The sequence below is a fragment of the Juglans regia genome, chromosome 6 (genome assembly GCF_001411555.2).
Source record: "Juglans regia cultivar Chandler chromosome 6, Walnut 2.0, whole genome shotgun sequence".
NCBI classification, from domain to species: Eukaryota; Viridiplantae; Streptophyta; class Magnoliopsida; order Fagales; family Juglandaceae; genus Juglans; species Juglans regia.
Genome location: NC_049906.1, coordinates 4,239,237 through 4,300,184, shown reverse-complemented (window position 1 = coordinate 4,300,184; position 60,948 = coordinate 4,239,237). Strand labels below are relative to the sequence as shown.

The following is a 60,948-nucleotide window of genomic DNA, read 5'->3' as shown; positions in this document are numbered from 1 at the left end:
ATTGGTAAGGCTCTTCATACTTCTGCTCCTAATAATAATAGTGAATGGATAATTGATTCTGGAGCTACAGATCACATGACCTTTGACAATAACCACATTCAGTGGATGAAACCCTCTAAACGACTTATAGTGTCCACAGCTAATGGTACTCCCTCTCCTGTGGTTGGAGAAGGTTCAATTACTCTTACTGAAAATTTGAATTTGGATCCTGTTCTGGTCGTTCCTGCCCTCAACCAGAACTTATTGTTTGTTGCTCACATAACCCTTGCTTTGCATTGTATTGTGTTTTTTTGCCTAATCTCTGTGTTTTTAAGGATATTCGGACTCGAAAGACAATTGGTTATGGTACTAGAAGGGAAAACTCTATTATCTTGATCTAATGCCGGCAAGCTCCATTTAGTTGGCTCAAGTTTTTTTGGTTGATAAGTCTGATAAACGTCAGCATTCAGAAATCTGGTTGTGGCATCGGCGCTTAGGTCATGCATCTTTTGGATATTTAAAAAAATTATTTCCAAAGTTCTTTGCTCAATCAATTGTTTCAGATTTCAAATGTGACATTTGTGAACTAGCTAAAAGTCATCGCGTTTCTTTTCCAATCAGTATCAATAAGAGTCCAATTCTGTTTATGGTTATTCACTGTAATGTAAAGGGTCCAGCAAATACCTCTTCTCTTAGTAGTGCACGTTGGTTTGTTTCATTTGTTGATGATCACACTTGTATGATTTGGGTTTGTTTAAGGAACTCAATGAATGAAGTTAGTTCATTGTTCCAACAATTTCACAAGATGATAGTCACTCAGTATCAATCTAATATACAGGTTCTCCACACTGATAATGGTGGAGAGTTTGTTAGTCAAGACCTGAAGCAGTACCTGGACTTACATGGCATTGCTCATCAGATGACTTGCCCCTACTCCCCTCAACAAAATGGGGTTGTAGAGTGCAAGAATCGTCATCTTCTTGAAGTTGTACATGCCTCCTTATTTGGACCTCACATCCCTACCAGTTACTAGGGCGAAGCCATCACCATTGCAGCCTACCTCATTAGTCGTGTACGTTTCAGTCCACTACAGTTTCAAACCCCCTTTAACGTTCTTCATGAGGTTATAAGTGTTCCTATTGTGCCGAATCTGTCACCCAGAGTTTCTGAGTGTGTAGCCTTTGTGCATATTCACAAACCCTTGAGAAATATGTTGGAACCTCAAGCTCTCCGATGTATATTTGTTGGTTATGTCTCACATCAAAAAGGCTATCGGTGTTATCACCCGCATTCTCAAAAGCTGTATGTTACCCTTGACGTTGTATCTCACGAGGATGATATGTATTATTTTGTCCCCGAGTCTCCACTTTAAAGGGAGTGTAGAAATGAATTGTAGACTCTCAATCACCCCTTGGACACCTTGGATTTTATAAGTAGTGACAAATTGGTTACAATTGGTGAATGTCCAAGTGGTGGCAACTTGGATAACACTCGTGAATGTTCAGATGAGACAAATGAGGACATTTTAGAGGATGAGAACAGTCAGGATCGGCCATCTTCCCGTTTTCATGATGTACCAATTGACCAATTGCTCTCTCAAGCCGATTCCATGTTTAAGCCTCAAGTAAATTCTGAACCCCACCTAAAAGTGCTACCTGATCAAGCCACAAGATGAATACCTAAAGTTAACTATGAACTTGTTCTTAACTCCAAACCCAGGTATCCCATAAGCAACTATGTGTCTTACCGTATATTGTTAAAGGAAAGTGAAGCATTTATGAATCAATTATCTGTTGTATCTATTCCTAGTAATGTGCAGGAGACCTTGAAAGATCCTAGATAGAGGGAAGTGATGAATGAAGAAATGAAGTCCCTCCAAAAGAACTCAACGTGGAAAGTTGTAGACTTACCTAAAGGGAAGGCACCTATCTGTTGTAGGTGGATCTTCACCATTAAATACAAAGCTGATGGAACCATCGAATGGTTCAAAGCAAGACTCGCCGCCAAGGGATATACTCAAACCTATGGAATTGATATATGTAGACATTCGCATCGGTGACCAAAATTAATACTGTTCATATTCTACTCTCTCTGGCGGCGAATCTTGACTGCCTTTGCACCAGTTTGATGTAAAGGCTAGTCAAGAAGAGCTATATATGGAGATCTCCAAGAATAGGTATATATGGAGCTGCCTCTTGGATGTAATATGCAGATTAAAGGAAGCAAACAAGTTTGTAAATTGAGAAAGTCCCTATAGGGTTTGAAGCAGTCCCCTAGGGCTTGGTTTGGAAGGTTCACGAGTTTTTTGAAGTCTATTAGATACAGGCAAAGTAACTCAAATCATACTCTCTTCTTGAAGCATAATAAAGAACATATCATAGGTCTTATTCTGTAGGTTGATGATATGATTGTGACTGGAAATGACCCTCAAGAAAGGAAGGCATTGCAGGATCATCTTGCCCATGAGTTTGAGATGAAATATCTTGGTTAGTTGAAGTATTTCCATGGAATTGAAGTGTCAAGATCAAAGAAAGGTATTTTCCTGTCTCAAAGGAAATATGCCTTAGATCTATTGAATGAAACTAGTATGACAACATGTAGCCCAACTAGCACCCCTATGGAAGAAAATATAAAACTAGGTACGCATCCAAATCAAGTTTCTGCTAACAAGGAACACTATCAGATACTAGTTGAGAAATTAATGTATCTTGCACATACTCGGCCTGACTTAGCTTATGTTCTAAGTGTTATTAGTCAATTCATGCACTCCCCAGGTGAAGAACATATGAATGACATCATTTGTATCTTGCGCTACTTGAAGTCAGCTCCAGGAAAGGGAATTCTATTTACAAAAGGGGACAACCTGGATATTAAAGGCTATACCGATGTTGATTGGGCTATGTCAATAGAAGATAGACGTTTTACATCTGGATATTTCACATTTGTAGGTGGGATTCTAGTTACTTGGCGAAGTAAAAACCAAGAGGTAGTAGTAGCTAGATCTAGTCTTGAAGCCGAATACAAGGGAATGGCTAAGGTAGTATGCAAATTATTGTGGGTCAGAAATCTAATGCAAGATTTACATATTAACCAGACCAGTCTTATGAATACTGCGATAACAAGGCACCATGTGATATTGCCCATAATCCAGTTCAACATGATCCAACTAAGCATGTTGAGGTTGATAGGCACTTTATCAAGGAGAAACTGGAAGCAAAGCTTATTGAAATGGCTCATGTTCGATCTCAAGACCAGTTTGCTAATGTGTTGATCAAGGCAGTGTCAAGCCAAGCGTTTAAAAACTGTCTTGGCAAGTTGGACATGAGCGATATCTATGCACCAACTTGAGGGGGAGTGTGGACAACTGGCGTAATTATCTTCAAGCTGCTGCTTTACTGTCCAGACTCCATATTTGTCTATATTGTTAGCTGTACAAAATAGACTAGGATTCTTGTAATTGTTAGTTTGTATCTAGGTAATTATTGCTTTTCTAGATTAGTCTATCACGATCCTAAACTACAGTGGCTATTTAATGCCATCGTTTAGAAGAGAAAAGTATCAAAACTTCTTTTCGACTCTAGTGTTCCAGGATGTTACTAGATCGTCTACCCTATGATTCCACTCACTTCTATTATCGACTCTCTAATCCCCTCACTCCTTAAAGGTGTTCCATTATTCTTCCAATGCAATGACAAAACTGTCAACTATGTATTTAAACTTTGGCAAGCTCCAATACTTACTTTTCTCTCAAACTCACAAAACCTATCTCAAACATTTTTCCTTAGCTGCACTTTTTTGTGTGTAAATATTATCTTTAGAGTGACCTAATACATTTTTAACATTGAAATCACAACCCATCCCCAAAATAATGGTGTTCAAAGTAAAACTAATACTAAAACTAAAAAACAATGAAGGTGTTATAAGCAATGCGTGCAGAAGATAACCCTAAGAACTGGTTGGCGATGGCAAGCGTGGTGGTACCAAGTTGGTTTGAACTTGGATGGATGTTTGAATTATTGATTTGTAAGTGATTAAATTTGCCTTGTCGTAGGTTCTTTAAGGTGTCTATTTTCCTTGTAGGCAAACAAAATTAGTCTCTGTACTTTTGTAATAGGACTTAGGGTACCATTTCTTTTTCAAATTTCAATTTAGTGGAATCACTTCTCTAATTCAGAGTTTGACCTCTTAATGCCAAAAAATAATACAACAAGTTGGAACGGGATAAAGAGTCATTCCTAATCCTGGTCCATTGAGGTAGTCCAAGACTAGATGAGGCAGTTCGAAGCCCACGATGATGGTCTAGAGTGGTGGTATAGTACTTGTACGTACATCCATAGCAGTAAATAGAAAATAAATACAAGAAATATAAATAGAGATTGACACATACAGATTTACGTGGCTCGGCATAAGGCCTACGTCCACGGGTCAGTTGGAGGGTAAATCCACTATAATATAATTATTTTATAGTCTCTTGTGGTCTCTTATTTATGTCTGTACAATAGAGGTCAGAGATATTTTTTTAAGATAAAATCCTCTCTCTGGAGCTCTCGTCCTCAAGTTGAAGATGATTGCTCTGTTCTCTTCTTCCCCCCTTTTAGTCGTCTAGAAGAAGTCTATTTTATTCTGGCCCTGTTAGTAGTAGGTGAGGAAGTAAGTTTTTTCTCACTCATCTCTTGCGTGTCTCATTTGCTTTATCTCATTGTTCTCTCTTTCCCGTCACCTCCTTGTTTTCCCTGTGACACTTGCTTTTCTTTATTCCCTCTTTATCTTTTTCCTTTTACTTCTTGATGGTGCCCCTTTGGGTTAGGCTTGGGATGCCTTCGGGGCCAGAGGATTTTACCCCCTATCAGGACCCATTATAATTCTTGTCCAAACTCTAAAGTTTAGAGTGAGAAAGATAGATATATACAATATGCTCCATAATATGTATAACTATTTTTAACTATCCAAATGAGTTTTTTTAGCAATATTATATACTAATTTAGCAACACTTATCATATTCCAAGAATTAGTTCAATTAAGCGCCTCCTTCCCTCTCTCCCTCTCTCTTCTCTTTCTCTTTCTAAAAAAAATTGTGGGTTCTAGATCTGATTTTCAAAATGTATCTGATCATGAATGTAAGTTTTTCTTATGAATAAATGATGACAGTTTTCCTTAAAAAAAAAAAAAAAACCATTTCAATTGGGACATTAAAGGCAAAAGTTTTGGGGTCTCATTTCTTTTGAAACCCCTATACTTATTGAGTATTCATTTAAATACTATATAAATATTATAGTTTCATTTTATATATCCCTCTTATGTTTTAGATCTTGAAGTTTGAATAAAAACTCCTTTGCTTGACTCAAAGAAAGAATTTTAAATTCAATCATATCTAGTTATAGAAAGATTATTTATTTATTTGATATAGAGATATTGTTTAAATAGGAAAATTTAATTTATAAGATTTAAATTTTAAAATTTATTTTTTAAATTAAATTATAACTCGTAATTATTTTAATATGTATATGCTCTGAAAATGATTTTTCATATCACTCATCGGAACATAAATGGTTATAATGATTGTATATGAAAATTTGTTGGAGTACTTTTGGTATAAAGATATCGACTTCCCATGTATGACCGACCGGCTAGGGTACTCTGTGTGTGTATCTGTCCACAGATCCAATGACCGTTTGAATTCAAATTCGAAACTTTGAACCTAAAGCCCAGCCTGACGGTCCTGTGACCTTCCTAACAGTGACCGACGACTTAATCCTACGTGCCATCAACTCATTCGTCTGTGATGAATAACATAGCTCGCTTTAAACCCATGCAAGGACGTACACAGTCTGCGTATATGGGCCCCACCCTTTCCCCCCGCTCCCGTGAACATTTACCGAGTTGATCCAACGGCTAGCACTCTTCAATTCAAAATCATTCCAATAATAAATCACCCTCCCTTAACTCCTCGCTCTGATCTCTGATCCTCTGTCAAAGCTCTTGGGGTGGTTTAAGCTTGCTTTCTTGTTCTTGAGCTTCTTGGACTGGAGCTTTGAATTGGGTTCCGTGGAAAATGTCGACCCAGAATCGTCGTTCATCGTTTTCTTCCTCGACGTCTTCGTCACTGGCGAAGCGGAATGCGTCGTCTTCATCATCCGAGAATATGGGAAAGGCTACGTTGGCGAAGAAGCGAGCGCCACTCAGTAACCTGACTAATGTCAAGAACGTGGCTAACGTCTCTTCCCGGACCTCCGTCCCGTATTCTGCTTTGGTATTTACTGTCTTGATCTTTTCTTTTTTGTTCTGTTTGGGTGCTGAGAAAACGGTGTCAAAAACCATTAGAAATAAAGAAAATGTGGTGAAAAGAAATAGATATTGCAAAGAAGTTTGTAGCTTTCGTTATGATCAGTCATTATCTTTCAACGAGGTGGCATGTTTTTAGTTTATGGGGTTCTCGTCCGTTTACAAAACATGTTGCTTTTGATTTGTGGCCTTTTGCACATTAATTGTTTCTAAATATCTATGTTGGTCATAGTTCCTGTTCCGTGACTACTTTTTCTGTTTCGTAATGTTTTCCATTTCAAGAAATGGTCGCTGATCCATTAGGTTCTTAAGAAACTCTGAGGAAGTTGAGCAGAACACAACAATTGGACTTGGTTTGACAGAGTCTTTTGGCAACCAGAGCAGAACTGTACTCAGACAAAAAATTTGACTCTAATTCTTGACATTCATAAACAGTGCGTGCTTTTAGGAAATCAAAAGAGCCGTTTTTTAGAGCTGATTAGTACATTTCAGTTCGAAAATTAACTATCTTTAACTGGACTCTTTCTTTTCTTTTCTAAGTCTTGATTTTTCTTTATACTAAATTCTTATATTTCAGCCTCAATCTCGTTTGTTTTTATAAATAAGATGAGATGTGATGAGTTGAGATAAAAGTTGAAAGTTGAATAAAATATTATTAAAATATATTTTTAAATGTTATTTTTGTTTTGAGATTTGAAAAAGTTGAATTGTTTATTTTATTTTATATGAGAATTTTAAAAAGTTATAATAATTAGATAAAATGAGAAGAGATAAAAAGTTTTGTGAAAATGAACCATGTCTTGAATTACTTGCTTTGAATTGTACAAGTTTTTGCACCCACTAATGGCGGTGACTGATGTTGCATAACAAGAGCTATAATTATAGAAATCTTGGATTAAAGCCAAACCCATTGTAAGAATTTTTATTTGTGCGCGTGACTGATATTAATGCCATAAAACTCATTGAACTAATAATCTGTATCTCAGTTTTCATCCTGTCTTGGTATGTGGTAAATATGGTTCTAAACTTTATGATAAGCACTGTGCTTTTTATTTGAAGGTGTCATCCGCAAGTAAAATTGCCAAGGCAAAGAAGGGACCTCCTGCAAACATCGGTAGCACAGGACTCCCCAGGACCAATTTTCCTGCCTCCTTGAATCTTAAATCAACAGCAGTTGTTCCTTGTAGCAAGGTTACATCTTCGATCTCTAGAAGCGATGGAAATGTCCCCAACACTGTTGCCATTCCTGCACAGTTCAGCATGGATGTTTCTCCAAGTAAATCAGATGGACTTTCAGTTTCTATGGATGAATCAATGTCTACTTGTGATTCTTTCAAGAGTCCCGAAGTTGAATACATGGACAATAGTGATGTTCCAGCAGTTGATTCCATAGAAAGGAAGACATTCGGCAACCTCTACATTTCAGACCTCGAAGAAAAAATTGGTATTTAACTTCATCAAATAAATATACTTAAATTCATCTAATATTATAATTTCTTGTATCCTTGACTTCCTATTGTGGTTTATATTGATTTGCTTGCAGGGAATATTTGCAATAGAGATATCCTTGCAGCCATGGAAACAGATGATAAAATTGTTAATATTGATAAAAATTACATGGATCCACAGCTTTGTGCAACTTTTGCTTGTGATATTTACAAGCACTTGCGTGCGTCTGAGGTTTGTCTGTTAGTCTTAATACTAGTTTTTTCTTTTTCTTCGGCTATACCTTTTCTTCTTGTGATCTGTTTAATTCCTTGGACTTTTAGGCAAAGAAAAGGCCTTCCACAGACTTCATGGAGAGAGTCCAAAAGGACATCAATGCCAGCATGCGTGCAATACTGATTGATTGGCTAGTGGAGGTAATTCTTGCATACTAAAACTTGTACATATATAGTATGTGAGGATCACTTTCACTTGCTTTCAAAATGGGGTTTTTGGTATTTATCTTGTTGTTCTGAACCCCTATTTACCCAACTGCAGGTGGCTGAAGAGTACAGACTTGTACCTGACACATTATATTTGACTGTAAACTACATAGATCGGTATCTTTCAGGGAATGTGATGAATAGGCAACGGTTACAGTTACTTGGCGTCGCTTGCATGATGATTGCCTCGTAAGACTACATTTCCTCATGGTATTTTTTGGGAGAGAGAAAGAAATGTCGAGTGGATGCTACACAATATTTATTATTACCCGTTATAAATATTTCGGGCAGCATTAAATGTGTAATAAATAGTGTAGGATCTACTTGATACGTCTATCTCTTTCATTCTTATGACCCTCAAGATCGAACAAGAACTAAAATGAATCTTGATCTGTATTTAAATATGTGACAAATCATAACCTGTTGATGATATTAACAAGAAAAAAGTATGATATTGCCAGCAAATATGAGGAGATTTGTGCACCCCAAGTGGAAGAGTTCTGTTACATAACTGATAACACCTATTTCAAGGAAGAGGTTTGTGTCATATCCTCCTCTGGCTGCACTTCTCTTTCCTAGGTTGCCTTTTGCTTAAGCGGCATAAGCATTAGCATTTCATATGATGCAGGTTCTGCAAATGGAATCTGCTGTTTTGAATTTCTTGAAGTTCGAAATGACAGCCCCAACTACAAAATGTTTCTTAAGGTAAGGGCTAACTCGTGACTATTGACTATACCTATTTATTTCACATAAGTGCTGCTCCAATTAATGACTTTTGATTCATTGATTAGGCGATTTGTTCGTGCAGCACAAGGGATAAATGAGGTACCCACCTTGGGCTTGATTCACGGCTGTTTCCTTTATATATATATATATATATATATATATATATATGTCATTAGAGATTCTCTCAAATTGTTTGATTGAACTAGATGTTTCAAACTAAAGGGAGATAGACACATCATGTGGGTCTTACAGCATTTAGGAGCTGTTTGGACAGTGAGATGAGATGGTTTTAGATGGGTTTTAATGTTGTATCTATTTTATGCATTGGACTATCCAAGTTGGTCATGCAATTAGGAGATCTCAATTGATGTCAAAGCTGGCTATTGTTTGCAATTACCGTAACTGGAAACTTATATTCTTTTATGGTGTTTTTATCTGCCATTTCACAGGTTCCATCACTGCAGTTGGAGTGCTTAGCCAACTACATTGCGGAATTATCTCTGTTGGAGTACAACATGCTTTGTTATGCTCCATCACTTCTAGCTGCCTCGGCAATTTTCATGGCCAAATATATACTTTTCCCCTCTCAGAAACCATGGGTATGTATTTGTGTAACCATATAGATTATGTGGTCTATTTCTTCTTTTGAGGTTACTGTTTCATAAGATGGCTTAGTTTTCAATCTGTTTTGTTACAGAATTCCACCTTGCAGCATTACACAATTTACAAGCCTTCTGATCTGTGCAATTGTGTGAAAGATCTCCACCGCCTGTGCTGTGATAGCCATACTTCTAGTTTACCTGCTATCAAGGAGAAATACAGTCAACATAAGGTAAGCAAAAATGTATCCTACTCTCTCTCTCTCTCTCTCACACACACACACACACACACACACACCACACCCTTCATAACCCTGTTTTTTATTTTATTTTATTTTATTTATTTTATAAATACTGTTTTTCATCCTAAATTTTAGTATACTGCTACATCCACAAATGAATTACATAAAATAATCTCACAAATTGATGTGGTTTCATTTGATCTGTTAGCTCTACTTTATAATAAAAATTATTTTACAATCTGACGAATCAAATCAAGCCACATCAATTCGTGGGATTGTTTTTGTGTAATTCATTTGTGGCTAAGGTATTTTCTTAAATTTTGTAATCCTCAGTCACACTTGCTGATGTAGTACATTTTAAATGGTTATCTATTACTCCCTTTCAAGTTAATGATATATGAAATCAACAACTATATATTTAACTGATATGATGCTATTGCTTGCTCAGTACAAATATGTGGCGAAGAAGTATTGCCCCCCAACGATACCTGCAGAGTTTTTTCAGAATTAGAGTGAATAGAGAGACATGGATTACTCTCCAATACTCAGTTGGATGTAGTCTTTCTTCTTCAGATTAATGATTTTAGCCGCCAGTTGGTTCAAAGCAACGGAATTTCTTTTCCTTAGTTTTTTCACCCCCCCACCTGATGTGTAATAATGTTTTCTTAATTTCCTCGATACTTCCTATAGCTGATTCTGCACACGAATAGTTTCGTGCATGTCATATAGGAGTTTCAAACAGATCATTCTGCTGTTTCACTCAGAGCTCCTAAGCTTGTATGTATGAGATTGCTTCACATGATTTCTCAGTTTATCCCAGAGTTAAATCTCTCTCAAAAGCTACATCAACATTTACCTGCTGTTATCTACTAAGCTTTTATAAAGATCTTTGTTGAAGCTCAACAATATGTAAATAAAGCATATAAAACTTTAATAAAGAGAGGCAGAAATTTACATAGTTCGACAAAAAAAGATGGAGAATATAGGATTGGATGAAGGTTGAAGAAGAGATGCTTTCCTTCTAGAGAGAGAGAGAGCTCTACGTTGGCAGTGGTTTCCTCTTTTTTATAGCCTCTTTCATTTTTTAGAGTAGTCTTACTTACCTTAGTTTTATTTTTCATAATTGGGGGTTTCCAATAAGCTGGATCTAGATGTTCATTTTATATCCAAAAATCTTTGAATGTTTTCTTTAGGATATCTAACCAAGCTGAGATTTATGTTCTCTTGATAATGAGTTGCCTTGTTGAAAGTCCAACCATGCCTGCCATAATTTTGGAGGGAGTAGTTCATTTATTTATTAAATCCCTAGAGCTATATGATCATGAGGCCTTACCCAATTGTAGTCATGATAACTGATGTAGAGATTCCACGAAATTAAACTCATAAATCAATATGACTTCATGTAATACATTACATTTATTTTATAATAAAATTAATATTATACTCTAACAAATCACATCAAACTATATCAGTTTTTAAAATTACTTTAGTATAATCTTTTTGTAACTCAAGTTGACTGACTAGTATTTCTCTTAAACTAGTATAATCTACACAACATTCTTATATTTACTATTCACACAGCCTCCACACACTATATTTTTTTTATTTTTTATTTTTTATTTTTTATCAAATATTTAATATATGAATAATGAATAGAAGAATTAAATTAATTTTAAAAAAAATAAACTCAAAAAAATTTTAAAAAAATATGATATGTGAAGATTAGGAAGGTTTTATAGCATTGCTCCGTAATTAAACCCAACTTCTAAAGTGGTATGTATACATGACTTACTTTTAAACTGGTCGTACTGCATGAATGCATTTTTCAACCTAATTCCAAAGCTGTTGTAGAGAGGTTGACATCAAGAAAAACGAGGTTAGTTTGAGCAAGTAGAGGGTGGTTAACTAGATTCGTACTTCCAAGTAGCCTTGTTGTAATTCTAAGGGCAGGTTTGAGGGTGGGATGAGATATAAAATTCTCATCTCATCTCATCTCATCATTATACATTTTTTAAATCCTCATACAAAATATAATAAACAATTCAACTTTTTTAAATCTTAACACAATAATAATACTAAAATATAATATTTTAAATACTAAAATAAAACACAAAATTCTCATCTCACCCCACAAACCTGCCCTAAGTCTGCGAGCTACAATTAGCTAACGTAGAATAACTTGCCAAGACTATCAAGAAACATGCAGATTCCTTTTCGCAATCAATCAGACTAAAACAAAGAACAAACAAGGTTTTACATGGTTCGGTTTGAACAATATGATCTACATCCACGGCGGGAAGAGTCAGGAGCCTTTTATTTGATGAGCCAAAAAACAACCTTGAGATTACAAGCACATGACTCCCCTCAAGCCCCTCTCTGTGTTCAATGATTTCTTGAAGAACTTACAAACGTTTCTTGCTTATCTCTATTTCTCTTCTGTATTTTTCTCATCCTGATCTCCTTGTATGACTGAATACAACCCCTCCTCTGTTCCACATCAGCAAATTAGTTGGAATCGAGTCTTTTCACTTGAGCTGCCAGCTTCTCTTCTTATTTAAACATGTGCTTTATAAAATGGTTTTGACAATCTTCATAACACTTTGTGGCTTAAAAACATAAAAGATAGAAAATAGAGAGAACTTTTTTATAATTTGCATTAATTCTAATATAATCTCACAATTGGATGACTTATGCGCCCTAAAACTACATATATCTAGCATTACTCTATTTATAATTACATGATACAATTTAAAATATAGGCTCTCTTAGGCGTTATTTGGATTCAGAAATCATCTCATTTAATTCTTACAATTTTTTCAAATTCTTATACAAAATACAATAAATAATTTAATTTTTTTAAATACTAATTTATTTTATTTTATAATATTTTATTATTCTAACTATTATATATTAATTAATAATCATATTTTAATTAAATTAATATATCACTAACTCAAATTAATATATCATTCCATGAATTCAGCCCCCTAAACATGAACCCGTGCACATGAACCAAGCCTGATAAAATATGTAATAGAAAGAAAGAGAGAAATAATTGATAAAATATGTATTTGATGTATGTATAGTAACCTTCAAATTTAAAAATTCTTTTGAAAGTAACATTAACTAAAGTCCTGCACTTATCCATTAATTCCACAGGCACGTCGGCACAAACTAATTTAATTCGGAGAAATACTTTGGAGACGAAAGAATTACACAATACTAAATTTACAAATTGATATGGTTTAATGTGGTATGTCAGATTGTAAAATTATTTTTATTATAAAGTATATCTAACTAATTCAATAAAATCATATCAGTTTATAAATTTATTTTATATAATTTTTTTATGTATGTAGCAATTCTCATTCTTAAGAGAGGTGCTTTTGTACTAAAGAAATTTTATGAAAGTCAAATTAGTTTTTAAAAAATATAAATATTTTTTATTTTGACGTAAATTTGACATATCACATTAACCTACTTAATTTTGTATTTAATTTATTTTTATTAGAGTTATTTTGTGAAGATAGCATATGCATTTCATTTAAAATAATTAATATTTAATTTTAGACGGTCGGAGGTAATATATATTTACGATTGCGACTAAAATTAAAGTACTTACTATTTTAAATTAAAACAAGTAACTATTGAATTCAAAATTAAAAAACACAAGGGATCAAGAACTTGTCACCTGAATTTGCAAATTAAATATTACTCTTAAATTATTAATTTTTGCCACAATGATAGAGATAATTAATTTTTAGAAAAGAAGTGTTACAACAATTACACAAAAATAAATTGATAAACTGACGTAATTTTTATTTGATAAATTAGATTAAATTATATCTAGAGTGGTACTATTATGCCGCCCCTAAGTGCCCGGCCACTCAGTGTGCCGCCCGGTGCAAATAGTACTTTTTTTTTTTTTGCTTTTTATTTCAAATATTTTTTAAACATAATTAAACATCTTTAAAAAATTAAAAATATCAATACACTAATAGTCACTTCCTTAACTATTAAGAAAAAAATTTAAGAAAATTAAATATATAAGCTGTCAAAATTAGGAACAAAATAAAGAGAGATACTAACATTTCTCTTAAATCTAATGTATGATATCAAATCATATCAATTTATAAATTTATCACTAGCATATAATCTTTTGTCAGAAGAATTGATGATATTGTTTCTAGAGGCGTGCTATCCTGCCGCCTAGAGTAGCCCTCTCAATCTGATCGCTAGGCCAAATTCAACATTTTATTTTTTTCTAATTTTTTAATTCACATTTTTTATCATTTTAAAATATTTTTAAAAAATATAAAAAAAAAATATCAATACACAAATAATCACTTCCTTAACTACCAAGTGAAAAAAAATTAAAAAAAAAATTAAACTACATTAGGTATCAAAATGAGAGACAAAATAAGTGGGCTAAGGGACAAAGTAGCATTTTTCACGTTTCTATTATGATAGTTTTGCTGTTGTCATTGGCTACATACGTAAGAATGTTTACTTTGGTTCTAATTTCCAAACCCTATTTAAATTTCGTCTCATTAAAACCAATCAACTTTCACATGTACGATACCGACCTCGATCCTACATGCACACATGACTCTGTCGATCAGGAACATATATATATATATATATACATACCTCTGATCTTTGAACTGCACCCCATGCCACCTGATCATCTCAAGAGGGCCACTGGCCTGCTTCTAAATCTAGATTGATCTTTAGATTTCGGAGACTGATCATCCTGAGAGTGAGATCAGGAGAAGTTTCATTCATTCATTAATCTCATTCATTAGCTTCAGCCAACTTAGCTCCGTTGAAAGAAACAAAACTTTCGTTTCCCCATTAATTTCTTGGAAATTCTGTTTGAATTTAATCTAAGCATCAGCCAGCTTAATAATATTAATTAGGTCTATTGAAAGAAACTTTTGTTTGTTTTCCAATTTCAGGAACTACTTTTATACTGATCTTGCATTGTTTAAATTCTGAGAACCAAATAGCACAAGGAATGAGCAAAAGAACCAAAACAAGAACTCTGTCGCGCGTGCGATGCAAAAAACACGTAGGCGCGTGTACATCACGTGTCCTCTAGGGGTTTGTAGTGCGTGAGGCGCGTGGACTTCATGGGCAAAGACTTCTCTAGAGTGCTTGCGGCGCGTGGTGAGAATAGGGGTCACGCGTTCTGTACTCTCCTTGGCGCATGTCGAGAGTGGCCTTCACTCTCTTATCTCCAGTACGCACGTGGGGGCGCGTGCGGCGTCCGTTCAGCCTCTGATTTTCACCGTTTTTCTTGTCTCGAGGAGACAAACACAGTGGTATGCTCAAATTTTCAAACTGAGCAACGCACTAAAAACAAGTTTTCTGTAAACAAAAACTTCTTCCAACAATCGCTCTTATACCACTTGTTGGGAAAATCAATACTACGGAAAGAATAAAAGCAGAAATAAAAGAGTATACCCACGCACTCAGTGATACCAAGAATTTAACGTGGTTCGGCAACTGCCTACATCCACAAAAAAGAGCTTCACTAATAAATAGTGAAACACAAGAAAATATTACAGAAGAAGAGGATCACACTCCACTCAACTCAACTCTCTTCTTTTCTCTTAGAGCTCTCTGGACTTTCTCTCTCTTTTCTTTTCTTCTTGGGTGTATCCGAGGCTCTCGCTGGGAGCCTCAATTTATAGGTAAATATCGCATCACATATGAATGTATTAAATTGTTGCATTCAATAGGTAACTGCAAATTCAGTTACCCGCTGAAGGTTGAGAAGCAAGTAGTCATTGTTGACTGCTTGCTTGGGCAGGGATTTCAACAATTATCCCCATTCATGCCCATTTACTTAGATGCTATCCATCCCAATTATGTCTCTACATAGCTCAAGCTTCTCACTTGTAACCACCTTCGTCCACATGTCTATTGGATTATCTTTCGTATAGATCTCCACAAGCTTCAATAGCTGTTGTTCCATCGCTTCGCCTATCCAATGATAACGGATATCAATATACTTGGTGCGTGAATGGTACATTGAATTTTTGCTCAAGTCTAGAGCACTCTGAATATCACAATGTACCATGTAGTCTTCTTGACTAACCCTTAGTTCTTGGAGAAAACGCTTTATCCACAACATCTATTTCTCAGCTTCCGCTGCGGCAATGTACCATGCCTCTGTTGTAGATAAAGCAACACACTTCTGCAATTTAGACTGCCAAGAGACAGCTCCTCCTACAAAGGTGAAGAGAAATCTCGAAGTAGATTTCTTACTATCCATATCTCTTGTCATATCTGAATCTGTATAGCCTTCCAAAACTGGTTTAGCTCTCCCAAAACACAAGCACATCTTCGATGTACCTTTTAGGTACCTGAGAATCCACTTGACTGTTTCCCAATTATCCTTTTTTGGTTTTGAAAGGAATCTAGTCACCATGCCTACAGCATGAACAATATCTGGTCTAGTACAAACCATTACATACATCAGGCTTACTACTGCTGAAAAGTAGGGGACTGTTTCCATTTTTTCAAACTCTTTCTTTGAAGAAGGACACGAGCTCTTGCTCAACTTGAAATAGTTAGCAAGTAGAGTATTAACTGGCTTAGCATCTCCCATGTTAAAACGTTTGATAACCTGTTCAACATATTTTTATTGTGATGACTACACCCGTTTGGCTTTCCTATAAAAAATAATCTTCACGTCCAAAATTTACTCTACTTGAGCGAGGATTTTAACACCATTAACATATCATAGAATAGATATGGATTGTCACCTACTACACGTTATATTTGTGGTCATAATCTCTTGCGGCCGGGTGCTTGTTTTCCCTCTTCAAAAGTAAACCTACCTTTACATGCACACCAACAGCTTCTTTGTTAAGACATAATTTAAATATATAAATTCATCTCTTTGGTAAGTTTAAACGTTTGAGATAAGTGATAATTTTATATGGTATTGGAATAAAAGTTTTGAATTTAAACCTTAACTATACACTATATCCTATTTAATTAAATATCTCATATTGGCCCACATATTAAAATAGAGTCTAGCCTACGTGTTGAGGGGAGTATTAAGGTGTTATTTAAGTATATAAATTTATATCTTCTTATTAGTTTAAGCCACACGTAAGGAGAGCATTAATATAAAAGTTAAATATATAAATCTATATCTTCTCATCATCAAAGTCCCCTTAATAACCCAGTTAATTTTTTTTTTCAAAATTATAGGTTTATTATTGTTAAATTGTAATATTGATATTCCTCAATATACTTATATTTATATTGTTAGGATTATAATTCTGCACATATGCTCATATTTTTTATTATAGGGTTTGTAATATTTATTTTATTATAGGTTAAAACTTTAAAAATATTGATATTTTTTGTTAGTAGGTAGTCTTATTATTTTTTTAAAGGTATTGTGGCTACTAATAAATATATATTTTAACTTTTATGTAAAATTATGTTAATTAGATCAAATAAGTTATGCATATTAGTTCAACACATTTGCATGAAACGGGTTTAAATGAGTCATATCGTATTGAAATATTTCTAATTAATTATTAAACATGTCAATTTAAATGGGTTGGATTATGGGTTGAAGGTTTGACACATTTATCTTAATAGGTCGGATTCGGATTGATCCATATAGTCGAATATTGTCTATGACTTGACACAACACGAACATGACTTGCAAACATAAATTGCCTCTACCTACTTTTGGGACAAGTAGAGATTTTATAATCTTTGATATTCTAAAATAAAAGAGAAAAATTCATATTTTTAATACAATAAAAATTGTTTAAACTGATCTGATGCATATAATCTTTCATATATAAAAACTATATAAAAATATTTGCAAAATTCTAAGGCGGGTTTGGAAAAATTAGTAGTGTATAAAGTTATGAGATATAATGTAAATAATATATTTTTGAAAAACTGGGTAGATGGTAAACGAACTAAAACTCATTGAAAAAATAATTGAAATTTTCTTGAACAAAAAATATAACTAAATAGTGATAAGTTTGAGTTTGACTCTTGTTCTAATAAAAATCAAACAAAAAGAGATCGACCACCTAATGAATGATGAAAACGATTAAAGTTGAAAATACAATGATTAAATGGTTCAAAATTAGAGTTTAGGGACCAATCTGTTCAAAAGAAAAAACAATGACAATTTTAGTATTTATCCTTCCTTCTAAATCTCAATTATTTTGGTGTCTAAACCCATTACAACAAAAAAAATTAATAATATTTTTAACAAATTATTTATAACGAGAATGATTATTTTTGACGGAAATTAACTTATTTTGATAATAAGTATTCATTTTTGTAACAAATAACTGATAACAAATAAATATTTTTATTATAATGCATACCGGTGCTTGTAATAAGACTGATTTGGGTTTAATTTTTGCCATGCTCGATTACCAGATAATGGTAATTTCCGAGGAAGTGTTGTTGGAACAATGGTGGCCGGGTGGAGCTACATGGCATTGAAGCTCTCCCAAAACTTTTTAAATTTTTTTATTTTAAGTGGGTCTCAGTAAAAAAAAAAATAATAATAATAATTTTTTTACAACTTTTTAAGGTGCTGTTTACTTGACATGTACATAACTTATCTTTAAAACTTGTACTAACCATTTTTCAAATTTTAATTATATGATTTATCTAAATACATACTATACATCAATATATGATTTATCATATTTATTTTTATTTTTTTTAAATATATTTATAAATGAATATATATATTTAAATAGAATGATAAAAATAATAAATTATATACTGATGTATGGTATAGAGAATGATATGCATAATTTTTCTTAAATGAATGGGAGCGGATAATTCTCAAACTTTCTATCGAATTTGAGTCCATTATTGTAACGGTGTTAACTAGGTCTCGTTTGTTTTTATAAAATTTCTCAATTAATCTAATTATTACAACTTTTTCAAATCTTTATACAAAATAAAATAAATAATTTAATTTTTTCAAATCTCAAAATAAAAATAATATTAAAAAAAATATTCTAACAATATTTTATTTAATTTTTAACTTTTAACTCATCTCATCTGTAAAAACAAACGAGATCTTAATCATCGGAGCTATCATCCGCCATCCAACGACGAAATTCGATTTTGTAACAAGAAAACTATTATTTAGAAGACTATTAAGCAGAGCAGTAGATTCATTTGGTGATACTTATAGTGAAATGGGGCCTTTCTTTTTCTTCTAAGAAAAATCATATTGCAATCTTTATATAAAGATATCTATTATAAATATAAATAAATTACATAAAAATAAATTTATAAATTAACGTAATTTTACGAGATTCATTAAATCTATTTTATAATAAAAATAAATTTATAATTTAATATATTATATCAAATCATATTAATTTATAAATTTATTTTTATACAAGATTAAAATATTTATCAATATTAAAAGATGTAGAAACTTGTAGTGCGTTGACTCTGAGGGCCATGAGACATTCTTATTTATTTCAACATTAAGAAGGTTGGGTACAAAAGGCAGGTTCATCCTAGCTAATAACATAGAACCTCATGTTACCAAATACATACCAATATTTATATAAAAACAGTCATTAAGGAAAAAAACAGTCATTATTTATGGAGGGCACCGCATTGAGGATTGGTTGAGACCAAGTGTGCAGCAGCCTTTGCTCCTTGGTTTGGCATCTCGTTGAGCCAGTGACAGTCCTCAAAGGAGCACCCTGTCCCACCTTTTAGCCATTCCACGTCAGCAGGCTCCATATACTTTGGACCCCACGAAGGGGTCCCATCCTCGAACGAATTATGTGTCAATCTCTTCAGATCTGAGCCGTCCAATTTCATCTGGAAGATCTCACCGTACGGTTGATAGTGATGTGGATTCGAGATTGGCTCGGCTGAAACGGCGGCGTAATCTGAAGTAAACGCTATGCTTTTCCCATCTGGGCTAAAGGTCGGGTGGTTCGACCTACCGCCAGACCCGCTCTGAAACAGCTTTTTCAGTCCGGTTCCATTGGGATGGATCAGGTACAATTCGAAGCTCCCACTACCCGGGTTCTCCCGGTCCGATGCGAACGCGATCCAGTCGCCGTCCGGTGACCAACTACACATTGTATCGCTCCAGGGACCCTCCGTCAGCCTGTGGATCGCGACTCGATCTCCATCCACGGCGTCCATTATGTACAGGTTCTTGTGACCCGTACGACCCGAACGGAACACAATCCATTTGCCGTCGGGGGAAGGTGACGGAAAGGCGTTGTTTTTGCCGTCGTTGGTTAACTTTTTGAAACTTGGTTGGGGACCCTCATCGACGTTGATGGAGATGATATCGACCTCGGTGCTCTCCGAAGCAAAAGTGGGCCCCGTGCTAGTGTACACAACCCCTTTCCCGACCGGGTTCCAGACAGTGGTGAATGACATTTCGGGATAAACCTGACGCCGGTTGGACCCGTCCCGGTTCACGACATAGACGCCTGGGAAATCGACGTAAGCTATGCGATCACCGCTGGGTGAGAAAGAAGGGAACGAGCCGTCGATTCTGAAGAGGGAGAGCTCCGGTACGGGACTCCGGACGTTCTCAAGCAACAGTTGGTTGCTTTTTCTTCCGTTTCCTATGCCTCTGCACTTGTGGTACCCGATCCGAGTCGAGTCCGGCGAGATGAAGGGGTTGAAGTGGTGAGTCTGGGGCGAGACATGACGAGTTAGCTCCTTGAACTCGTTCTTAATCAGGTCGAGCAGCTCTATGTGACGAAAACTCGAGCTGGGTCTCCTTGTAGCCACAGCAATGAAGTTCTTGTTCCCTGGTGAGGTAGCTGGTGTGAACGCGTGGAGTCCAGGTGGAGTGACTCGCTCAACAACCACCGACTCAGTAGAAAGCGATCCCTCACTCGGTAAAGTCGCTCTGTAAATACTCCACCACTCATCATCGCCTCTCCTGTGAAAGTATAGAGTCGAATCGTCCACCCAGCACGGCCATCCACCGTGTTCAACGACCTTAACTCGCCGAGTCCCGTCACGGGTCAAGAAAACATAGATGTCCGTTCTAAGCTCCTCGATATCACCGGTCCAACCCTTTTCACCGTACGATGCAACCGCAGTCCAAAACCCAGACGGCGACACAGCCGGGCTAAAATCAGCCAAACCATTAGGAGTCAGCCTCCGAGTCAAACCCGTTGTCAACTCCGTTGAGTACACCGCAGCCGAACTCGACCTTGGCTTGCCAGGGTCCTCGTGAGTCGACACGTACACCAACAAGCCATCCCCAGTCAAACTCGGTCTATCCTTCATCGAAATCCGATTCTTCCCCTCTGCAGAAACCAACAGCGGAACCTGAATCCGATCGTGGACTTCAAGGGCGGACCTTGACCTTCTGCTGACATGAGCACCATGATAAACCTTGTCGTAGTAGATACTCGAGGTTCCGTTCCGTTCCGTCACGTAGATAAGTTGGAGGGAAGTTGGGTCCTGCCGCACCCTGGTTTCAATACCACCTTCTCTGGCCAATAAAGAGAGGATGGAGGATGAGGAAGAAGGGAAGTGGCCGTTGAAATTAACAGATTCACCGTCGGTAATTTTGAGTTCGTCAGAGATTGAAGGGGGGTCCAGCGCCGGAAGGGAGAAGATGTCGAAGGCATAGTCAGATCTACCGAGCGTAGTGAAGATGATGCTGGAACTGGTCGAAGTCGAGGTGAGATGGTCCGCCGATGAAGCTAAAAGGATCGACAGGAATACGAGCAAGAAGCAGAGGGAAAGAACTTTGGGGTTCATCGTTCGGAGACAGACTGAACTAAACGCTAGCTGAAACAAAGAATCATTTCTCTTCTTTTATTTTAGGATTACAAATAGAGCTTGTGGTCCAGGATAAGAGTTGGGTCCCACTTTCAGAACACGCGTCATCCTGTAAGGTTATGAGGGATACGTCAATTTTTGTCCATTGGATGGGGAATCATCTAGTTTGGTTTGGACATTTTAGTCCAAACAAATTTATGGAGATAGGGCCGTGATTTTATATGCTAACAAAATGTTTCCATGACGATGATTAGATCATGTAATTTTTTTGGTACTATTCCATATCTTTTGGATAGAGAAATTTTATTCATATTTTATATATAATATATATTTTTTTAATAAATATATCGTATAAAAATAATGAATTGAATAACTCAATTTTAATAAAAATTAAATAAAAAAATGACTATTGATAACAAAGTCCCTTTCAAGCCATCTTGCCTTCCACACCTTTGATTCCTTTCCCACACTTTTTTTTCAACAAAACATACTCTCTCTCTCTCTCTCCAAAAGAAAAAACTATCTTATCTTCTCTCTTAGGAAATAGCTCTTTTCTATTGGGAGTGTGACCTCTAAATTCCTCCCTATCCACCTCTAAGAGCACCAATACCGTTCTCATTAAAAGGAAGTTTTCATCTAAATTTGTTGATTTTAGAGTTAAAATATTGATATTGGATAATACTATCAAAGCTTAAGCTTTAAATTATAGTATATTTATCTTTATCTCTATATTTAAAGACTCATTATTCATTCTCTATTCTTATTATTTTATTATAAAATGTATTTCTTACATTTCTTATAATTTGTGTAATGTAATTCTTTCATTTTTTTTTTAAGTGCTTTTTTAACTAACACTATTGCATGGTGGGTGTCGATGCATTTTCTGGCCTAAACAATATAAATGACCCTCTAGTTAGTATCAATAATTTAAGTATTAGATTAAATTATTAATATATATATATGATTAATGTAATTGTAAAATATGAAAAAAAAATTAAAAATACTATTATTAAAAAATAATATTATATTATTATTTTGATGAATCTAATTGCTAATCCAATGTGGGGTAATGGATAATGAATATTACATTATGAAAAATATTTGATGAATCTAAATTAATCCAAGATGGGGTTATGAATAAGAAAGTTTTAAATTTATGAAAAATATGTAACTTTCATCAAATTTTGAAGATGAATTTGATGAAACCAATACTAATGCTCTAAGAGCATCTTCATTAACTTGGTCAAAGCCCAATAATAGCTAAAATTTAGTTAATATGTAACAAAAAATCATTACATTGGATTGGGCATCTCTATAAAATTTAAGACTTCTGCTACAGTGATTCTTCAAATTTTTTGGTGAACAGTAGGTTACCCAAACATTAAAATATTCAATTATCACTTCTCTCACAAAATATGTATATATTTTTTGTAATTAATAAATTTGGTTCAATTTATTATTATTAAATAAAAAATGTGATAAAAATAAATTAATTAGTTAATATTAATTAGAATATTAATTATTAAGTTAATTATAATGATAGGTTAATTATAATATAATTAATATTAATATTAAAATTAATTTAATTAGAATATAATAATTATTATTAATATTAAATTCATAGAATTATAAAATGTGATACAAATAAATTAAATTAAATAAATTATTAAATTAATAATATTTTATTATTATATAGAGAGTAAATGGTTAATCCAATGTGGAAAATTGAATTTAAATGGAATATGCAAATGTAAAAAAGTGTGATATTGGTTTAAATTTTAAAAATAAATTTAGCCATGCCTAATGAGAATGCTCTAAGAGTACTTCTAATAATTTTTGTAAAATACATTTTTCTTTATAATATAAAAAAAGGTCAAAAGTTCCTTTTATTGAATCTATTATATTTCTATTTTACATTCAGTTACAATAAATCCTCTACATGTAGAGGTTATTATTCATTCCTATAAATAATTTTTTATTATTTCTCTCTCGTTTCATCTCTTTCTTTTTTTTTTTCTTATTTTCATTTTAACCATTTTATCATTTTTGCACAGACCTCACTCTCTTATCTCTCATATACTTTCTAGCACTCCGTTTATAGTTCTTTCGATTTTTACGTATGCGAAAGTTTTGATATTGTTAATAATAAATGCATGTATTTTTTTTTATAGTTTTACGCTTTTCTTTTAAACAATTTAAAATATTACATTATACATAAAGAAATATTTCAAATATCAAAATATATGATATATATAGAAATATTTGAAAAATATGATGTGTAGAGAATATAACATTTTAAATAAATAAAAAATATTAAATAATATAAATAAAAAAATAGATGAGTTGATGTATAACTTATTATAAAAATTAATATGTAAAATAGAAAAAATAAATTTTAATGATATATTTTAAAGAAAAGGATAAATAAGATATTGAGAATGCTCTTTATAAATCTAATTTATCTTTTTGTTTATTTTTCTCGATTTTTTCTATTCGATAAAAAAATAATTAGATGTTCGAGCATCAAAGTGATGCAAGCGCACCACCAACATATTTAGAAACAACATTCCAAATGGAACAGCATGTGAGTTACACGTAGTGGTGAAATCTATGCGTGTTTCTCACACGCCTTTGAACATGAACGCAAGTAAATGGTACACGTATTGTTTCACTCAACTCCTCAACCGTATTATCTTTCATAAACAACCTTTGCCGCCCTCTACCGCTGGCGCGTGATCGCTATGCCCAATACATATGACACTGGTGAACTACAAGTTTTTTATTATGCAAATGAGATAAAATATTTTGTTAAAATTTAAATGAAATATTATTATAATATTATTTTTATTTTAAAATTTAAAAAAATTAAATTATTTATTAACTAGGAGATGAAAGTAATGAATCGAGAATCTCCAACAAAAGAATTAAAATGGTTGCTTGCAGTGTCCCCCGATTGTAGCCTTTGACAACAACCCTTGTGTGTTTTTGCAGACAAGATGATATTTTTTTAAATATATGTTAATAGTATTTGGATATGTGAGTTGAAATGAGATGAGATAATTTTATTAAAATGTGTGTTTGTTTATAAAGATGAGATGAAAAAATTTTAACTTTTTTTTTAGTGTTTGATAAAGTAGAAAAATTGAGACCCACTAATTATTGTGTATTTTGTTTTTGTAATACTTTATGAAACAGTATTTGAAAACTGGGACCCACTAATATAAACTCTCGCGCATGAGACAAACGGTATTTGAATAGTCAAGGATACGTGTGTCAATTCAACTAATGAGAGACGACCCGTACAAGACAAACAGACAGCGGATAGCTGAAAGCACGTTCTCCACTGGCAAGTTTTGCTGCCGAAAGATGAACACAAGAGAGAGAAATGAGAGGCTCCACTGACAGTTTTTTGTGTATAGTACAATTAATGAACAGTGATAAAATAATTAAAGATGAAATGAGATTAAAAATGAGTATTTGTTTTTAGAGAATGTCTAACCGTACAAAACTTGACAAAAGTTTTCACAATTTTGTGTTTTAAAGTTTCGTTTGTTTTCACAGATGAAATGAAATAAATTGAAATAAAAATTAAAAATTGAATAAAATATTGTTAGAATATATTTTTTTAATATTATTTTTATTTTGAGATTTGAAAAAGTTAAATAATTTATTTTATTTTATATAAAAATTTTAAAAAAATTTATTAATTAAAACAGATAAAGATGAGTTGCGAAACAAACGAGGGCCTAAACCATTAATCCACTGCCCTTTTTATTTTTCTGTTTAACTGTTGCAAGCATTATAAGGAGTCGTTTGTTCGAAGTACCTCACCCTCCTCTCTTTAGACTATACCTCTTGCTTTTAATTCAATGCAATTTGCCTATTAAAAAAATATTCATCTGGCATAAAGCATTCAACTGATTAGTACCCAATATTTAATAAGAAAAATGTTAGTATCATGATTGAGTTTATTTTTGACCGTTCATGTATTTATTTATTTATTTAATTTTTTTATTTAATAATTAAAAAAATAATTTTTAGTATATTGATATATTTTTTATTTTTTAAAAATATTTAAATATGTTAAAAAATTAGAAAAAAAATTAAAAATATAAATTTATATTAGGCGACACGCTAATTATGGGTTCGTTTATTTTCACAGATAAGATAAGATGAGTTGAGATTAAAATTAAAAAATTAAATAAAGTATCGCTAGAATATATTTTTTAATATTATTTTTACTTTAAGATTTAAAAAAGTTTAATTGTTTATTTTATTTTATATTGAAAATTAAAAAAATTATAATGATTAGATGAGATAAAATGAGATAATATATTTTTTAAAAATAAACGAGACCACATTTAATAATAAATAGACTTGAAGTATGAATTGATTATATTCGGCCTCCTTGCAGTAGGAAATCAAATAACCATGCCAATATGCTCTTCTTTCAACGGTGCATTGCATAGCATTAATTGTTTCATAGTAAAAACATTTTAAACCTATTTTGGGTTGACATCGATGGTCCTATATGCACTTCTTTTTAAGGACGTGGTTGGACTTCTTGGGGCCTTAATTTGGGTTCTGTACTAAGCTTACTTCATAAGAAACACCTGGTCAACTGTCAACCATAATTCCCATTTGCATCAACCTTCTCTCTCTCCCTCTTCCTCTCTCTGTGTAGAGACGAAGAAGAGTCTCTCATGGTGGATAAAGACAACCCACCTTACTGGGTTCCCTTTTGAGCCTTAATTATCATAGACCATGGAAGACCCATTTCGTACTTTCACGCTTGTAGTTCTCCATTTCCTTTCTAGCGTTTGCTCCTCTTTCGAACTTTTCGTTCAATCAAAATCCATTTCTTACTTCTTCTTTGAATATTTCCAAGTTCAAACTCCTGATCACTGAATTCAACGACGTAGTTTGATCGCCTCCCACGATCTCACTCTCTTCAGTACTCTTCTGCTCACTATAATCACCAGCGTACAATCATGGCTTCAAAGAGTTCTGGTTCTTACTTCCCACTTCAAACCCTTTAAAGCTTGAAACCTTCATTATTTCAATCTTTCGTATTGTTGTTGTTTTCTTTGAATTATTTACTTGGGTTCTCAACTTTTTGGTCTTAATCATATTCTCTGTGCTGTTCCCCGAATTCCCACGATGAGTTTCTTGAGGCCCTCTGCATTGTACCAGTTCCTTATCGCCTCCCCTTCGCTCCGGTGGATGCCGTGCCAGAGTTGGGGGTTTCTCCGGTGGCCGGGGCTTGATGGGTTCCTGAGGCTTTTGGTGCTGGTGCTTTTATGGTCCACGTTTTCGGAGATTCGGCACATACCCTCCTCTTCTATGTACCCAACTCTCCGTGTTGGTGACAGGATCATTGTTGAAAAGGTAAAGTTTTGACTTTTATGCATCTGCATCGGTTTAATTATAATGGCCATTACTACAAATGGTTCGGAGGTTTTGCATTATCCGCTGTATGAGTATAGAGATCAGCATATTGTTAGGAGTCAGTGCTAGGTTATTCCACTTTGGAGGGCCATATTGATATCTAATCTTCTTTCTTTGACGATTTTAGCTTATATAGCCAAACTTGGATGATTTCACTCTTTATACGAAAGTTTTCTTGCTAATTTTGATCTACCTCTGTAACTCTGTTACCCTTGTCAGGAGTTCCTCATCAGATTTAGTTGACGACTACTTTGGTTCTGTTGGTTGATGCTACCACTTGTAGCCCTAGCTTTCATGTATATTTGTACTAATTTGGAAATTTCAGTTTGGTCCAGTGTCTACAAGGACTCACTCTGGAAAATTTTGAGGTTATATAATTGCTTTAAAATGTTCCCACTTGTGTCAAGACATAGTAATGCAAGTCGCGCTGGAAGAGCTAAAGTTCTTCTTTAGTTTTTCAATGTATGCTTCACTCTACCTAAAACTGTTGTCGTACTGTCGAATCATATGTAATGCTGATGGCAGTAGGTGGAAATCTCTATTAAACAGTCTGATAAATGTTATAAATGAAAACTTGTTTGTGTTTCAAGTTTAGGCAAGCTGAATGGTGCCACTCTTTTGAGTTTACAGATGGGGGCGGCCGCCCTGCATGAGAGTTTATGATTGTTCTATGAACACCTGTACCCAACTATGATTGCAGAAATTTTTTTCGCAGTCTTTAAGTTGGTCATTTAATTTGATCCATATACTTTCAATGGCATCATTGTATATAAGAAACTATTGCTTGATGGGGGTAGTCTGGTCACTTATAGTAGCTTGTGAATTCTGTGAGTTTTTTTCTTTGTTATTAGTTTAGGAGTGTGTTTGTTCTCTTATAAACTTCTTGTGTACTAGGGTTGTGCCCCTTTCCACTTTTTAATCAGATTACAGTTGTCAAAAAACGGTTTAGGTTTAGGAGTGTCAGTTAAAGTCAAGCAGTTAATGGAAGTGTTATATGAAATTCAATTAAGGCCAACAGAGTAAGAAAAACAGTTTCACAATTCTTTTGATGTTCATACGAGTCTGTCTATGGCTTAATGACTTGTTGGAGTTCTTGCATTTTTCACTTTGGTTGATTTTGAAAGCTCCTACCATCTATAAATTCTTATATTTGTTATGCTTGAAGCTTTTGCCAATGTTGGCAATTGATTATTTCACCTTTGAAAACTTAACTCTTCCAAAGATTTTGTGTTAGGACTCCACAGTAAGTTGACTGTTTGATGATTCATTACCTATTTGAAATATGTGGGCCTTGCCAAGAATGGCTTGGCATATCTTAGGCAGTTTTTCCCTCAATGATATTCGTCTCTTTTTCACTCGAGGCTCCAAGGAAATACCGGCAGTGGTTGGAGGCAAAGGGCCTTGAGAATTTTTTATATATACTATCACACATAAAGTTTGTTCTAAAGGGAGTTTTTCTCTCATAGTATTTCTGTCTTCCATGATCCATGACTACAGAAACTCCTTTTGAGGTCTTTATTCATGGTTGATTTTCGGCTATATATGTCTTGGAGTGATAGTTCTTTTCATTCTTTTTCCTGATAGTATATCTTGCACAGTCTTTTAGATTGTTATTGAGGAAATTTGAAGGATATGTTGTACGAGCAGAAAAATAGTGTCATTGGAATGGTCAGTGGCTATATTCTTGCAGCTCTTTTCTGAAAAGATGAGAGAAGTTTATTAGGTGATGAAAATGGATACCAATTAAGAATTGTTTGTATGGATACCCATAAACACATGTTTGGGTATCAGCAAATTGAGGTTTCACAGAAACACATGCTTATTCAATGATGCATATGCAATTGATCTTCCTTTATAAGCTTTTGAGCATGGGTCTTCTCCTATGTGTTGTACTCCAATTGTTGAAGTTCCATTGAAAAACTGGAGTAAGCAGAACCCATCATTAATCATTGTGTTAAAGAAGATAAACTAGTAGTCTGTTGATAAATACTATGATCATGAATAACAGTAATGATTAAATGGCTGTTTATTTTCATTTTTTTCATCACTTAAAACTGTTCAGCACTACTAACCTTTACTAAGATTATGGTCACTTGATAACTTCTTCAGGCCACATATTACATTCGAAGTCCTGCTATACACGACATTGTAACATTTAGAGATCCAACACAGGTCTGTAAATATATTGAACCAAAAGCGCTACATTCCCCTGCTTTCTGGTTAACTTTTCAGTTAAGTTCAATTACATTCTTGGTTTTGTCTGTAGCATACTGGAGAAGAGCAAGGTGTTTTCATAAAGAGAATTGTTGCAAAAGCAGGAGACTTGGTTCAGGTAGAATCGCTCTGTAGAACCCTCTTACTCCAAATTATGCTTGAATTGTTGCAAAAGCAGGCCCTTACATTTTTGTTCTTAGGTAGTTATGGGGTAATCCAGATTAACCACAGATGCCTTTGGTTGCTCTTTACTCAATGAGATTGATTGCTTTTTGTGCATACTTTGTGCATTGCTGAATAGTCAATTGGACAATGGACTTCCCATTATGTTTATCATTCAACATATTGAATATAACCAAAGGAAGCAATACTAATGTCCTGTTCCTAAAACCTTGCAGGTCAATCATGGGTCGCTCTATGTCAATGGAATTGCTCAAAAGGAAGATTTTATTTCAGGGTGCCCAACATACAAATCAAATTTAATAGTATGCTCCCTCTCGCTATCCGTTATTGCCGTGTTTTCATTTTACTTGCAGTCTTTCTGGCATCTTGCTATGCCAGCAGAACCAGGGGTGGAACTAGTAATCAGTCATGAAGGGCTGAGTAACTGATGGGAATTAAACTTAAATATTTATAAAATAAAACTATTTTATACTAATGTTGTCTGTATTAATGAAATTAAAAAGGACTCTTTCTCAAACATGATTTGAATGTATATCATGATTAATCTGTTGGGAGAAAATAGATTATATGGTGAGCTAGCTCAGCTGACATCACATCTTTTTACTGAACAAAGCCAAAGGACTTGAGAGATTGAACCCACCTATACCAGGGCTAACGAATTAGAGAATTTACTCCTATGTGTAGTCCATGATTCCACGGGCCTAATGGGCCCCAACCAATGTCAGTGTATTACATAATGAATGGGCCTTCCTTCCTATAGAATGCTTATTGTTACCAATAAAAATAGCATCTAAAGGAGTTTTCATATCTTGGTTGGGGCCTCTTGATTGGCGCATGAACAGTTCCTGGCTACTTACAAATAAATTGAAGAAAAGAAAAGATGCTGGCTATTTGGGTTCTCCATAGGTTTCGGATGGTGCATAATGCCGGGTCTGACTGGTTGTGTTTTTTCTTCACTTGGGCACAATATATTAGTTTTTTCCTTTTGTTGCTGAATAAGAAAAGGGTAGGAAGGTGAATTCAGATTCGGACTCAAAACCATGACCTAGTATATGCCAAACCACTTGGGAGTAATCATAGGACCATCGAGCCACCATCCTTGGTGTTAGTTGCTTGATACCTAATTTTACCTATTTTGGGTTTTGCAGTGTGTGCCTCATGGTCATGTCTATGTGCTGGGTGACAACCGGAACAACAGTTATGACTCTCATGTTTGGTTAGTATTTTTCAGTCCTTGACTCATTTCACCTTAGAATTCTCAGAAGGAAAACGTGTTTTTCCATGGGAATTCCCTCTTGGATGCTCTGATATTTTTATTTAGATAAGTTGGTGTCAAACTTAAGCTTTTTAATTATCTTTATAATTTCAATGATTCATGTCTGATTGATGTACAGGGGCCCCCTTCCCATGAGAAACATTCTTGGAAGATATGTTATGTGTTGTTACAGACCTTCAAACAATTGACTCAGCAATGATGGAAGAAGAGCTAGAGCGATTTGAATTTTAAACACACTCAGACTTTGGCAGGTTAGAGTGGGACATTATTAGAAGGCGATTGAATCTATTAGAAGGTTTTATATATACTGTTTTTCAAGAGGGCGAGACCCCATAAGTCTTATTAAGAAACCCTCACCTGTGGCGGAGGAAAACTGTGGTTACATCCAAAGTACTTTGGGGGTGGGTGCAAATCATCTCTAGTCCAAGGGGTACAAACTATACCATCCCTTTGCTATATACTAATTCCATGGTCATTTACAAGGTATAAATGGTAATCTCGCTTTGTCCAAATCATAGCATGCACCTCGTGTCTCTCGAGGTAATTCATGTTACATACTTGGAGTTCACTGCGATTGTGTGTGTGTTTTTTATTTATTTATTTATTTATTTTTTAAGAAGAGTCGAAGGTCATTTGTCCATGAGTGACTCCCTCCCAAATATTACTATAAAAGAACCATCACTTGTGGCGGAGGAATACCGTAGTAACAAAAAACGCATATTCAAAACTTCCACTAATATTTAACATAAGGTATACCTATCCTGTTTGTACGTATAAGACCCTTTAATCTACCCGAAGCAAAGTCCTCCCCAAAAAATATCTCAATTTCCACCACTCGCCCCATATTTAGCTAAGAAATCTGCTACTATGTTAGCTTCTCTAAACACATGCTTAAACTGAACATTCATCGAAGACAAAAGAGATATCGCTTCGTCCCAAAAATCTCACAAATACCAATATTTCAAGTCTTTGAAATAAACCATCCCATCACCACACTCGAGTCCAGTTCCACTAAGACAGTTCGCAAACCCAGCTGTTGACACAAATAAAGTCCATCAAGCACTGCTTTACACTCAGCAATATTATTTGTAGTCTGACCATACGAATGAGCAAAACCCCCAAGAACCCACCCATTCACATACCGAACAACACCTCCCCCATTGGCCATCCCAGGATTTCCAAGGGACCCACCATCTACATTGAGCTTAGAGAAATTCTCTGTTGATGGAGCCCAAGCAATCAACTTCAGATTTTTTACTTTAGGCGGCACCACGGGACAATTGAGCTCCCTTAACACTCCCAAATCATGCTCCCCCACCACTTTAAACGTTTTCATGGACCCCGAGATATCTACAAGCAGACATTTTACTGTCCGAATAATGTCTTTTGATTCGAATTTAATATCTTCCATCTGTGCCGCACATCGAGCTTTCCAAAGAGCCCAAAAGATCAATATGGGAATAATAACGCGAAACCAACGAACTTGCTAGACTAGAGAAGCCCGACACCACCATCTGTTCAAAACATCTGTCCATACTCGAGTCTGAGGTAATTGGATGCCAAAAAGAGCAGCAAAAAAATCCCAGACCTTCCTCGGTCCCTCCCCATCACAAAGTACACGATCCACTGTCTCAACCTTATTAGCCGCACAACAATGGCATTTAGAAACTATCGGAATCCCAAGCAGTTGGATAATGGTATCAACGGGGATAGCATTTTGACTTGCCCGCAACATAATCGAGTGAAAACACTGCGATGCTAATTCTAGGCTATTGAAGTTAGTTTCTTTAGCCATTTATATGTTAGCAATTATGTTCAACTTTGATTTAAAACAAAGTAAATTATATTTTTCACCCACAGATACCACCCATTTTTTATTTTGCACCTTAAAACTACAAAAGGTTTCAATTTGCACCATCAACTCCCAATAAGTTTCCCTTAGCCATTTATATTAAAACTTGACTGATAAGATTGTGCTGTGCCAAATTCTCCCTCTTCCATTGTAAGGGCCACATCTTATTTGAGGGTACAGATTAAACAATGTAGGTAATTTAAGATGTAAAATTAAACGGGTTTTGCTATACATCAGTCACTATTTACCCTTACACCTGATAGTTTTTTTTTTTTTTCATAAGGTGTGAGGTGTAGGGGTGAATAGTGATTGATGAGAAGAATTATTCTTAAAAGACTACATGATTTGAAGCTGCTAGTGCAGAGGGTAAAAAGTGAAATGATGTGATTTATCTTGAGCATATGAATGGTTAATTTGTCTCTGGCTATGCCTAAGAAACGCACCAAAATAGTGGGGTTTTCCTAACTTTTCTGAACCCATCAACCTGATGGTACGTGATACAGAATTGTATCCAGCATCTATCCTTAATTTGTTTTTGGTTCAATTTGAGAATACTACTTATGATTTTCCAACTAAAATCTGAATGACCAAAGCTTGTTGGAGTCACCAAAATTCTCAGCAAGTTGGATGGGGATGACAAGCTGACGAATTGGATGGTTTTGAAGTGTCCTGGATTGCATCTTTTGCAGTGGTGTCATCTCCATCAGTTAGGCACTAGAGGTTTTACCACTACTTATTTGGAAGGTAAGCCTGCAAAATTGGTTGGAATATGCATCAGGCTCTCTTAGATTGTGTTTGTTAAGTGAAGTAGTCTGACAAATCAGTTCATTACTATTAAAAAAATTATTCACTATTTTTTTATTACTATTCACGGATCATCTGAAATCATCTTAGTATCCAAACGTAGCCTTCAGGAACGTGAAAAATCGAGGCAGACCTGTCCCCACCCACCCACCGATGCATGAGACCCTTCTATAACTCCTTCAAAACTTTCCCAGCGCTAAGCTTTGCATGCGCGCACTCTGGAAAGTACGAGGTGATGTATGCCAACAATGCAGACAAAAATGTCTTGCAAAAGTCTCCGTTGAAACTTGAAAAAAGGGTTGTAGCTATGTGTTGCAGAAACGAAAAGAAGCAAGAAAATATCTTCAACATCTCCATGAGATTTTATCTGACGACACCTAATATTGACAGATGAGTTAAATCTTTCATGGATATGCTTTTGAGCTGTTCAGTTTTGCCTACCTAGGTGGATGGATGATCATGCCGAAGATATTTGTATAAAAAATATGGGAAAGCTCCATTCAAGTAAATCCACATGCATGTGACTATATTCTTTCTATAATATGGGATCATCCCATTCAAGTTCAAAGAAATGAAATCCCCCCATCATGTGACTCCAATTGTTTGGAAATTCTCATTTCCTAACAGTTTTGGAATGTTGTGATATTGGTTCCCATGTGTGCAGTTGGTGAATTAGGTTACGTTTGGTTCTCAAACTCAGCTAAGCTCAACTTGTTGAGCTAAGGTTAGTCTAACTTTAAGCTGAGTTTAATATTCAAACACCTAACTCTCAAATTACTAAATTCATCCAAACTCAAAACCTTTTTACACATGGGACCCATAACATTTTTCAACTTAAAACATTTTTATATGTGAGACCCACAACCTTTTTCAATTTCTCATAAAAAGTATAAAACTCATCTTAACATCAAAACACACTTTAAACTAAGTTTAGATGTGCCACACATAACTTCATCTACTACTCAACTCACTACTATTCATAAAGAACTCAACTCAATATCCAAATACAGCCTTATCCTTTCATTATTACATATAGGTTGGGTCTAATAAAAGATGAGAAATATTTTAGCCACAAAGAGATTGCATAAAAGTAATCCTACAAATTGATGTGGCTTGATGTGGTTTATTAAATTGTAAAGTTAATTTTATTATAAAATATATCTAATAAATCATATGAAATTATGTTAGTTTGTAAAATTACTTTTAGTTACATTATAGTAATTTTCTTTAGTTACACTGTAGTACCAAACAGAAATAGACTTGACAATGGGCTGAACTTTCGGCCTTGATCATGAGTGAGGAACTGAAGTAGGGCCCAAGGCCGGCCAGTAAAATAAAAGTCAAAATATAATGGTGCAAACTGCAAAGACAAAACACCAACATTGTTGTGGTTACAAAAACATATGTAGGAGGAGACACGTGGTGTCTGTGTTGACTCGTGAGTCATGGAGTAGCAACTCGCAAGACACGGATATCTCTAGTTAGGCCTAACGTTAACTCAACCATAAGCATGAGTTACGAGTCATCACTCGAGCAGAGCCAGTTCGCCGCGTGAACACGCGAGTCAACCCGGAGCATAAAGAATTCCGGCTTAGTCTAGCATGTCGTCAACCACACGTCTACTTTAATTTCTTTTTCTTCTTCTTCTTTTTATCAATTTTTAAAGATATTATATCTAATTAACTTCGATCTCCTCTCTTTTAGTGATCTAATATATTAATGATAGTAATTTTATTTTTTAACAAAATGAATTGATTCTCATCATAAATAGCTATTTTTGTCAAAAATAATTATTTTTCATAGTATAAGCCTTGTTAAATAAGAGAAATTCTATTTACAATCGTGAAATGTGTAAGCGTCGCACAATTTCTTTAAAAAAAATAAATAAATATGAGATCCACATGAAAGAAAATTAATTTTTAATAGTAAACTATACTCTTTTTTAAAATAATTATATAGTATTTATACACTCCACAACTGTACGTAGCATAACTCGTTAAATAAAAAGAAAGATAATTCAATTATGTAAGGGAAGATCTTATTGATCAATAAAACGTGAAGAAGATGATAAAAACAAGAGCTGAATTCCTCCCTACTTTGCTTTGAGTTCAATTTGATTTAAAACTTTCGTTCATAAAATATTCAACATCCAAATTTTTTTTTTTTTTTTAAAATTTCAATTATAATAATTTCAAAACATCTCAATCTTGTATTATTATTCAAATACAAAATCGATCGTTATCGTGGATTTATCATTTTTTCCATCAAATTGATTAAGAAATTGCATTTCTCAATCAATCATGGATTCCATTCAATCCAAAATTAAATTATTAATTAAACAAGTTGCATTACTTTATTATCAAAGAAGCATCGTACAACAACTAGCTAGTAATATGAACAAAGTTCGTTGCCATCAAATTAAGGAGTGTGACAATACGTATTGATAAGACAAGTCCCATTCATTTCTTCCTATCATGTAAGATATATGCGGCAAAAATGCGCCATATTGTATAGTTGACTGCTTGGTCGTATTATTCACTTTCTTTTGTTTTCAAGCGTGGTGGTTCTCTATGTGGGTCCCACGACAATGTCTAGTTCTTGACTGTATCTTTACCATTCAATGAGGACCATAATTTTGGACGGCCCTGATTATATTTACTCATTTCTTTTTATATATATTTTGTGTGTACGTATAATATATAATTACATAGTGAGAAAAAAGTGAGACAGGACGGAGCATGATTTATAGCATTACTCTAAAATGAATGTAAGGTATCTATATGTGCATGTTGTTTGAACTTTTCTCTAGCTCTTTTGATTAACAATATTACTCTTTTTGAGATGGATATTATAGGAATTATATATATTAGAATATCTTAGTAAGTCTTATATATGTACTCCTCTCCTTTTATAAAGCTGTTTTACAACTTGATCAAGGATTCTCATTCATGTATTGTCTTTAACTGGCTACCAAACACATATAAAATCATATTCATGCATGTGATTCCATTACAATTGGGACCTTAAAAGACGAGTTATTATAAGAATTTAATATTTATTAGTTTAATTAAGACTATCTTGAGATGATGTTTAGTAGCTTTAGGGTTTGAATATGTTGGTTTTTTAGGGTTTGCGTTTGGGAAATGCTTTGCCACTACAAGATTTATTATTTTTGTTGAATGATTATAAATGCTTTAGTTACAAAAAGATTTCACAAAAATAAACACATAAACTTACGTAGCTATGTGGTATACGTTAGATTGTAAAGCTACTTTTATTATAAAATAGATCAAACATACGTATCGCATTAAACCATGTTAGTTTGTAGATTTACTTTTATAAAATTTTTTTGTGGTTGTAGTACTAATTCTCTTGTTAATTCTCTTTTAAGAAATCAATTAGCTAGAGCCTAGAGAGATTATCACAAATCCCAAAATATTATATAAACCCCTAATATTGCATGCAAACTCAAAATATATATTAATGAAGGTGTAATGACTTTCCACTGATTTTTTGTGCTTGTTTTTTTATCATTATATTTTGCCCTCATCTTTTCTTTTTTCACTTTTTTTCTTTTTTCCAAAAAAAAGTAAAATATTGGGTTATTATTTTCTCAAAAGTCAATTACATTATTGAGCATTTAGGGCCATGATCTATTTCAGCTCATTTGAAAAAGTTCTTCCGGATCATTACACAATGGTTGATCCTTAATTTGCAAAATTATGAGATTATGGGTAGAAGCTTTAATTAGACCCAAGAAAAGACAGATAGGATCGAAGAAAATGTGGTTGGTCAGGCTATAAATTTGACTATTTAACTATCGCATTGCCTACTTATTGCATGATTCTAATAATCAATCATATATATATATATATATATATATATATATGTCTACATTACTAAGGTCTAACATTGATACAAGCAAAAGGCACTACTTTTTTGCATCAAAGTCAACAAAATTCTAGCTAGCTAGGATGGCCAGGACCATGAAAGTGTTGGATTTTTGCAATGAAATAATAGAGGAGCAGAAGGGGGGGCCCTTCTCAACGCGTACCAATTTGTTTGATTTTCAGTTTAGTCTTCTTCAAAGTAGACAACAATATTTTCCTTGTCCAGAGAAAAATAATGGCTAGCTAGCAAATATCCATTCAAATCTTGATCACCAAACATGCATATGCTTCTGCCATATCATGAACTTATAATTAATTGATGTAATTAAATTGAATTCAATATGGGTTCTTTGAGCGTTTTTTTATTTCAATTTTAAAGTATTTTAAAAGATTATTTTATGATCTTTATATTTTGTATTAACTAGTAAATGATAATTATAGAGTTTTGTTACATATAAATCGGTCTGTTACACCAAACCTTGAAGATCTTTTTCAAACTTTAGATCAATGGAGTACTTTCCGTACACGAAACCTTGAAAAATGAGAGATCTGCATCATGTCTAGCTAGAAATTATTTCATACATGCACAGAGACTACTGCATGTCACACTCGATCGGCCACGATCGAACATGTGCACGCACACTCACACACGGCACATATATTCTTCAAGCTGTGTTTTCAGAAGTTTATTTTTTATTTTTCAAGCCTGCATGCATGATGAGGATCATCCATTAACTAGCTAGATAGGCAAAAGGAGTACGTACGCGTAGTTAATTTGATCATCTTTTAGCTAGTGAGTTAAAGTATATGGATATTGGATAATTGGTATAAGAATAAATATGTCAATTAATGGAGATGTTAAGTGCACTCAATCTGCATGGATATATACATATAATATGCTAAATTAAAAAAAAAATGGATATATGCTAATAATAGACAGCAAAAAGCATAAGTGGATGAATAGGTATGTACATTCTCGATCAATCCGTTTGAACGGATAAAGAATGGAATTTATAAAACTGTACAGATCAAGTAATTAGCCCAGAATTGATGCTCTTGATGATCAGGTTGACATGATGATATCTATCAACACATTCAAAAGATGAGGATGATGAACGTACTGCGCATGCAGATCTTTTAGCTATATCTCTTGGCTTGTAATTTGAGGACTTTTAATTAGCTCCTAATTGCAAATCCTTCATCCTGGCTTGTATTTTTTTTTTCTTTGGAAAAAATGTTATTTTTCATATATATATATATATATATATTGGAATGCATGCATGGCTGGATATTTTTATATTATGCCTGATCCACTTATATATATGCATATATGGCAAGTACTTGCATGGTGGATAAAGGCCGATATATATCATATAATACAAGACACAACGTGCATGGGGATGTGGGAGATGGAGAATACATAAAGTGTATATATATATATATATATATATATATATATATATATATATATATATTTTAAGGCAGGTAAAGGAGGCTTATAAAAATTATGTCTTGCTTGAGATATTTTTCCCCATAATGCAACATTAATTTCATAACTTTCAAAAGGCACATGATGATGATAGATATATAGGCAGAAGAAGATCAGCAAATACCTAACATGCACCCAGTACGTACGCCCTTTCACGATAAACTTGAACGTACGATTGCAGATCATCATGATGATCATGAGAAACAGCCTCTCGATCTTTAAAAAAAGATTCTGAAATGGGTTTGTGGGGTTATCGATTTAGAACCTTTTTCTACAGTACAAGTACTGATTGTGATCTTTTCACACTGCTGCAATTAATATAGTGGAAGATCAACTGAATAAGCTATTATTCTGATTCTTCTTTTGGAGATAGAGATATCGAAGCCGCATATATATATATATATATATAATGCCGTTTATAAGAAAAAGCCAAGCTTGAAAACCTATAAATATAAAGAAGACAATTAACTAGCTATACATGAGCCTATACTAATTACAAACAAAACCAAATCTAGCTATAAGACTAATCACTTGGAAATGATAGTCACAGGTATAGAATACACGCATGACTCTTTTTAAAAAAGTAAGTAAATATAAGATTCACATGAAAAAATTAATTTTTTTTAATAATAGATTTTACTTTTTAAAAAATAATATTGTGCGACGCTTGCATATATAATTCATCATGACTATATTTATATTATTTAGTATAAGTACCGATCGACTTGGAAAACATGGGATGCCTATCGGTCAAAGTCCTGATCATGTAGATGCTTACTATATTTATGTGTTTTAAAAGTTCACGTTATTAGATGATGTTATATATTCCTATTACTTTGTCTCGATCGATTCCTAGAGACGTACTTCATCATCATCATCATCTTAATTTCTTTGCTATGATCTTATATATTATTTATGGTATTTTTCATTCCAAGTACCATGCACCAAATGGTGTGAAAACTCAACACCTACAGAATCTGAAGATTAATTAAAAATATAAAAAAATACTTATATATAAATATATAAATTCCGTATGTCACGCAGAATATTGCCGATCATCGAGTTAATTATTGGCCTAATTAACAACGTATATAATATATATATTTATATATATAGCTGCTAGCTCATGATGGTGTATAAATTACTAATTTATTGGCTTAAATTATTTGTCTCAAATTAATATATAAAAATTAAATTACCAGAGAAGATCATATAAATAATTAATTTGTAAGCATAACGAGGGGATCGATTCTGGCCGGCTTTAAAAATAATAAGATGCTCGTAATTAATTAATTAGGATAATTAAGTACCAGACAAGATACCGACGTCATAGCTCACTCCTTAATTAATTTGTTTCTACGTGATTATTAATGTACCACCATTATTGTCGTAATTACAGTATATATGCGTGTTGGAAATATTCATGTACGTCTTAACACCAATTATTGGGGTTGAGTAGTACGTACGGTGTATATACATACTAGATAGGTCGAATAATATTAGATACAGTCTTAAAACTTATTTGAAGATTCAGATGAGACACACAATTTTGATCCGATGTCATGATTTTATCTCATCCTATTTTATTCACAAACATAATTCATATACAAAATTTTTTAAACTAATCATTACAATTTTTTCAAACTAATTATTACAACTTTCTCAAATTTTTAAATAAAAATTAATTCTAACTTTTTCAAATCTCCAAACAAAAATAATATTATAAAAATATATTTTTATAATATTTTAACTTCATCATATTTTTTATTCAATTTTTTTTTCTCTTTTTCCAAAACTCAAAAAATATTTAATTCAAACTATCTCATTATTATTCACAAATTATTTTATTAGTTATTATTATTTACAAATTTTTTATCTCATCTCACTGATCTCCAAACCAGTTAAAGTAAGTCTTGCGTATTCTCTTGAAAAAAAAACAAAACAAAACTCATATATATGCTGAAGTTCCAGTCTAATATTTATGACAAAAAAATATTTTAAAACTAGAATTTTGGATTTTACATAATTATAACCTCAAAATATTATTATAGAAAAAAGGTACCCACCCACTATCATTGAATTTAGTTGATGCAAAATTATAAGGTCACAGTCAATATTTTTTCTGATTTGAAAGTTCAACATATTATTTATTATTATTATTATTATTCATTAATTCGATACCACTCTCTTGATGGTTTAGTAATATTTAAGTACTACCTAATTCAATGGTTGAGGTTCCTTCAAGGCACAACAATATTATATATATAAATATATTGTTATTAATAATCCGAAATATATAATTAATTAGGAGAACCCAGCAGGCCCAGGCCACTTTGAAATTAATTGGCTTAATTATGATCAATGTTTATAATTTTCAATCCCTAATCCATTTTTTTCCTAATGAATATACTATGTACGTAGCACTTCGTGAGGTGGTTAAATAAAGCTTAAATATCACTCATGATTACCCTAGCTAGTTTAATTAATTAATTAATTTCCTGTCATTTATTTCAATTACAGCGGCTACCAATTAAGATCAGCACCAGCAAGCTGGGATTAATATTATATATGAAAAATTTAACTTCCTAAATTAAATTAAATTAATTAATTAACAACAAATATATCAGAAAATTATAATATAGGAGATTATAAATTATTTGGGTTAAAAGCCCTTCGTTAATGGTACGTGTTTTAGCTGGTTTCTCACCACACTTGTACCACATTAATGCTTAATTAATTAATTTAAGAGAAATTATATTTACAGTCTTAAAGTATGTAAATTCTACATTCTTTTTGAAAAAATGAATAAATCTGAGATTCACGTGATATTTTTTTTAATAATAGATCCCATCTTTTTTTCAAATGGAATGCGCTGAACTTACATATTCGAAGACTGTATCTAACCTTATTCACGGTAAAGGCATGTGGCTTGATTGACATATAACTCTCAATCTTCAAAAAGGAGGTCCGGAATTCGAAACACCCTTCTCCAACTCAAAAAAAATAAAAAAAATCTAACCTTACTCTTAACTTAATGAATATAATCTTGTAGTGGGAGCTGGGACAATAATAATGACTAAAGAGGCATCCAGCTTCTATATAATATTCTGGAACATGGTTTTCCATCGACAAAAAACCAGTGCCACTCGAATCTGTCTGTCTTGCAACGGTATGAATATTGCATTAGCGGTGCTTATAAATTTGAATTGGCATGAATAGATCTCTAGGTGAATATTTAGGGAGCTAGCACTGTAGCTTTATTTCTTGAATAATGCTACTTTGTCATCTCATTTTGATCTCTCATTTTGATCATTCATTTATTTAATTTTTTTAATTTTAATTTTATTTATTGATTAAGGAAATGACTATTAGTGTATTAATTTTCTTTTTATTTTTTAAAAAAGTTTTAAAGATGTTAAAAAAAAGTGAAAAGAAAAAAAAATTAAAAAAAATAAATTTTGCCTAAGCAGCTTGTCCAATGGTGCTGGGCGGTAGCCTAGCATCACTTATTTCTTTGGTCTTTGTGATGTGCGCGCACACACATACTTGAATTGAGTGGGACTACTATGCCGCCCCACTTTTATTGTTGGATGTTATTTTTTTTTTTCTTTTCATATTTTTTAATACATTTAAATATTTTTAAAAAATAAAAAAAAATACATCAATACAATGAAAATCACTTTCTTAATTGCTAAATAAAAAAAAAAAAATTATGCAAGCGGTCAAATGGAGCGGTTCAAATGGGGCAGCAGACTATCTTTTCCCATTTGGAATTATATTATTGAAAAAAAAAAGGGAACCATATTTTAGAAGATCCAATTTTGTATTTGATGAACCAATTATGAATTAAACATGATCCAATTCCAGAGTCAGAGTATATATTATAATAATGATCAGATTTTACAAAAATAAACTCATAAATTGGTAAGTTTTCATATATACGTTATAATTAAAATAGCTTTATAATCTAACGTATTATATCAAATCACGTCAATTTGTAAGTTTACTTTCATGGAATCTCTTTATTACTAAAATATTTCACTTTTCTAAATGGGAATATAAATAGCACCCCATTTTGGATATCTCGGTCCTTGATCATCAGGACTAGCATATAATAAACTCATTGAGAACCAAGAAAAAATAAATATAATTTTGAGAAAGCAGAAAATACACACACATGACATGCACAAAAGAAAAAAGAAAAGGATCGAACTTCTTATATATGTACTCTGTAAAGATATAAGGGCATGCATGCTGTATGCCTTTGTGGTTTTGTCTAATAACCTTTCTTTCCCAAGTCATTGGGAATTAACAAAAGAACAGGGAATAAGAACAACATGTCCTGTCCACCTACCTATCAATATATATTTATAGCAATCATTTCTGGCAAGAGTGATGGTCTACGATTATTTCTGAAATTTTTGACTGATTTTTTATGGATTTCCTTTCAGTGGCTTTCATACTCTTATAATATTAATGCATATTGGAATGAATTATTATGGAACCATATTCTATCTTCCAGTAAGGGTGGACGAGAGGCCACACACGAGCATTTTTGATAAAATTCAAAGCTAAGCTTGGCTTTTTAAGAGATATATTAAATTATTGTTTTTAGTTCCTGAGAGTACTTCTGCTAGCTATTTAAAGGGTCGTAGTAGTGTTCCAAGAGATGCACAGCTAATCCAGCTTCTCTCTATTCCCCTCCAATACATACAGCTATTATTTACAAGTGTTTCTTGAGGGTTGCTAGCTGCTGCAGCTAGCCATTTAGACAAAGGAACCTGCATATATTGTAAAGGGAAAGAAGCTGGTGAAAATGAAGGTATGAGTTTCAATTAAGAAGCTTGCTTTTTGTTTCTTGATTGCTTTTTGTAACCATTGTTAGCATGCATGCAAGCCATATCATTTTACTATAATTAATTATTTATGAGAAATTATTTGTATAAGTTTCAAATAGATAAATTTCGCGTAATATTTCTTTATAAAAGAGTGGACCCTATTATGAAAATGTGAAAAAAAAAATTAGTTTTAGTGGTATCGACATTTTCACGTACAAAAGGCGTATTTAAAATGTGTACCTAATATTACTCATTATTTATATATTATAACAGTGTGTGAAAATGTACTTAAAATTGTCAAATCAAGGTCAATTTAGCTGTAAAATCCAACTTGGTTGAGCTTCTATTAGTAGAAAAGATTAATTACTTATTGATATCTTTGGTTGGTTAAAATGCAGAAGCTTCTATTTAAATGTTAAGTGACCGATTATATAAGTACAAATAAAGATTGGTCTAACTAGGGTTTTATTATTTTTGAAGCATAAAAACTTGCATGTTTACGAAGGGTATAAAATTCATTGTTCATGTGTAGTGAAGGGGAAAGAGGAAGAAAGATACAATGAAAACATAAAAAAGTATGACACCCTCTAAACAATAAAAAATAAAAAAATGTTTACATAATACTACTACGAACGAAGCCACTGGTAAAAGGATACGATTTATTCAGTAAACTTTTTTTGAATAATAAAAAAAAAAGGGACAAATCTGAGATACACATGAAACATTTTATTTTTTTTAAATGGAGTGCGCATTAGATCATAAAAAAATGAATATACAATCACTTTAAATTCTTTGTCTAAGAGTACTAGTATTGATTTCTCTATATATTTATGTAAAATCACATTTTTTAGAGATTGATTTTACATATAAAAAAAAAAACTCCCACGTTGAATTATGAATCTTTAATCTAAATAATAATAAAATATTATTTTTTTATTATTTATTTTTTTCCTAATTATTTTTTTATATTTTACAATTAGCACCATTACAATTTTTATCATTTAGTATTTACTAGAATTTTTTTCTTAAAATTCTATCGGTTGGTGGAGAGAGAGAGGTGGAGGAGAGAAGAAAGAAATAAAATAAAGTTAGGAAGTGAACAGTACATCTTTAAATTTATAGAAATACTGTTTATATCTATGTAAATTTTTGAATATATATAATTTAATATAACTCAATTTAAGATCATATTATACAAATATATAGATATATGTCACATAATCTAATGCTAGTAGCCTAGTGCTCTAAGCAGTAAGCACAAACAAATGAGACTTATATATTTATTTAAGTACTTAATAGTATTCGAAAAGAGCTTAAAAAATGGATATTTTTCTCGAAGAGATTTAACTGTGTCATTAATACTACGGTTCGGATCAGAGTAGAGTGGTTACGCAGGAAAAGTTGCCTTTTACGAAGGCTCTGGGCACTCGGATATATTCAGACCATGAAAGAAGCGAAAAGGAAAGGAAAGAAGAGAGAAAATCCAAGCTGGTTAGAGTCAAAGTGGGCTGGCCTTATGGCCGTAGGGGGTGCGTGCGTGTGCGAGGAACACGAAAATATAGAGTCAGTCGTTGACGTAAAGACAGCGCACTCTTGTTGTCTTTTAACCACGTGGGTCTGTGCCGTTGTCCCACCTCTAAAGCTCACATTCGCAGCAGCAGAGCTACAGCTATATATATACCCCCCTCCCCCCTCCCCAAATTCAATTCACTCTTCAACTGCAGAGTCGAGACACCAAGCTGGTCTCAAGTCTCTTCGCAGCAAACCCTTTCAAGTTTTCTGAATCTCTTGGGTTTCTGTGACTATTGGGGTGTGTATCAATCTCAGTGTCAGTTGATATCAATGAAGAGTTAAAAACATAAATACACTGATAACTCTCTCTCTCTCTCTCTCTCTCTCTCTCTCACTTGCATAGTAAGCAGTGCACAGACTTTTATTGAGGTTAATTTTAGAGATAAAAGAAAAAGGGGGACGTTGGTGCTTCTTTTGTATCTCATACAAAAGGCTTGTTTTGTGTTGGTTTCCTTTCATAGACAAAGATGGGTGAGAACATTGCAGCAAAAAACCAGCTTTCCCACCACCAAGTTTTCGATGTCTCAGTCGACGTCCATCCACAAGGCGGCTCCAAGTGCTTCGACGACGATGGTCGTCTCAAGCGAACGGGTAAGTTTCCATAGCACAATCTTCAGTAATTTTAAAGATTTGGGCTCTTTCTTTGGAGCAGCAAAAGTACTTCCCATAAATGCTAACCAAAAATAGTTCTAGTTTGAATGTGTTTGTTACTAATTGTTCGATTGTTTTCCATGTGATTTCTTCATCCAGGGACTGTTTGGACTGCTAGTGCTCACATAATAACAGCTGTGATTGGGTCTGGGGTTTTGTCCTTGGCTTGGGCCATTGGTCAGCTGGGATGGGTTGCTGGCCCTGCAGTCATGTTCTTGTTTTCTTTTGTCACTTACTATACTTCCACACTCCTCTCTGCATGTTATCGTTCTGGGGACCCTCACACTGGCAAGAGAAACTATACCTACATGGATGCTGTGCGAACAAACCTTGGTAAATTTGCCAGTGTTTGTCTTTTTCTTTTTGGCTTAAACTAAAAAAGGCAATCGCTTTTAAAGTTTTAAATCTTAATTTGTTTGTGTTTTTTTTTTTAATATTCTAGGTGGAGCAAAGGTCAAGATATGTGGGCTAGTTCAGTACTTGAACCTCTTTGGAGTAGCCATTGGCTACACCATAGCATCATCCATAAGCATGATGTAAGTTTGAAATCATGTGTAGATGGGATTTCCATTTGTTGTTAATAGTGGTGTTTGGAACTCTATAGGGCGCGCTTTAATGGGTCATTTTGGTTTTGATCAAACAGGGCAATCAAAAGGTCTAATTGCTTCCACACCAGTCAAGGCAATGATCCATGCCAAATCAACAGCAACCCATACATGATTGCTTTTGGCGTTGTTGAAATACTTTTCTCTCAAATTCCAGACTTCGATCAGTTGTGGTGGCTCTCCATTGTGGCAGCTGTGATGTCCTTCACTTATTCAACAATTGGTCTTGGCCTTGGTGTGGCCAAAGTTGTAGGTACATATTAACTTCCTTTATATCAGTTTTTTTTACTTTTTCATTTTCCAGAAGCTTGACATATTTATTAACTTGGGTTTTGTTCTTTACTTGCTCAATCATCAGAAACTGGAAAGTTCAGGGGAAGTCTGACTGGAATAAGCATTGGCACTGTGACTCAAACACAAAAGATATGGAGGAGCTTCCAAGCACTGGGGGACATAGCTTTTGCGTACTCTTACTCCATGATCCTTATTGAAATTCAGGTATATTTTTGTGCCAAAATTTTCATAAATTCTATTTTCTATTTATAGTTGAGTTTACATGTTGAACTAACTAATACTGGCTAAAAACAGGACACAGTTAAATCCCCACCTTCAGAGTCCAAGACAATGAAGAAGGCCACTCTACTTAGTGTTGCAGTCACAACCCTTTTCTACATGCTCTGCGGCTGCATGGGTTATGCTGCTTTTGGGGACCTTGCCCCCGGAAACCTTCTCACTGGTTTCGGTTTCTATAACCCGTATTGGCTTCTGGACATAGCAAATGCTGCCATAGTAATCCACCTTGTTGGTGCATACCAAGTTTATTGCCAACCCCTTTACGCATTCATTGAGAAAAGCGCAAAAGAAAGATTCCCGGATAGTGATTTTGTCAACAAAGACATCATAATCCCGATCCCTGGTTTCCATTATCCCTACAGACTCAACCTCTTCCGGTTGTTTTGGAGGACAATTTTTGTGATCATAACCACTGTGATATCAATGCTTCTACCCTTCTTTAATGATGTGGTAGGACTTCTTGGGGCTCTGGGTTTTTGGCCTCTCACAGTTTACTTCCCTGTGGAGATGTATATAGTGCACAAGAAGATACCCAAGTGGAGCACAAAATGGCTTTGCCTTCAAATCCTGAGTGGTGCCTGCCTCATCATCACCATAGCCGCAGCTGCTGGCTCAATTGCGGGGGTTGTTCTCGATCTCAAGTCTTATAAGCCCTTCGCCACCAGCTACTAGGTTGAAGTTCAACGCAATCATCATTGCACAGCAACTGATCTAAAGCAAAGAAAGAAACAGCCTTTCGAATTTCAATTCTTGTTCATGTTCATGACAAGCTTAAATGGGTGTTGTTAACTATCATGGTTATTGCTTAGCAGACTTCTGTTTTTCTTTTTACTGTTTTCAAGGAAAGAAAGACCGCACCCTGTATGTAAGATATTGGAATTAAGCAAAAGTTCTATCCAAAGCTAATTACTTCCTTCAGACTAGCATCACCAACAATATCTAATACCTACCATTGCACAACTACAAAAAACAAAGATTCCTTCTCCATGAAATAAACGGTTCAGATCCTTTTGATCAATTGCTGGTGTAGGTAACAAGATTACATGGAATATGATGCTCGATCGATTCTTACTACTAATTGGTGGTGTGTGGTGATCTACCAATCCAACTAGTCATCAAAGTAGTTGAATGTGCACACAATGTTTCAATCCTAAAAGGCTAAAAAGGTCCCATCCCATAGCCCACAACCTACATATATATGGAAGAATTGGTATCTTTATAGTAAAATGATAGGCTTAGTAAATGGGTGGTAGAAGGTAGTAAACCTATAATTATTGAAAGTGCAATAATTGTTAGGGTAATGATATCCGTACACCTCATATCCTGGTTTACTACTCAACTGTTTTTTTCCCCTTTTGCTCTTTGAATCTAAATTAAAAATCTTATAACATGACATTTTTGAAAGGAAAGTCAATTTTTATAAAATTGAATTTATTTTAAATTAAATTACATGATTACGTTGGTTGGTTGAATTTATTTTCTTATAGATTATGCAAGAAAATCATATTCTGAAATTTTTTATCTAGATTCAAATAGTAAAAGAAAAAAATATATCTGGATAGTAAAACATTAGTAAATAAGGTGTAAGAGTATCATTACCCTTATTGTTATATTCACCACCAACAGACAAGGGGACATGGCATGAACAATCAAGACCATCCAATGTATACAGCCAAAGCTTGTTCGGTCAAACAGAAACTGATCGATCATGAAGCCATTCAACATGTCATGATCTGATGGTGGGGGATGGCCTGGCCTAGCTGAGACCATAACTACCACTATGATCAGTAACCTTTATCGAAGCATCCAAGAAATGGGTCAGTGTTGAGCTATAAACAGTATAACAATTATTGAAATCCTAGTATTTCCCTGTCTTAGAATTATTGAGCAATTTTCATTGCACTAATCTTCATCCAAATAGCTAATCTTTCTGGTTTGATTATGTTGATGAAGGCGTAAAGGGGTTGGCAATGAACATGGTATGCACCTTGAAGGTGTATTACGATGGCAGCATGATGTCAATCAGAAATCAGCGAGGAGGTTTCCAGTGGTACTGATGTCTTCGAAAGCAGCATAGTCCATACAGCCACAAAATTAGTATGTAAAGAAGTGTCGTGACTGCAAACACCAAGTCGAGTGGTCTAGTTGCATTATTCATTGTCTTGGCCTCTGATGGTGGGGTTTCAACTATGTCCTGGTCTAAACCTTTTGATGCTGATTCATATTTCCTGGTACATATTATTGGAGAAGGGTGAGTAAAATATCTAACAAATATCTGAGTAATTTAGGTCCCGTTTGGATTCGGAAAGTATTTTATCTAATATCATCTTATCATTATAATTTTTTAAAATTTCAAAACAATAATAATATTAAAAAACAATATTTTATTCAACGTTCATCTTTCATCTAAAATATCTCATTCTCATCTCTGAATCCAAATGAGCTCGGTATGTTTGAGTCATATAAGGCCCTTAAGGTCCCATCACATGGCCAACATAAATGTAAAGATGTGGCAGAATTAATGGCACCTCCTTAAGCACCATTTAAAGTGCAAATTTTGTAGAATCAAGACAATTTGATGAATACTAACAAAGCTCGTTCGATTTTAGACCAATGGACAAGTGATATATATAGGATGTTAAGGATGGGTCTAGACTCAGAAGCTTAAGACCGAAAGTACAACTTAATAACTACTGCAGGAGAATCCAAGAGGTGGGTCATTTGGTAGAACCCCAAAGAGTAAGAGACGGCTCATCTTCAGCAGCCATTAACCATCCGTCTAAAATGATGAGAAGCCCCACCACCACTATGAATCTTGGTGGTGGAGAAAGGCTACATGAAAATGAAATTCCATACATGGAAAATAGCACACCTAGAGAATGCTTTCCGTTTAGGGATGATAATTTTCCAAGGTGACAATGGCTTGAACTCTATCTAATCATAGTTGAACGGCTTAAAAAGCATTGTATACTCATAAAATATAACAAAGAAATGAAAAAAAAAAAAGGAAGAATCTTTCGATTGAGTGGTGGATCTTGAGACATGAAAGCACTACGTACTGATCACTTTGCAGTCAACTACTCCATGTACATGTTCATCGAGATTACAGGTTCAGGAATCTAGCCCAAGCTATTTTGTAATTTGCTGTACACAGCAAATTACAAAATATATGGAGAATTTACTAAAAAGGTATGTAGTGCTTTGGAATCTTTACTTACACCTTTTCTTTGTTGAACCTTCAGATCAGTGAATCTAGCCAACTCATTAACATCCGTCATGGCCATAATAATTCCGTTTCTGTGCTAAAGTACTATTTGACAAGAAAAAAAAGGAGAGAAAAAGTTAATGGGTGGAAATTTAGACCAGTTTTTCCTGTTTATAAATATTACACAAACTCAAAATATCTCCCTCAGGCCTTAGCACAAAGTGCACGTGATAGTTGCATTAGTTTTATTCAGTAAGCACACCCTTTCGATCCGCACTGCATATGGAGCAGGATATGCATGAGATTGCGATTAGGTACTTCCCCATTAAACAATCAGAAAGTAGGGGGTAGAGGGAGATTATGAATATACAAGTGTATGTAGAGTTTATCAATGTAATCTTTGAGATACACCAACCAAAATATCTCTCAATGATATACATACATGTGCAAGAGCTTCCCTTTTTAACACATGAGCTTAATTAAGAAAAAGAAGATAAAGTGGTATATATAATGTAATCAAAGTGCGTTCGTGCCTCAAGTGCTGCTTTAGAACTTGAAAAGATTTCCTTGACTATAGTGGAAAAGGCAATAGTGCAGAAAGGCGGCCAAGTACCCCGCCGCCACCTGAAGACAAGTGGTGTGTTTCTAGCTAGTAGCAGACATCGGGTGTATCCAAAGATTTCTTCTAATACTTTTCTAAAAGGGTCCAAGCTCGTGACAACTAGTGGGTTGTTGGTTGGGTGGGCTCTCTAGGAAGTCATGTTTTGTTCTCTCTTCCTTAATTATCATAAATATTACTTGTTAGTAGTGGAGAGATAAACAAGAATCTCCAAGATTCAAGGGAAAGCTAAAACTTCTTTCCAAATGTACTGTAGAATTTGACTTGGAACTTGTTAATGTTCTAATAAAGCCAAAGTATAGATCATGATGATCGACCCATTTTGTCATTTTTCTGGTTTTTCTTTAACCAAGGTACTGATTTATAGAAAATAGTCTGAAGCTGAGTTGAGTATTTGCTTGAATCAATGAATAAATCATTACAAATTTGATTTTCCACCTTACCGAAGGGTGACCACTAGGTGATGCAATATGTCGTGACATATATGCACAATAAGCAGCATTTAAACAAACAATGGAGTTAATACAAGAGGTTAAGAAAATCTATTATATGTGGTAGTACTAGTGTTAGGTGCACATGCTATGGCATCCACTTACTATCTATTTTTAATGTGAGAGTTGTGAAGAATGAGTGTTGTGGTACTTGAGATATGATAACCTAAAAAAAAAAATAGATGTTTAGTTTAAATTAGTAATTAGAAATTTCTTTTGCTTGATTTCAAATCCAATTTTCTTAAATCAACGAAAAAATCATTGCAAATCAATTGTCACCTTGCGAACATGTGACCACAAGGTGATGAATACAGTGACATATATGCATACATAATTAGCATTTAGACAAAAATACTTTAATCTAGAGGTTAAGAAAACATATTAGAAGTGGAGAAAAGATATTTACAATTGTGAATTGTGCAATCATCTTGTAATCGCTTTGAAAAAAATGAATAAAACAGGAGACCTACATGAAAAAAAATTTATTTTTTAATAGTGGACCTCACTCTTTTTCAAAGTGATTACGCTGTATTTACGCACTTCATGATTGTATGTAGAATTACTCTTATAAGTGATGGTGTCAGATGCGAGATGTGACATTTACTGTTAAGAACGTGTTTCGCACCACTATCGATGGTCTCAATCAACTTGTATCAAAAGAGGCGTGGAGGCTTGGTGTGTCAATGACACATTCGATACCTAAGTTAGTGCTTAGAATTGAAAGAAGATAGAATTTGTATGATCATTGACTGTTACCTCGAATCACTTGTTCTTATCATTTATATAGGTGATTATTTAATCGATGGAAATCGTATAAATGTATGATCCTCTCCGATGATTTAAGGAGTATTGAATATTAGGCTTTAGATAGATAATAATCTTGGAAGGAGCTACCATCTTGGGCGAGTATCTTGGATGGCTATCATTTTTATGAAGATTGTGATTAATCATGCGGTTATGCCGTAACTCTGTTGTTTTTTTTTTTTTTTTTGAAATAGACTTATTTCATTTCATAAACCGAAGTTACAGCTGTGCCTTATCAATACAGGAAAAATCTACACTACAAGTCAAACTACGTATCTGCTCTGGGGCACCCCCGCACACAAATTCATTTATAGCGGACATTATCTTAACTTCTATAAAACTCTCTCCTAATAGAGAGAGCAATCTGTAAAAACAGAACTAAACGATCCATCTTCCAAAGAAGAGAAGCATTAACCCCCTCCGTCCTTCCAAACAGGAGGAATACGGGACTCTACTACTATGGACACAAAGTCCAAAATAGCCTATTTCTTTTTTATTAAAAAACTAAAAAACAAAAAACTACAAACCAAAAACACATTAAAAAATACAAAAACACAAAAAATAGCAAATGGGCCAACCGCCCCCCTCCGCCGCTCTCTCCCAAGCCCATCTCCCTCTCTGTGACCGCCAACCTCCACGAGCACCGACGTGAGCCCAGTACAGCGCCCCACCGCAAGCATCGGCAACTCGAGCCCAGACGGCACGAGCACCCAGCTCGCACGAACACCATCCTCCCATTGCACGACCAACTGGCCATAGCTTCGCCCGCCCCTCTCGACCAACTCTTGCCCCAGCTGCAACCGTTCTAGGCGACTCAACCACCACATGACATGGGTCCAAAAGAAAAATAAAAGATGAGGTTCCGAAACTTTGAAATGAAGATCTTGGAGTATAATCATAAACACAGATTTTAGAAAGGAGAGGAACAAAACCTATTCTAAAAAAAGGATCACCTGAAAGAGCATCCCTTAATAGGGCTAAAACTAAAAACTAAAACACACCGAAATAAAACAAATCAAACAGAAAGAACATATAGACAAGAGGGAGGTGCCAAAGCACCCTCCCCCTCAAAGCTAGTTCCGGAATGGAGTTTGGTAGGCTCTCTATATGGTTGTTTGATCTTTGATATTGCCCTTTACCTCTTCTTTATTGGGCTTGTGGTTACACGTTCGTGGGCCTCGGTAAGGTGGATTTAGGCCCCAGAGGGAGAGAATTTGAAACCCAACCCCATTGCCAAACAATAAAGTGATGCACTTTATTCTCTGCGATACCTCTGGAATTATTGACAGCCAAATTTCCCAACATATGTAGCAAATTCAACAACTTATCCAATAATCAAAATCTCTTCGTGAGGTTTTAGATAAAACTACTACAACCATCATCATCATCATCATCATTTCCAAAATTAAAGTATCGAAACTGCCAATAAGAAAAAAAATTATGCAGCATTGGCATGAAGAGCATTGACACTCTACAAATAAAATTAAAAAAAATATAATTACAGTCGTGATTATATAAACGTTATGTAATTATTTTAAAAAAAAATAATTAAATATTAAACTTATATAGAAAAATAAATATTTTAATAATAAATTTTATCTTTTTTTCAAAACGACTGTACGATACTTGCACATTCCATAATTATACTAATATTACTTTAAAATTAAAGTTGGCCATTGAAATACTCCATGATACTTTTCACGTACCCATTATGAGGACCAAAACCGGGTATGAAATCATCGAACTCAATCTCATTCTTAACCGATCCATTCCTGCGCGAATTATTCGATTTTGCCTCTACTCCACCCAAATTACCCAACGGCCAACAGGTCGTCAACTGGAGAACTCTGCTTCGGCGGCGAGGCGAAAGACACAAACATATCGTCATTATTAACAGAAACCGAGCTCCTCAGCCGTGCATTCCACCAAATATATCGTCATCATCATAACTAGGCGACGAAGAAGACTTTCGACTCGAACTATTGGAAAATATGGAATCGAAGTCGATAAATTATCTGATTGCTTCGTTGACTTATTGGGCCTTTCAAATAATAAATCACTGTAATCATCAAACCCTCCAGGATTCCGGGTTATTATGCTTGCATGATGAGAAGATACCGATGAATAGGAGGGCGGTTTGGAATTTACGCCGGAATCAAAACTGAAACTTTGGCTTTAGACAGTACTGGAGCTGGTGGGTAGTTTTGAAGCTGCCATTGGAGCAGCTTTCCCTTGAGGTTTCAAGCCGAAATGCTCTGTCAAGACGCCAAACTCGTTCATGTTTTTGGTCTTTGTGAATCGAGTTATCGAGAATTAGATCGTAATTTAAGACTAAATGACAACGGACCCAAGTGCTTTAACCAAACTTTGACAAATGGGTTGTGTAAAAGCCATAGGATCTTGCGTCTGAGATGAGAAAATTGAATTATGGGTGCGAGTAATCTTTGCGCGGATAATCTGAAAGAGAATCATTAAATTTTTTTTTTATGAAGTTACAGATGAATGACAGGGAGAAAGAATTTTGGGGCTTCTAGTGGCGAGTGATGACTGCCGAAAATTGGGTGACGAAGAAAGATAGGGAATGTTGATTTGTAGGAGAAACTTCGCTCGGATCTCAATCTCATAGCTATGTCTCTGTTTCTTTGTGGCGGATGTTTGGAAATCATCAATTTCATCTTATCTCCTCACATTTTATTCCATCTCATCTCCTTCTCAAACATAATTTAAATACGAATACTTTTCAATTAATTATTACAATTTTTTCAAACTAATTATTACAATTTTTCCAAACTTTAAAATAAAGTTGTAATCAAGTCGAGTCGAGTCGAGTCGAGTCGGTCTATGACTTTTCGAGTTCGACTCGACTCAAAATATCTGAGTTCGAGATTTTTATATATTCTTTATTTGAAGTTGACTCGATAATCTAAATTTTTAATTTGAACTTGAGCTTGAGCTCTTCCAAAAATGACAAAAACGAGCTCAAGCGAGTTCTAAGCTCGGCTCGAATTATTTTTTTTAATAAAATTTAATAATTAATAAATTAGATAGATAAAAAAAATATAATATTAAAATTATATAACTAATAAGTAGAATCTCTATTGAATTATAAGATTTTAAAAATTTATAAATAATTAATATCTAATTAGTTGATATTTATCCATAATAACAATATATTATATATTTATAGAAATTATTAATACATACACATAATATAATAGTATATATCTATTTCATATATGGTTTATGGTTCTCACATATTAGTATATGAAATTATTAATCTTATTGATTAATTATTTTACAAATTATAAAATATAGCTATGAAACATATTCAATATATAGACATAAATAATTAGGTTACGTATTATATATTTAATTATAAAAGTGTTATACTTATATAATTAGTTAGTACATATATATGGGTGTATGTATATATTTATTAATATATGAATGAATTTTAATCGAGTCGAGCTAACAAGTCGACTCAGGCATAAACAAGTGGGCCTTAACGAGCCTTAGTCGAGTCGGGTCAAGTTTTGTCGGATATATGACATCTACTAATCGAGCGATCTACTTTCACAGGAGAGTTTTTTTTTTACAAGTCGAGTTCGATTCGAGTTTAACCGGGCGAGTACCGAGCAGGCTATTGAACAGACTGGTTCATTTACAGCTCAACAGTTTCAAACAAAAAATAAAAAACAATTCAACTTTTTTAAATCTAAAATAAAAATAATATTAAAAAATAATATTCTAACAATATTTTAACTTATAATATTTTTTATTCAATTTTTTCTCCCTTTTTCTAAAATTTAAAAAATACTTAATTCAAACTATTTCATTACTATTTATAAATCACTTTTTTATAGCTTTACTTTAAAGTTTTATAATTAAAAAAATTATTTATTGTTTGATAAACATGCATCTAAAACAGTTATGGTAGTTTAAAAAAAAATGTACAATTATCTGTGAGACTTTTAAATAAAAGCCAATTTGGTACTTTTTTACAAAATGGACTTTCAGGTTTGTTTTAGGTACTTAAAAAAGCATTTTTTTATAAATTTATTAACCATATATATATATTTTTTAAAAGAGATTTTAGGCTATTATAAATACTTTTTAAACTTTCAAACCCAAACAGGCACAAAGTAGAGTAACTTATAAGTTTTATTGTTTACTTAAATTTTATTTCCTTCTCTTGGCATCACATTACTTTAAAGAGATCTCTATCACTAGCAAAATCAGAAGAGCTAATTGCACATAATGGGCTGAATTTCATTACCATCAAATTTGATAGATGGGAAGTCATTATCACGAACTAATTAGACTTTGTGACCATTATCATGCCACCGTAATAATTGCAGGGAAAATTATTGGGTTGTCTCGTTGACGAGGCATCATCACGGATTCAAGTGATACATTTATTAAAAAAAATAAAAAATATATATTTAAAATAAAATGATATATAAAAATGTATAAAATAAAATAAGACTGAAACTTTCAATTCTATTTATTTATTGATCATGCCTTTTAATTTTTTTTTATTTAATAATTAAGAAAGTGATTATTAATATATTAATTTTTTTTATATTTTTAAAAAATAAAAAAAATCACTTTTATTTATTTTATATTTATATTTTTAATTTTTTTAAATAAACTAGGTAACACCGCTTCAATGAGATAAAGTGAGCTTGGGACAAAAAGTCAGGGATCCTGATCGAGATGGAGGCAACCATAGCCATAGGAAATTTATTATCGGACCAACAGGTGGGAGTGAGATGTTTGTGAATTTTTTGAATAGTGATAAAATAATTTATAAATAATAGTGGTATAGTTTGAGTTGAATATTTTTAAAATTTTAAAATATAAAAAATTAAATAAAAATATTTTAAAATTAAAATATTATTTTATAATATTATTTTTATTTAGAGATTTGAAAATGTTAAATTTTATTTTATTTTTTATTTGGAAGTTTAGGAAAATTGTAATGATTAGTTTGAAAATGTTGTAATGATTAGTTTGAAAATTTTATATTTAAATTATGTTTGAGAATGAGATATAATGAGATGAGATGAGATGGAATTGAAAATTTTAGGATGAGATTATTTCCAAACAAGCCCTAAGGTCTCGTTTGAGGAGTGAGATGAAATGATCATTTTGAATAGTAGTAAGATAGTTTGTGAATAGTAGTGAGATAGTTTAAGTTGAGTAGTTTTTAGATTTTGAGAAAAGAGAGAAAAAAAATTGAATAAAAAATATTAGAAAATTAAAATATTGTTATAATATAATTTTTATTTAGAGATTTGAAAAAGTTGAATTTTTTTTAATTTTTTGTTTAAAAGTTTAGAAAAATTGTAATGATTAGTTTGAAAATTTTGTATTTAAAATTATATTTGAGAATGAGATGAGATAAAATGAAATTTTTGGAATGAGAAATATTTCCAAACAAGCCATAAGTCTATTGAACTGCCAAGATATCATATTTTTTTCGAGTACAAACTGTTTGGTGCACCAAACCGTATATCGATAGTGACATAATTTTTTTTATTGAAAAAATTTTTAGGTAAGAAAAATATTATTTATCTCATAAAAATCATTTACATCTCAATTCTTACCGTTTCAGATATCTTACACGTTAATATCGGTATTCGGTTTATTCCGTGAACTCACATGCAACAAACTTTTCCATTTTTTCCTCCCCGTCAAGAAAATGAAATATGGCGGTGAGTCGTGACTATCTTATTCCCTCCCTTTCATGGAAAGACGCAAGTGGGGGAAGCAATAATGGTGGGTTGACGATAAGCCTGCTCAATGCATGAGTGATGGTTAAAAATTGAATTTTGAGTTTGTACCCTTTTCATTCTTTTGAAAAAATCTCCCATCTTGTTCTCAACAGAAAACATTACTGGATATTGCCCAAGAATCTATCCTTGTTTATAAACAGAAATTGTGCTTTTGTAAGGATCTCCCAAGTCCACCCAAGTCAACGTTGATAGTTTATTGCTCAAAATCCCATTCTCTAACACAAGGATTTCAAGTTGTCCTAGCACTTTGTTTTGCATTAACACAAAGTTTGAGGATATGGGTGAGTCCTTTTCATTTCCCAATTCCTTTCCGTTTATCATTTTCCTCTTCTGCATCGGTTTTTCAATCGGTTCAGCCACTTCCTCATGTCCCATAGATCTCAGCTATGTCGAAACCTTCCCATGGAACACTTCACAGTGCCAACAGCCTAATGGGAAACACTGTTGCCAGACCCTTCTCAGCCTTCTTGGCATGGGAATTGCCCAGCACCTCAAAGACACCTCCATGTTCCAACTCCCTGATGCAGCTTCTTCGTCTTCTTGCCTTTCCAATCTCCAAACCAAGCTCGCCGCCTTGTCAATCCAGCCCTCTTGGGTCCCTATGTGTTTTAAAAATTCAACCCAGTTCGTTGCTAATCCTTCCCTTTGTGCTGGAATCATGACAACCCAAGATTGGACTAAAAAGCTCGGTCCAATGACTGCAATGGACGAAAATTGCCGGGGAGACATGAACGCGCTAACTCGGTGTGGCGCCTGCTTGGATGCTGGCATGAAGGTGACTACCAAGTTGAAAAGTCTAGACCCGAATAGCACAATTTGCTTTTACTTTGTAATCTTACACGCTGCAGGGATTGTAAGCGAGTTCGGTCCAAAGGATGCAGGGACTGCTTCTTGCATTCTAGCCTTGCCATTGTCTAGCTCAGCAGACAAGTCATCAAACCATTGGAGCAGAAAAAATTCAACGATGTTGATTTTTGGATGCTTGGGTGCGATTATTGGTCTATTGATTGCCTTTATAGTGATCATGCTGTATAAGAGATGGGACAAAAAAGAAAGGCAAAATGGAGTGCATGAAGACTATGTGAGTAGTTTCAAAGCGAGCGTGTTACCCAACACAGGTGCAAAATGGTTTCATGTATCGGAGCTTGAACAAGCCACCAATGGATTTTCTCAGATGAATTTTATTGGTCAAGGTTCATCTGGGATTGTATACAGAGGAACTCTTGCAGATGGCACTTGGGTTGCAGTGAAGCAAATTCTTGATTTGGACTCGAAAAGGGAAGAAGAGTTCTGCAATGAGGTTGAGATCATTAGCAAAATAAAGCACAGAAATCTTCTTTCTCTTCGTGGTTGCTGCGTTACAAGCGACACTCTGAAAGGGAATCAGAGGTTTTTGGTTTATGATTTCATGTTAAATGGTAATCTCAGCGATCAATTGTGCATTTCTGGAGCTCATGAACATGGTAGGAAGAAATTAACATGGCCTCAGCGCAAGAATATAATCCTTGATGTAGCCAAGGGGCTTAAATACTTGCATTATGGAATCAAACCCGCCATTTATCACCGAGACATAAAAGCCACCAACATACTTCTAGACTCGGAAATGAATGCTAGAGTGGCCGATTTCGGGTTGGCCAAGCAAAGCAGTGAAGGCCAGTCTCATTTTACCACCAGAGTTGCTGGCACTCTTGGTTACTTAGCACCTGAGTATGCTCTCTACGGGCAACTAACAGAGAAGAGTGATGTTTATAGTTTTGGAATTGTTGTTCTTGAAATCATGAGTGGAAGGAAAGTGCTGGAAACATCAAATTCCACAGTGTCATTGATCACTGACTGGGCTTGGATGCTTGCAAAATCAGGAAATATGAATGAAATTTATGATGAGTCCATAAGGGAAGAAGGGCCAAAAGGTGTCATGGAGAGGTTTGTTCTTGTTGGAATGCTTTGTGCTCATCTTATGGTTGCTTTTAGGCCTACTATATCTGAGGCGCTTAAAATGTTGGAGGGTGACATTGATATTCCTAGATTACCTGACAGGCCATTGCCACTTGGTCACCAGTCATTTAGATCTTCTCTGCAGCAATAGTGCATCAACAAGTGAGAGATCAAGGCTCAGCTCAAGCAATAGATGCTTCCTCTAATACTTTTAACTGGACTGCTGTGTTTTTATACTTTTCAGTGAAATTTGAAGTTGGTTTTGAGTAATGAAATCATTCTAACAATGGATGCTTCCTCTAACAGATCTTTGTTTGATGGCACGGCAATGACAGTGCAGGGCATGTAATCAATTGGACAGGAGCAGTACGTTAAACATCTGAAGCGACTATAAGAACAGCTTCTGAATAATAAAGAGATAGGAAGGAATAAAATGGATTTCAAAACTGTTGGACTACCTTTGGGTTTGTCCTTTGTTAGTAAGCAATGTGACAGGTAACTTGCACAAACTTCGAATGTCTTTGTGTGAACTACGAAGATCTGTACTTTTTTAAGTGTCTTTTAATATGTAATCAATTAAATGGAATTTATTTTTCATACGCTTAATGTTAGGTACAATGGTAAAGTATGTAAATTTTGTGCATTCTTATTGAAAAAAAGTTGGCCACATCTTTAAAAATAAAATTTTTTTATGTAAATCTTAAATTTATCCACTTTTTCAAAAGATGTGCGCAGCAGTCTTACACACACTAGGACAGGTTTGGGGGGTGAGATGAGAATTTTATATTTTGTTTTGAAGTTTAAAATATTATGTTTTAATATTATTATTGTTTTAGGATTTGAAAAATGTGTATTGAGATTTGAAAAAATTGAATTGTTTATTATATTTTGTATGGGGATTTGAAAAAGGAGTAATGATAAGATAAGATGAGATGATATGAGAATTTTGTATTTTGTTTTTGTTACCAAACCTGCCCTAAAACTATACAAATCATTTTCATATTTTCTTTCTATATTTCCAATTGACATTAGGCATCTCTTCATATGAATGAGAGAACTTTCATTCAGCAGGGAATATTGTAATTTATGAATGAATTTATAGGACTATTTTCACCTGTTGATATAGGGGTGACAATTTGTGTTCAT

The 60,948-nt window shown here is 33.9% G+C and overlaps 5 protein-coding genes across 8 annotated transcripts; 4 read left to right on the top strand and 1 right to left on the bottom strand.

Annotated features, from left to right (window-relative positions):
* Window positions 1-5,908: 5,908 nt before the first annotated feature.
* On the top strand, window positions 5,909-10,562 carry LOC109018049 (cyclin-A1-1-like). Of its 2 annotated transcripts, XR_004801672.1 has the most exons (12): window positions 5,909-6,229; window positions 7,321-7,705; window positions 7,805-7,941; window positions 8,031-8,123; window positions 8,245-8,378; window positions 8,651-8,726; window positions 8,818-8,894; window positions 8,981-9,014; window positions 9,365-9,514; window positions 9,613-9,747; window positions 10,205-10,343; window positions 10,397-10,562. XR_004801672.1 is itself a non-coding variant. In XM_019000240.2 (11 exons), exons 1-11 carry the CDS (start codon window positions 6,032-6,034, stop codon window positions 10,265-10,267), a joined length of 1,482 nt encoding a protein of 493 aa, XP_018855785.2. In that variant the 5' UTR covers window positions 5,909-6,031; the 3' UTR covers window positions 10,268-10,562. The 2 variants fall into 2 exon arrangements, 1 of the variants encoding a protein (XP_018855785.2); XM_019000240.2 differs by having other exon boundaries at window positions 10,205-10,562.
* Window positions 10,563-19,220: 8,658 nt separating this feature from the next.
* Window positions 19,221-21,638, bottom strand: LOC109003048. The gene has a single exon (XM_018981004.2). It carries the CDS (start codon window positions 21,532-21,534, stop codon window positions 19,381-19,383), a length of 2,154 nt encoding a protein of 717 aa, XP_018836549.2. The 5' UTR covers window positions 21,535-21,638; the 3' UTR covers window positions 19,221-19,380.
* Window positions 21,639-26,167: 4,529 nt separating this feature from the next.
* On the top strand, window positions 26,168-31,188 carry LOC109003047 (chloroplast processing peptidase-like). The gene is made up of 6 exons (XM_018981003.2): window positions 26,168-26,943; window positions 29,113-29,175; window positions 29,270-29,335; window positions 29,616-29,702; window positions 30,549-30,616; window positions 30,795-31,188. The coding sequence occupies exons 1-6, from the start codon at window positions 26,716-26,718 to the stop codon at window positions 30,862-30,864; spliced, it is 582 nt and encodes a 193-aa protein (XP_018836548.1). The 5' UTR covers window positions 26,168-26,715; the 3' UTR covers window positions 30,865-31,188.
* A 12,154-nt stretch (window positions 31,189-43,342) lies between these two features.
* On the top strand, window positions 43,343-47,868 carry LOC109009851 (amino acid permease 3-like). Of its 2 annotated transcripts, none has more exons than XM_018990486.2 (7): window positions 43,343-43,533; window positions 45,583-45,712; window positions 45,872-46,105; window positions 46,215-46,308; window positions 46,416-46,630; window positions 46,736-46,875; window positions 46,966-47,868. In XM_018990486.2, exons 1-7 carry the CDS (start codon window positions 43,528-43,530, stop codon window positions 47,620-47,622), a joined length of 1,476 nt encoding a protein of 491 aa, XP_018846031.1. In that variant the 5' UTR covers window positions 43,343-43,527; the 3' UTR covers window positions 47,623-47,868. The 2 variants fall into 2 exon arrangements, with proteins under 2 accessions (XP_018846031.1, XP_018846033.1); XM_018990488.2 differs by lacking the exon at window positions 43,343-43,533 and adding an exon at window positions 45,259-45,359.
* A 9,959-nt stretch (window positions 47,869-57,827) lies between these two features.
* LOC109009853 (probable receptor-like protein kinase At1g11050) lies at window positions 57,828-60,461 on the top strand. Of its 2 annotated transcripts, none has more exons than XM_035690591.1 (2): window positions 57,828-59,790; window positions 60,109-60,461. In XM_035690591.1, the coding sequence occupies exons 1-2, from the start codon at window positions 58,145-58,147 to the stop codon at window positions 60,149-60,151; spliced, it is 1,689 nt and encodes a 562-aa protein (XP_035546484.1). In that variant the 5' UTR covers window positions 57,828-58,144; the 3' UTR covers window positions 60,152-60,461. The 2 variants fall into 2 exon arrangements, with proteins under 2 accessions (XP_035546484.1, XP_018846041.2); XM_018990496.2 differs by having other exon boundaries at window positions 57,828-59,964.
* The last annotated feature ends 487 nt before the right edge of the window (window positions 60,462-60,948 follow it).

Bases quoted from the DNA above. Each gene is read 5' to 3' on its own strand.
- LOC109009851 (XM_018990486.2), top strand. The intron at 45,713-45,871 runs GTAAGTTTCCAT...TTCTTCATCCAG, and splicing joins TGGTCGTCTCAAGCGAACGG to GGACTGTTTGGACTGCTAGT. The intron at 46,106-46,214 runs GTAAATTTGCCA...TTAATATTCTAG, and splicing joins TGCTGTGCGAACAAACCTTG to GTGGAGCAAAGGTCAAGATA.
- LOC109009853 (XM_018990496.2), top strand. From the start codon at position 58,145: ATGGGTGAGTCCTTTTCATTTCCCAATTCCTTTCCGTTTATCATTTTC.
- LOC109018049 (XM_019000240.2), top strand. From the start codon at position 6,032: ATGTCGACCCAGAATCGTCGTTCATCGTTTTCTTCCTCGACGTCTTCG. The intron at 7,942-8,030 runs GTTTGTCTGTTA...TTGGACTTTTAG, and splicing joins AGCACTTGCGTGCGTCTGAG to GCAAAGAAAAGGCCTTCCAC. The intron at 9,748-10,204 runs GTAAGCAAAAAT...TTGCTTGCTCAG, and splicing joins AGAAATACAGTCAACATAAG to TACAAATATGTGGCGAAGAA.
- LOC109003048 (XM_018981004.2), bottom strand. From the start codon at position 21,534: ATGAACCCCAAAGTTCTTTCCCTCTGCTTCTTGCTCGTATTCCTGTCG.
- LOC109003047 (XM_018981003.2), top strand. From the start codon at position 26,716: ATGAGTTTCTTGAGGCCCTCTGCATTGTACCAGTTCCTTATCGCCTCC. The intron at 29,176-29,269 runs GTCTGTAAATAT...TTTTGTCTGTAG, and splicing joins CATTTAGAGATCCAACACAG to CATACTGGAGAAGAGCAAGG. The intron at 29,336-29,615 runs GTAGAATCGCTC...AAAACCTTGCAG, and splicing joins AAGCAGGAGACTTGGTTCAG to GTCAATCATGGGTCGCTCTA.